We start from the raw sequence: 72089 nt of genomic DNA on the forward strand, positions 1-72089 counted from the left end.
AGACTAGTTCCAGTAGTTATAAGTGGAGAGAAATTCAAAACAAAAATGATGTGATAATAACATCTCTATTTCTGCCTGCATAAGTTGGCCTTTCATATTCAAACATATATACAGCAAAAGTTATTTGGAAAATTATGAGGTGTTCCAAGTACTTTCATGGAACATGGTTGTCCCAATAAGCAAAAGGTTCCTATATTAATTTTGTCCTTTAGCAACTTTTTGAAAGACTCCAAAATCCTCTAAATAATTAAACATTAAATGACATAAATGGACAGCTATAAGAGGTTTACTGCCCTTGGGTGAGGTGCTGCCTTTCAGCTGACTTAGTTATTTGTAAAAATTATCAATAATTTTTCATAAATAGTAACTTTATAATTTTTTAAGATAATAAATAAATAAATTTCAACATAGTAATGATTTAAAGAATATAAATTCTAATATTTAAAACATTTGTATCTATTTATGAGTATCGTTTATCATCAATAGTTTTAAAATTTACATCCGTTAAAATATACCACTAATCAATTAAATTTCATATTTATCATCTCAATTGAATTAAAATATAATAGTTAAATATAATTAATATTTATATTAAAATTGCTATAATAACAATTTTTAGTTATAAATATTCAGAGTATATAACCTTAGATTTACTTAAATATATTCAATAACACTTTTATCACTATTACTCTATTTTATATCTTCTGAATTAAATAGATTGTCTAAAACATCTCTAAACACGTTTAACTTTAACACAACAACGAATATATATACTTACTAGGTATTCATTCCAATATATTATGGTTAATAAAATTTATTTATACTTATATATTATATTTTTTATATTTTTATTCTCAGTCATTTTTTCTTAATTCTTTTCTTTAATTATTTTCAAACATAAACTAAAAAAGTTATAATTAAAATTCAAAATTACACCATAGAGTATCATCTTAAAAAAATATTCACATCAACAAATAAAAATAAATTTATCTAATTAGAATTGAGTATACTAAATGATTATATTTATTATATGAAGACTCTAAAAAATACACACAAATCAATATTTAAGAAAGATTTTAATTTCACAAGACTTTTTTATTGTTGTATAATTTTTTTGTGCATTTTTTTATTGAATAATTATATTAAATTACATCCAAATTATCAAATCGATGTTTTGTACAATATTTTTGACAAATGAGCTTTATAACTTTAATATTGATTTACATGTTATATAATTAATTTTTGAAAAATATCATATTTTAAATTTATATTATATAGTATAGAGTAAATACCCTTTTCGGTCCCTAACTTTTTGTCCGATAGACTTTGTTCCCCCTAACAATTATAGAAACATAAATCAGTTTTTATCTACTTTTATATTTGTACAATCTAATCATGCAACAGGTTGCCAGCAAGTCACTTGCTGATGTGTCAATAACGTGTCTACGTAGATTTCTCTCCTTTCTAATAGGGACAAATTGCCTCCTGAACCTTTGGCAAAACGTTGTTGTTTTATAAATAGGGTTATCATGTGGTGGTTGAAAGTTTTTTAGCATTTTGTTCGTCATTCTTCATTGTCTTTATTGTGTGTATAGTGAAAATGTGATTTTCTCCTGAAGAAAGCTATGACTACAGAAGGTAGATATTCTTCTTCACGAACTGTTGAGAAAAGTAGTGGACTTGGAAATAATTTGTGCTGGAGTCTGACATTGGGTTCCACTGGGAGTATAGGAAAAAGGACAAACCAAGATAAGTAAAGATTCGTATAGTACCCACATGTCATTGTGGTACATATGCAATATTGTTTGAATCTAGCACAATAGGAAATCCGAATAGGCTCTTTTTGTTACTCTTATTTTAAGGTAGACGTTCTTCACTTTTGTTGTTTTTCAAAATTCGTTTCCATTACCATGAAGTGTTATTTGTTGTAGACCACAGCTCCACATTATAAATACTTTGCTTGGTTTGATGAATATGTTGGTTCATATACACATAAAACTGATGTCAATCAGAATGGAATGGTTAATCTTTTGAAAAAGATGGAGGAAAGATTGGAGTCAGTGGAAATGCAAAATCCTAACTACCTTCTTACTTGAAGTTGCACTTACAATTCTAATTTCATCAATTTTCAGTGAATTTGGTTCAGGGTGTAAAGTTATGTAAATAGAAGACAACTGTTTAATACATTATAATTGAAATTTCTAAATTATATGAAGACAACAATTCATGTTATGATACTAAATGTAGTGATACTTCATTTATTTCCTATAGTGCTATTAGAATTTAAAATACTCGATTGAGATATTACCATATTATTGTATTATATAATTATCAAACATTGAATATGAAGTTAGCTATCTGAATACTCAAATTTGGCATACATTTGGAATTACATCCCAAACTATGAGTGTTTCATAAAAGTTGAATCCAATATACCAACAGATCTAGTAATTCACAAACCAAGTCATGAATATTTTATAGAAGTTGAATCCAAAATATAAACATATCTAGTGTTGCACAAACCAGACCATGAGTACTTTTGCAACTTCAAAGTAAAACAAATACCAAAAAAGTAGACAATGTCTCTAAATAAACCATGAGTATTTTGTAGACTTCAAACTAGAACCTAATCATAACATCAACATTAACCAGAACACTAGATATAGTCTTTAACTATGCAATTCTTGTAAATAATCCTACAATTTCTCATATTGTGCCTTCTCGTTTCTAACAACAATTTTTCTAGCTGATTTTAAAGCTCTCTGGATCATGTTTTGATGGAACTGGACATTGTAATCCTGTTTCATATACTCCATTGCTTTCCTAGATGTTAGCTTAAGCTGTGTTGTCAACCGTTTTTTTAGTTTGTCTGTGACCCATGTCTTATCAATCAAGTTGTTTTCATAATCCCTTCAACATGTATGCTCAGTGTAGAATGTCTTTATTTTAAATGTCATTGTTTTTTAATTCCTTGCCACGTATATCAACTATGGGTAGTTCTCCTCTGCACATTTAGCCCTTACCCTCTCTTTCTCATTCTTAATATACATGCAATCTCTTCCATCCCAAACAAAGACATCTTTTAATGTCATTTTAAATCTCTCCATAGTCATAAATTGTATTCCAAGCTCAAATTGGACCTTTTCATATTCATTTTCTTCATTAAAATCAAGTCCTTGGATTGTCTTCTCATCTTCAGAAGAAATTGGAATATGATACTCTTTAGAGACATATTCATAATTGTAATCATCACTGTCACTCTTCTCATTAACTACTATTGGGCCTCTCATATCTATTTCTACTGGCCCATGGGTTGAACCCAAATCAAATCCATCACCTTGTCCATTAGTAGAACTATTTCTTACACCCAACCCACTAGCAAGTGTGTCAGTTCCATTACCATGACTAGATTCATCATATAGTACATGTCTCTTCCTCCTCCTCCCGACATACCTCTTTGAAGATTTTTTACCATTTTTTTTAAGTGACACTTTCTTTTTTCTTGATGAAAACACAAATGTTTTTCTTTTTACTTTCTTGCCACGTCTCTTTGGAGACTCTATCTCACTGCTATCAGTCTCATAACTGGGAGGAGGAAGTTTGTAGAATTCATCCTTGACACTTTTATATCCATCATCTGAAGAAGAATCATCTGTGACCACCACAAGCTCTTCCTATATTTCTGGCTCTATTTGTGATTTTGGTTCAGCCTCCATTGGTTGACTTACAGGATTCTCAAAGTAGACGTAAAACTCATTTTTTTTCTAGACAACTTAGGGTAGCTTCACACATGTCATTAATATCCTAGTCATCTTTAAGAGCATGAAGCCCAAACTCCATGTATTTTGCCCTGGATCAAGCCAATAAATTTCTTTGTATTCTAGATATCTTAATCCCCTAAAGAATTCTTTCAAGTCCTTCTTGTTGACAAAATCAACATCCATGGGTGGAAACTTCTCAAATTTTTCATTTATGTATCGTAACACTCCATTTGAATCTTTCTCAAATCTCCCACCATGATGAAAATAGGGACAACAAACACAAACATCTACAAAATTCCTAACCACAATTAAATAACTAAACTAAAATTCAAAGCTAATTAAACGCAAATAACTATAATGCCAAGTATACTTATTAATATGAAAACTACATGTATCAGTTAAGAATTCTTAAAAAATCATCATCATCAGTTAAGAATTCTTACCAACAAACCACACTTCGCCACTTCCATTCATAATACTCACACACTATTCAACTAGACTACAATAACAGATAAAATAAGTAGAAGGAGACGAAGGATTCTTTACCGTTTCAAAAAAATCCTTTAAAATACAGTCAATATCTTCTCACACAATGATGCAACACACTTGCACGTCCTCAATGTAACCCTCTTTTGGAAGGAAGGAGAAACGTTTTCAGAGTTAGGACCAAACATAGATGACAAAGAAGAGGAAGGAGTTTTATGGAATAAGTCTATTTATGGAACGGAGCATTTTGCCAAAAGTTCAGAGGGTGATTTGTCCCTATTAGAAAGGAGAGAAATCTACATAGATATATTATTGACACATCAGCAAGTGACCTACTGACAATTGGTTAGTCTTATTGTAGTTAAATTAACGAATAACCCCAAATTAGTTCCTAAGAAATTTTTAATCTAATGTTTTAGTTCTCAACAAATTTTAAAAACTAAATCAATCACCAAAATTTTATTTCCTTAAATAAATTAGTCTAAATATTAAAGTGTTCGTGTATATATATATATATATATATATATATATATATATATATATATATATAAAAGGAACTGACATGAGAATTTTAAAATTTTTTAAGAATTATTATGTTGACTGATTTGTCTAATTTTTTTTTATCAAAATTTGACATAATGATTAATATATCTAACAAAATTAAAGATTAGAGACGGATTCAATAATTAAAATTTTTTAATTATTAAACTGTCTCATTATAATTTTTTTAGAAATTGATTTAAAATATTACTCTAAATTAGCTTGTGTTATTGTAAATATGTGCTAGTAATTGTTTTCTAACTCAATATAATTATGTCTTATTTATATTTAAATTTTAGCATCAACATGCTCTACATTTAAATGATAATTGAATGTTTATTGGTATTTTAATTTTTCTCTTCTTTCAAATAATAATACAGAGAATTATATATTCTCTTAGTTAGTGACAAACCCAAAAAATTTTAAAAGTGGAGATAAAAATATATATACTAAAATAAATTTTGTTGAACATTATTAATTATATAGAGAGATAAAAATTAAAAAGAGTTAGTGAATACTTTTATTCTTAAAATACTATTCATTATATATAATTTATAAAAAATTATTTTTAAATAAGAAATAGACAGGAAAGGTTGAAAATATGAAACTAAAAAAAAGATTTACGAAAACAAATGATTAACGGCGCAAGAATTAAATTTGATTAGGTTAACTAATAGTCAAAATGATATAACTATAAAAAAGTAAACTTGAGACTTCAGCTAATTGAATTTAGTTTATTTATAGTAAAATTATTTAAAATTTGAAGTGGGACACATAACACATTATATATAACTATAATTTAAAAAAAAAAATTGAAAACAGAGTGGGACAAGTGTCTCCTATTGACTATTGTTGTTACTGGGTCGGTGCCTACTCTTAGTATACTATATATGACTAATTTTATGGTGCCTATGAGTTAGTGCCTAAATTTTGTCTAACTTACTTTTTGTAGTAAGTTTTAATTTTTTAAAAATTATTTATTGTTATATCTTTTAAATTAAATATTATTTTTTAACTTCTTTTAGTAAATAGACACCACCGACACCATAACATTCATATATATATATATATATACCTTTTAGGCACCATAACATTCATATATATATATATATATAACCTTGACAACATGACTTTAACTGATATGAAAACCTTGACAAAAGAGTAATCATAACATTTTTAACCGAACTTATTTGATTTATTAAAAATTAAAACCACTACTTAGTCTTTATTTAAATTAAAATCACTAATTTATATTTTTTATTTTCTATTTCTATGTTTTATTTAATTTTTGAAATTTTATATTGTCCTCAATCAAGTTAAGTGAACTCAAATTATTAGCTAATGTAATTAAAGCGAAGAAAAAAAATAGTTACCCATTTATATTTAAAAAATCAAAATTTATAATTGAAAAGTATTGATAATTAACGATTTTTAGCCAATAAAATCATCAACAATTTATAATTAAAAAGTTCCAAAATTAAAAATAATAAAAATATTCAAAACTCAATAAAAAAATTAGAATTTAGTATTTATAATTTAAAATTTAGTGTTTAGGATTTATGATTTAATACTTAGGGATTAAAATTTAAAGTTTAGGATTTGAGATTTAAAATTTAAGGTGACTAGTGGTTGGTGTCCAACAGCAGCAATGGCCGCCGGAAGTAATGGCTGGCAACTACGATAATGGCTGGTGGTGAAAGTAGATGGCTTGTGGTGGTAAGTAAAATTAACATGTTAGAAGGAAAAAGAAAGAAAATTGATAAAAGAATAATTTCAGAAAAAAAATTGTGAATTGGTATTGTACTTTTTTTTATTATTGACCGATGTTGGCTGAATTTTTTAGTTACCTAACATAGTCAAAAGACAAATTAATTAACCATTCTTATGTTTTTTTTGTAATATATGAATAAAATAGGTTTAATTATTCTGTCGGTCTCTATAGTTTTATTGAATTTTTAATTAGGTCTTTATATTTTTTTCTTTTTAATTAGGTCTTTATATTATATTAGATCTATTATCTATTATATCTATTAATTATTATATATTACTAATTTTACAATAAAAATGTAGCACATGTCACTCCCTCGTTACAATTGAAATCAAATCTTTTCCTCCAAAATTAAAGAGTTATCCCTTTCTCTAGATCTCTCTCTTTTTCTATCTCTCTCATTCTTTCACTTACTCTATCTCTTTTATATATCATTATCAATGACTAATTACAAATTTGATAATCAAAATATATAACATGACATTCTCTACTTGCATTCAAATTAAATTAAAATATAAAAAATTTAAATATAGCTATATTATATATTATATTTATATATTACTAACTAATTTAATAACTAAAATGCAAGATTCTGAGAACCGGACCAGTCATCGAACCGCTCTAGTTACTAGTTCACCAGTTTATTGGTTCAACCGGTCTAACCGTAGTTCAATCGAAAAAATCATTTTAGAATAAAATAATAAATAAATTATAAATATACATCCTAAAATATAATTATAGCTTTTGGCGAAGATTTTCCTACCAATCTGGTTCAGTCAACAAACACCAAACTAATAAGATGTAAAACTGATTTCATTCCAAAATGGCTTCTTCTAAACTTAACATCAAGTACCAAATCCTACAACAAATAATTGCCTTTCTAGAGAGAAAGAACGAGCAAAGGTTACACTGCAAAAATATAAAGTATCAGAGAGTAGTAAAGGAGCAAAAAGACAAGACAATGAAGGAAAAGACAATGATCAAACTCAAAAAACATCAAAACACAGATTTGAGATCATGAGAAACAATTCTTCTAGAGTTGGTAATCTCACTGTATGTGTTGCTTCCTGAAAAAGATTGCCTCGTCATGTTCAATCTTGAGCCATTTCATTAAAGCATATTGCAAAATGCTGATCGAAGTAGCAATAGCATGTTTAGACAGTATTATGCAGAATGCAGATTGAAATAGCAACTGCTGTTTAGTATTCAAGATATTTAATTGATGGTATAGCTGAGGTAATTTAATGAGGGTTACTAATTTTAGTGGTATCTACACACTTATATAGGCAGCAATAGCATGGCAGAACAACTATCCTATATAAAAATCACAACAATTCCAGCACGCTTGCAGCGATTCAAAGATCTCAAGCTCTGCAACTATTCTGAACTAACAATTTTTTCAGCCGAACATATATACTGAAAGAGAGTAAACCAACATAGCTGCAATATCTCCAAGATAAAATGATACTTACCACACAGTTGTAAGAACAATTTCTTTTTTGGTATTGTAATAATCAATTAATCAATTAATAATCATCCTAATCGATAATAAATTTGAAGGTTGTGGTAGGCTTAGAGAAGGGGGGTTGAATCTATGCCTTCCTTTTAAGTTGCTGTTATTATCCTTTTAAAACAAACTTTCAATTCTGATTCTGTTTGTACTCAGCAGCGAAAATTTATGAGAAATTTTGTTTTTGTCTCATGAATATCAGAAAACAGAACTCAGCAGAGAAGAGAAAAGCTAACACCAGCATATATCCTGGTTCAGTTGCCTTGTGCTATGCAACCTACGTCCAGTCTCCTCCACAACTATGGAAGAATTTCACTATAGTTAACAGTATTACATACACAAATTTTACAGGATTGACCTAATCCTTTCACACTCAAGTTCTAACCTAACTTGACATTGGCTATGCTAATACCTAACTATTCACTCTTAGTGCTAACCCAACTAAGAAAGGGATAACTCACAGGTACAAGATACAAGACATAAACATACCTAAAGAAATCTGAAAATAACTCTAGGTTTTTCTCTCAAGTGTATCACGCAGCCTTTTTTCACTCATGGCTTTTACTTGAGCTTTCTCACAATGCCTTTTCTCACAAGAAATTACAGAAAGATAAACACTGAAAAGTAAATTACAATCTGTAAAACATGAAGGAGATTGACTTCATCAACAGCCTCTGTGCTATGCGAAAAACCAGATTGGCAAGCCTCTGATTCAGTTCTTCATACTGGCAGAATGCACCTTTGATTAGGTTACACTGTCCAGTTAGTTGAACTTCTTCAAAGAGCTCTCTCAGAACAAAACCTCTATTCACTTGTTTTCTCTCCTTCGTTTCTGAATGAACAGCAAACCTCTTTTATCTCCTTGCATGTTGATGGATTCTTCTTCCAAGGTCAACACCTTGAGCCTTGAGCTTCACCAACCCACAGATACACTTTTTCTCCTTAATCCCCAGAGTAGAAACTTTCCTTCTGACTTCGTCATCTTGACCGAAAGCCATATAGTAGCAACCATAGAAATCTTCCCACGGTCAACTTGATCTTAGCCATTGAGAAACTACTTGGTCCCCAAGTATCACTTGTGACCATAGATGAAAAGCAGAATAGGGCAGAGAACAACTTTCCCTTGAATGCCATTTTCGGATAGAGCATAGAGTTGGGAAGAAGAGAAGAAGATCTGATGCATGCAAGATGAGATGGATTACCTTTAACCTAAGCTTGATTTGGTTTGGATTTTCTGTTTTAGCTTCTGTGTTTCAAGTTTAAACTTTCTCTCTCTTGCTTCTTTGGTTACTAGCTTAGGGAAGAAGCTCTTTCTCTCTTTCTCTTTCTTACTTTTCTGAAGCTTTGATTTGACTTGCTCAGAGAGGAGAGTAATGTTGCTTTAGGTAAGGCAAGATGGAAGGAATTGAAATTCACTTTGGGCTTGGATCAGTTTGGTTCATGTAATCTGTTTGGCCTAACCAATTTCTTAGGCTTCTTTATTTGCTTTTTCTTGGGCTTCTGATTTTTGCTTTCAGCCCATTTTCCTTGCTATTTATTTTGCATTTCATTTGGGCTGCTTAATATTGAATTAAGATATGCAACACATAATAAATTATTAGTAATAAGTAATTATAATTAAACACCACTAATTATTTATTTTGCCCAAAAATAATGTTTGTCATCACTAAATATTTTAGTTAATTTCTTAACTCAACAATCTCCCCCTTGATGACAAACATGATTTAAGCAATAAACAAAAGGAAATGAATTTGAGTAAGGTTTAGAAACTCCCTTTGATTGTCATTTGCTTTTATGTTGCCCTCCCTTTCCTTTTCAAGATTAGCTCCCCCTAGATTTATGCTTTCCTCTTTGTTCATGTTTTATATTACACTTAAAGAAAGCACAATAAAGAGCTATACACATTTATCTTGGCTAAAGGGTATCAAATAAGCAACATCACATAATCAGCCCAACAATAAGCTAATGTCATCAGCAAAAGGATTCAGTATGTGAATGCAAAAACATGATAATAAGCATGATCAAGTATTATCCGTATCATATTGCTATTACTCCCCCTTTTGTCATCAAGGGCGGATAGACAAAATACAAAACCTGCAAAAAAATATTAGATCACAGTCCAAAGTTCTAACCAAACTAAAAAGTGCAGCAGTATTTAGAGTTATTACAGTTATCCAAGATAACACAGTTTAATAGTAGCAAAGTAAACAGAATTCATGAGACAAAAAGAGAGCAGCAGCAACAGTTTTCATGAGACAAATCCTAGGCATCAGAACCGTTCCCCTCCGAAGCAGCTTCCTCTTCAACATCAGTGGTAATGTCTTCATCATTTTGAAAGTTATCAATGAAGGTCATGAGCACAGCCACCCTATCCCTTGATTTCTTCAGGAAGTTCTCATGCTTGCTAGCCAGCTTCCTTTGCTCTTTGCTCATTTCAATTAAGTTATTTGATTGGGAAACAAACTCTTGAGCGACATCCTTGACCACATTCAGCAGAGCAGATTTCTTCCCAGTGGAGATGGAGGTACCCTCAATGGATGGAGCAGGAGAATCACCATGGACAAAATCATCATCTTCATCATCTAGGATAACTCTTTTAGATCTAGTGGGTCCTTTGTTCTGTTTCACTGAACCACCCCCCTTTAGGTATGAATGTCTATTTTCATAGTTCTCATTGGTCAAGTCAACACCAAAATACTCAAATATGCAAGTTAGAAACATGCCATAAGGAAGTGCTTTGTCCTTTTCACTCCTAACAGAGTCAAACATATATCTAACCATCAAGTATGCAAATGAAATTTCAGTTTTGATGAGAAGGGCATATAAAACAAGAGTATCAGTGTAGGAAACCCTTTGATATGAGCCGCTTTGAGGCAGAATAATATGGTTGACCATTCGGTGCAATTGAGCACGCTCATATCCTAGGGCTTTGTGAGTGGGTGTAATGCCATCAATTAAAGATACATGTTCACAGATGTGTGCTAATGCATCATGATAAGAAATTCCAACACCTTCATCCCACTTAACCGAAGTGTAAGCACAAGGCCCAACATCAGTATACTTCAAAGCATCACTGATAGTTTCATTATTTAAAATTATGTCTCGGCCTTTTACATATGAGTGAGTAGTGCCTTCATGATAAGTCATGTTTGCATAAAATTCTTTGACCAACAAGGGATAAACAGGCTTTTTGATGTCAAAAAGGTAATTCCAGTCCAGAAAAATTAAGTTATCAACAAATGGAAAACCTTTTCTTTTCAAAGATGGCAAATCAGCGAGAAAAGAGGGACATAAGGTATGATACTGGATAACCCCTTCATAAAAATCATTGTTCATGATAGATTTGAATCTATAAGGGTTATAGTTCGAATGAGAAGTCAAAAAGTGAGCTTTGTGATCAAAAGGGCCAATGTCTGGTTCTTTAACTGACTTAAGAGGAACTCGAGTTTTACCTCTTTGAGAACGTGATGGAACAGACCTAGACTTTGGTTGTGTGGACTTAGGTGGAGGTTCTGGTGCGGCTGGTCGCTTCCCCTTGGATGAACTCGGTTTCGATGACCCTGGCTTGGATGGAGGTTCTTTCGTCTGTGGTGTCTTCTTGGCGGAAGGAGTAACCCTAGAGGGATTCTTGGTTCGTGCCATGGGATCACACCGAGGAGGAGAGGTAGGAGGAGAAGGAGATGAAGTGAAGGTTCAGTCGTGAGAGCGGGTTGAGGGCTTTGTGAGAGGCTTGAAGATTTTTTCACGAGGAGGCCTTTTAGCAATGGTTTTCTTCCTCATTTGGTGATATTTAGGCTTTTGAGGGAAGAGAAGCAGTAAAGAGAGTGGAAAGAAACTGAAGAGTTTGAGGAGAAGTTATGGAGGAAAGAGAGGGAGTGTTGGTAACTGTACCCAAAAGTAGATTTTCAAAACCATGCAACTGCATCACCATTTGAAAAGACTTGAAAAGACATGACATCATAAAAGAAGGATTTGATTTGATTTTCAAAACAAGGAAATTTAATTTTAAATAATCAAAATCCTAAAAAAATTAAATTAAACTGAAAATCTTTTTGGACAAAAATTAAAATAAAACTTTTTCAAAAAAATTTAAACACACAACCCAAAAAAAATTTTTTTTAACCAAAAAATGTAACATTCATATTTAGACCCAGGGATAGTTGGATTTAATGGAAACACATTGGACCATTCTAGATCTGATTTTTTGAGGTTGGCCCAAATCATTTTGCACTTGAAATAAGCCCAGATCACGCTGATTAAAGGGGAAACGCTCTTCTTCTGTCCAGAATTATCTCATACCTGTTTATGAGACAAAAAGCTCTAGCAAACACATCAGCATTTTTCAAATAAAGAATCATAACTCAAAATTCCTAGACAAGTCCTAAGCATGCAGAATCTATCCTCAGCTAATGGTTTCGTGAAAATATCTGCTAATTGCTCCTCCGATTTAACAAATTGAATGCTAATATCTCCCTTTTGGGCATGCTCTCTTATTGAGTGAAATTTCACTTCAATATGTTTAGTCTTAGAGTGCAAAACTGGATTTTTAGAAATATTAACGGCACTCATATTATCACACATCAAATGAATATTTTCAGCATTTAATTTGTAATCGGCAAGCTGTGTTTTTAACCATAAAAGCTGAGAACAACATGAAGAAGCAGCTATATACTCAGCCTCAGCAGTAGATAGAGCCACAATTGGCTGTTTCTTACTGGACCAAACATTCAAGGACTTCCTAAGGAAGCAACATAAGCCTGAAGTGCTTCTTCTATCAACTCTATCACCGGCAAAATCTGCATCACAATAACCAACTACAGAAAAATCATCAATCTTAGGATACCAAAGACCAAAATTGGATGTGCCATGAACATATCTAATGATCCTTTTAACTGCAGAAAGATGTGACTCTTTTGGTTTGGATTGGAACCTTGAGCACAATCTAACACTTTTCACCATATCGGGTCTAGAGGAAGTTAAGTACATAAGAGAACCAATCATTCCTCTATACCTAGTCTCATCAACATCTTTCTTAGTTTCTCCCTTATCTAATTTAGAATTAGGATGCATGGGAGTTCCCATGGGTTTGGCATTTTTCATACCAAATTTCTTAACTAATTCCTTGGCATACTTTTCTTGATGAATGAAAATACCTTTTTCAGTTTGTTTAATTTGCAGCCCAAGGAAAAAATTAAGTTCACCCATCATACTCATGTCAAATTCACTTGTCATGAGTTTTCCAAATTCAGAACAAAGGGATTCATTGGCTGATCCAAAAATAATGTCATCAATATATATTTGGACTAGAATAAAAGAATCATTAGAGTTCTTGATAAATAGAGTTGTGTCAGTGGTGCCTCTTTGAAAACTATTTTTCAAAAGAAAAGAGCTAAGTCTCTCATACCAAGCTCTAGGAGCTTGTCTTAAACCATAGAGAGCTTTAGATAATTTGAAAACACGATTAGAATGCTCTTTATTTTCAAAACCAGGAGGTTACTCCACATATACTTCTCTATCTATCACTCCATTCAAAAATGCACATTTCACATCCATTTGATATAATTTAAAACCACAAAATGCAGCATAAGCTAAGAGAAGTCTTATGGCTTCCATTCGGGCAACAGGGGCAAAGGATTCATCAAAGTCTATTCCTTCTTCTTGGTCATATCCTTGTGCCACCAGCCTTGCCTTGTTTCTTGCAATGCTACCATCTTCTCCCAACTTGTTCCAAAATATCCACTTGGTGCCGGTCACTTTCTTTCCACTTAGCCTTGGAACCAAAGTCCATACTTGGTTCTTTTCAAACTCAAGAAGCTCATCCTCCATAGCTTTAACCCAAGAGGGGTCACTAAGTGCTTCCTTGACGTTTTGAGGCTCTATTTGTGAGAGAAGGGCAATGTTTGATCCTTCATTTATCTTTCTAGTTGAGGACCGTGTTTGCACTCCATGAGAAACGTCCCCAATTACAAATTCCTCGAGATAGTTCTTCAAGAACCTCCATTCACGAGGTCTGGTGGATTTGGTGGCAGATTCAGTCACCAAGGGATTCTGGGTGCTGCTGTTTCCAGGATTTCCTTCAAATTCATGAGACATAATGGAATTGTCTCTCGAATTTTTAGCAGGTGCAGTTTCTGGTTCAGTTTGACCAGAATTTTCTTTTTCATGATTTTGAGTGATTTCATCTTTCTTCTGAGCCTGATTTCCTGCATCACAATCTTCCAAAATGCTTTGCATCAAGTTAGTATCACAAAATGTAACATGTATGGACTCTTCAATAATTCTAGCATCTTGATGATAAACCCTATATGCTTTACTAGTTGTGGAATATCCTACAAACAAACACTCATAAGCCTTTGGATCAAATTTTTCCAAATTTTCTTTGTTATTTAAAACAAAACATTTGCATAAAAAAATGTGCAAGTAATCTAAGTTTGGTGGGTATCCTTTCCAAAGTTCATAAGGGGTTTTCTTCAAAAATTTCCTTATGATTGTTCTATTCAAAATGTGGCAAGCCGTGTTAACCGCTTCAGCCCAAAGGAATTTTGGAACATTACTCTCTCAAAGCATAGCTCTTGTCATCTCTTGTATGCTTCTATTTCTTCTTTCCACAACACCATTTTGTTGTGGTGTTCTTGGACAAGAGAAGTTGTGAGATATTCCAAATTCCTCACAAAAGGATTCAAATAAATTATTTTCAAATTCAGTTCCATGATCACTCCTTATAGAAGATATTTTCAAATCCTTTTCATTTTGAATTTTCTTGCAAAAAGGTTCAAAGGACGAAAAGGCTTCATTTTTGTGTGCAAGAAATAAAACACAACCAAACCTAGTGTAGTCATCCACAATTACTAAACCATAATGTTTACCACCTAGGCTTTGAGTTCTTGTTGGACCAAATAAATCAATGTGTAGCAACTCAAGTGGTCTTTTAGTAGAGATGTCTTCCTTTGGTTTAAAAGAACTTTTTATTTGTTTTCCCATTTGGCAAGCATCACAAGTAATGTCTTTGTCAAACTTTATCAAAGGAAGACCTCTTACTAATTCTTTCTTTACAAGTTTGTTTATTTGAAACATACTTGCATGGCCCAATCTCTTGTGCCATAACCACTTTTCAGATTCTTTAGAGTGAAGACAAGCTACATTTTGATCCTTTAGTTCATCAAGAGTAAGTCCATACATATTATTAAAATGCTTGGCAACAAACATCACTTCATTTGTCTTTTCATTAACAACACATCATTCAAGCCTTTTGAAAACAACTAAATATCCTAAATCACACAGCTGACTTATGCTCAAAAGATTGTGCTTCAAACCACATACCAAAAGTACATCATCAATGAAAGTAGATTGCTCATTACCTACTTTTCCAACAGCAATGATTTTACCTTTACCATCATCTCCAAAGGTCACAAAACCTCCATCATACTTGTTTAGTTTGATGAAGTAGGTTGACCTTCCAGTCATGTGCCTTGAACATCCACTATCCATGTACCACATATCTTTTTTGTTCTTGGATGCTAGGCAAATCTGCATGAAGAGTTTCAAGTAGCCTTAGGTATCCAAATTGATTTGGATCCTTTGAAGTTAATCCATCTTGGTTGCCCAAGTGCATTGAAATCACAAATAACATTGTAAACTTTGTTTCCAACAACTCTTTTTTCAATGAAACATTGTGCATATGAGTGACCAAATTTCTTGCAATTGACACAATGATTTTCTGATGTGTGTCGCTGAAATTGAGGTGAGTTATATTGCTTGAAATGATTAAAGTGTTGAAATTTTCTGGTTTTTGGAGGAGATGCATTTCTTTTGACAAACTGATTTTTATGAAATTTATTCCTCTTTGCAAATGCATTTTCACCAGAATTTCTTTGAACATTTTTACCTTTCGAATATGAGGTTTTGTTGTAAAATGGTGATTTTTTGAAAACAGCTTCATTTTTCGAAATGTAACCCAAACCAGGCCGGTTTGAACTCGGATCAGTTCTTGGTAAAGGCTCAGTTTCACTTGTGCATACTTCATCAAATTTTTCTTCAAAAGTTGAAATATATCCAATACCTGATCTGTTTGGTATGGATTTGGTATTTGATGAAGAAGCCACAAATTTTATAGAGGAAGTGTTGGAAACTGCATCTTCCTTGGCTATGTAGCCTAAACCAGATTTTTCAAACAATGGTCTTTGACTTGCAAGTAATTTGTCCAAGTTACTAGAACCTTGAGCAAATTTTGCTAAGTCACCATTCAGCCTTTTAATCATATCATTTAATCTTTCATTTTCAGCAATTAACTCATGAGAAGGATCCACAATGTGCTTTCCTTTTAATTTTTCAAGTTCAGATTTTAGAAATCTGTTTTCTTCAATGATGTCCAAAGCACATTCAGTTTCCTTCACTTTTTCTTTTAAAAAATCATTTTCAGCTCTTAACACATCTCTTTCAGATCTACATTCATTGTACTTGTCAAGCAGTTTTGAGGTGTTTAAAGTGAGATCATCAATAATAGCATGTAAGTCCTCAATGGTCAAATCATAATAATTTACCTCATCAAGATTGTTGTTTCCAGCCATGAAGCAGTCTTTGTCATCTCCTTCAGATTCTTCTTCTTCATTTGAGTCGTTCTCAAGATCCTCCCAAGCTGCCATGAGTACTCTCTTCTTTTCCTTCTTTCCTTGTCCTCCTTTTTGAGCTTTGGACAGTTTAGCTTGAAGTGTCCAGCCTCCTTGCAGTGATGGCACGTCACTTTGCTCAAGCCGATCTTGTGCTCCTTTGAATTTGAACCTTTGTATTTGCCCTTGTTCTTCATCATCCTTCTAAATCTCCTAGCAAAAAACAAAAGCTCGTCATCTGAAATACCAGTACTAGACTCACTCTCTTTCGGTTCTATTTGTGACTTGAGGGCTATTCCCTTTTTCTTTGAGTCTGTGTTTGTGTGTGTGGCTTCATAGGCAAGGAGTTTTCCTCTCAGCTCATCATAGGTTATGGGACTTATGTTGTTACTCTCGGTTAGGACAGTGGCAATATTTTCCCATTCTTTTGTGAGGCTTCTAAGGAGTTTTCTCACCAAGGTTTATTCTGCATAGTTTGTACCCATAGCATCAAGGTTGTTGATTATTATTGAGAATCTCTCAAACGCTTCATCAATGCTTTCTCCATCCTTTATGCTAAATATCTCGTACTCTTTTCGCAGCATATCAATCCTCGTTTCTTTGACTTGTTTAGTGCCTTCGTGTGTAACCTGGAGTTTTTCCCAGATTTCTTTGGTTGTCTTGCATCTAGACACCTTCCGGTACTCTTCAAAGCTGATAGCACAGTGAAAAAGGTTGATTGCTTTAGCATTCAGCTCTATCTTCTTCTTATCATCTTCATTCCATTCAGCTTCTTCTTTTGGAGTCACCACTCCATCAGCACTTGTTTTTGTTGGGATTTTGGGACCGCTCACAATAATCTTTCATATATTGTAGTCAATGGATTGGATGAAAATCCTTGTCCTTTCTTTCCAGTAGGAATAGTTCTTCCCGTTGAAAAAAGGTGGCCGGTTGTTTGACTGGGCTTCAGTGAGGGTGTAGGCAACTGTGGTTGTGCCCAAGTTGTTCGCCATTAGATCTTTGCACCAAGCGGTTAAGCTTGATTCTTGAGACCTTAGCTCCTGATACCAATTGAAGGTTGTGGTAGGCTTAGAGAAGGGGGTTGAATCTATGCCTTCCTTTTAAGTTGCTGTTATTATCCTTTTAAAACAAACTTTCAATTCTGATTCTATTTGTACTCAGCAGTGGAAATTTATGAGACAATTTGTTTTTGTCTCATGAATATCAGAAAACAGAACTCAGCAGAGAAGAGAAAAGCTAACACCATCATATATCCTGGTTCAGTTGCCTTGTGCTATGCAACCTACGTCCAGTCTCCTCCACAACTATAGAAGAATTTCACTATAGTTAACAGTATTACATACACCAATTTTACAGGATTGACCTAATCCTTTCACACTCAAGTTCTAACCTAACTTGACATTGACTATGCTAATACCTAACTATTCACTCTTAGTGCTAACCCAACTAAGAAAGGGATACCTCACAGGTACAAGATACAAGACATAAACATACCTAAAGAAATCTAAAAATAACTCTAGGTTTTTCTCTCAAGTGTATCACTCAGCCTTTTTCCATTCATGGCTTTTACTTGAGCTTTCTCACAATGCCTTTTCTCACAAGAAAGTACAGAAAGATAAACATTGAAAAGTAAATTATAATCTGTAAAACATGAAGGAGATTGACTTCATCAACAGCCTCTGTGCTATGCGAAAAACCAGATTGGCAAGCCTCTGATTCAGTTCTTCATACTGGCGGAATGCACCTTTGATTAGGTTACACTGTCCAGTTAGTTGAACTTCTTCAAAGAGCTCTCTCAGAACAAAACCTCTATTCACTGGTTTTCTCTCCTTCGTTTCTGAATGAACAGCAAACCTCTTTTATCTCCTTGCATGTTGCTGGGTTTTTCTTCCAAGGTCAACACCTTGAGCCTTGAGCTTCACCAACCCACAGATACACTTTTTCTCCTTAATCCCCAGAGTAGAAACTTTCCTTCTGACTTCCTCATCTTGACCGAAAGCCATATAGCAGCAACCATAGAAATCTTCCCATGGTCAACTTGATCTTAGCCATTGAGAAACTACTTGGTCCCCAAGTATCACTTGTGACCGTAGATGAAAAGCATAATAGGGCAGAGAACAACTTTCCCTTGAATGCCATTTTCGGATAGAGCATAGAGTTGGAAAGAAGAGAAGAAGATCTGATGCATGCAAGATGAGATGGATTACCTTTAACCTAAGCTTGATTTGGTTTGGATTTTCTATTTTAGCTTCTGTGTTTCAAGTTTAAACTTTCTCTCTCTTGCTTCTTTGGTTACTAGCTTAGGGAAGAAGCTCTTTCTCTCTTTCTCTTTCTTACTTTTCTGAAGCTTTGATTTGACTTGCTCAGAGAGGAGAGTAATGTTGCTTTAGGTAAGGCAAGATGGAGGAAATTGAAATTCACTTTGGGCTTGGATCGGTTTGGTTTATGTAATCTGTTTGGCCCAACCAATTCCTTGGGCTTCTTTATTTGCTTTTTCTTGGGCTTCTGATTTTTGCTTTCAGCCCATTTTCCTTGCTATTTGTTTTGCATTTTATTTGGGCTGCTTAATATTGAATTAAGATCTGCAACACATAATAAATTATTAGTAATAAGTAATTATAATTAAACACCACTAATTATTTATTTTGCCTAAAAATAATGTTTGTCATCACTAAATATTTTAGTTAATTTCTTAACTCAACACAATTAATTTAGCAGAACAATCATCCTAATCAATAATCAATTAATCATTCAATTTAAGCATAATTAAGTCACAAAACACAAAACAAGAGCACATCACTATATATAAAAATAACAAAACACAAAACAGCAACACATCAAAATAGCCATAGCTAAGCAATAATCAATTAATCATTCAATCTAAGCACAAGTTTAAGTCAGTCAAAATCTAAGCACAATCGAGTCACGACATAAAACAAAAGACAACACACAATTTTAATGAAGATTAACTAGTGAACTAAATCAACTAAATCAGCACAATTTTAACAAAGATTAACCAGCAAAATAAATCAACTAATCATTTAATGATTCAATCCAAAATAAGAAAACAAAATATAATACAGCTAGATTCAAATTTCAATCTAGTAGCATTTGCAGAATCCAAAAATAAACAATTTTTTTAGTAAAGAATGAAGAACATAGAACAAAAATTAAAAAAAATGAAGCCTTTGCCTTCGTTCTGAGCGGTTTGAGCCGAGGGCAGAAGCGCGGCGGAGACGGAGACCAAGCAACGAGCAGGACGATGGACAGCGCAGAAGAGAACGAAGACTGAGAGCAGTGAGCACTGACCTTCGAAGGACGGTGGCTCACTTCTTGTAGCTTGCGGCGGTGATGCTAGGGTTTCCGTTTCTTTGGAGAGGAGGAAGGAGATGGAAGAATTGAAGAAAGGGTTGGTTGTGGCTTAACTGCTGGTTTCACGCCTGCTTCTGTTTAGTTTTTTTACTTTTTACGCGAAACAGCGTTTGATGAGAACTGGTCGGGTCCCAATCTGGTCCGACCGATCGTTCTCGGCCGGTTCAGCTGTTTAAATCCAGTTTTCAAATTAACGGTTTTGCATGGCAAACCGAACGTTTTAGCTGACGGTTCACGATTAAACTGGTCGGACCGACCGGTCTAATCCAATTTTTAGAACATTGCTAAAATGTATCACATGACAGTCTCTTATTAAAATTTAGAAAAAATATTTTTTTCAAAAATTAGTAAACCTCTTTCTTACATTCTCTTTTCTACCTCTCTCTTTTTTTCTATTTCTCTCTATTCTTCCCACTCTATATATAATTTATAATTTATATTTTATAGTAGTAATTTGACAAATCAAAATGTGTCACCAGATATTTTTTTTATTATACTTAAAATAATTTTTTTTAACTTCCAAAATTAACAAACTCTCCTCTCTCATTCTTCTTATTTATCTTTATCTCTCTTTTTTCTTTCATTCTCTATTTTTCTCTATCTTTCTGTGCTACAAAAAATAAAATTAACAATATAATATAATTTTAAAAAAAAAATATTATTATAAGTATATTTTTATTTACTTTTAAACTTTTACTGCTTATCTTTTTAATTTATATTTTTACTTCTTTTTCTTCAAATATGTAGTATATATAATTTAGAGAAAATATTAATATTGTTATTAAAAGTTAGAACCAAGATTTAATTATTTTAAAAAAATAAAGTTGAGTTAATTTTATAACTATTAATATAAATTTTTTATGCTAATATCTAATTATATTTTTATATATAGAGAGAAAAAAATATTATTTTTAAATAACAAACATAAAAATTAATTATTTCTATTTGTGCAATAGACTTAACATCTAATCAAAAATAAAAGTATACATGTTAAATTCTTTCAAATTTTAGATAACGAATATTAAAATTAATTATTAGTAAAAAATTAAACTCTTTTATATGAAAATAATAATTAAAAAGCTTATTATTTATTTATTTTTTATCTACAGAGACCCTGATATTCTTAGCTTACGGGGACTTTTGTCTCTTACGACTTTTTTGTAAAAGTAGTTTAATATTATAAATTTTTTGTGGCATAATCTATAATGTTAGGACAGATGTAGTTTTAAAAGACTTATATTCTCGTAATGTTATTACGGATAAAAATACTAGTATATTACTAATTTTACAACCAAAATATGTCACATCTCACATGTCACTTCCTCATTGCAATTGAAATCAAAATTTTTTCTCCAAAATTAAAGAGTTCTCTCCTCCTTTTCCTCTCTCTTTCTCTATCTCTCACATTCCTTTACCCACTCTATTTCTCTTATTCATATACCCACTTTATCTCTTTTATATATTATTATCAATAGCTAATTATAAATTTAGCAATCGAAATGTATAACATGATATTTTTTAATTGTAATTAAAATTAAATTAAAATTGAAATTAAAATTAAAATTGAAATATTGAAATTGAAATATAATTATATTATATTACTAATTTAACAATCAAAATATATCACGTGACATTCTCTCATTAAAATTAAGATGAAATATTTTCTCTAAAATTAATAAATTTTCTTCCTCCATCATCTTATCTATCTCTCTCGCCTTTCTTATTTTTCTCTACTCTTTCCACTCTATATATAATTTATAATTTACATTTTATATTACTAATTTGATAAACTAAAATGTGTCATACGGGGTATTCTTTCGTTACAATTATAATAAAATCTTTCCACTTCAAAATTAACAAACTCACTCTCTCCTTTTTCTTTATCTTTCTCTCTCATTCTCTATTTCTTTTTAAATTTTTATTTTACAAAAAATAAAATTAATAAAATAACATAATTTAAATAGATTTACAAAATTATAAAAAATATATTAAATTTATAATTGAAAATAATTCTGTAATATTATTTACATACAAATATTTTATTATTATACGTATATTTTTTTATTTAATTTTAAAATTTTATCGTTTATTTTTTTAATTTATATTTTTATTTCTATTTTTTTAAATATTTATTATATATAATTTAACTGATGAAAACTTTTTTTATATGATTTTTTTATAAAAAATAATTTGATTTTATAATTTTTTTTTGTCGTAATCCATAATGATATGTATTCAAATAGTTCGGATGCATAACACTACATCTTAGAACTAACTTTGAAATTCAAATCATTTTACCCCATCAAAATAACTAACTCCGAACACTTCCGTAATGCCGACGCATATTTTGGGCTTTACAGGTACACAACGGTTACCATTATGTAACAATAAAAATACAAACCAAATAGGATGATAGAGGGCATTTAATTTAATTTAATTCTATTTACTTTCGAGAAAAACCCTAAAGAGTATTTACGAAAATTGGTTAATTAATTACTGATTTGAGGGTTGAAATCTCTTTTACAAGTCCAACGCACGAGTCAAACTTTTGAAGAGTACGTGTGTGTTTGGATTACAGTTTGTAAACGAGAGTTTGCATATAATTGATTTTACAAACTTGATTTTGATGAAAAGTAAGTTTGTGTTAACGTGACTTATGTTTGGCAATTTTTATATTAAGATGGATTATAATAAAATAAATATTGTTTGGATTTTGCTACTCAAAATCACTTTTAGAGAAAAAATTACTAAAAGAGACATCAATTTAAATAATTTTTTATATTATTCTATCATTTTACTTTAGATATTTGAATAGATCTTAGTAATTCATTTTATAATAAAAATATTTACCATATAAATAAATATTATTATTTTATAATAATAAAATAATATCTATCTTTTAAAAAAAAATATAATAAAAAATAAAATTATAAAAGAGAGTACGTACTATACATTCTATAATGTCAAACAAAAAGAAAATATTCTATAATTTTTTTAGTACTTTATTACTCTTTAATTTATATCATTTTGGAATATACATTTTTATTATTTAGGACTCTTTTGTTACTTATATTTAGTATAATAAAAAATAAAATAAAATACAATAAAAAATACAATAAAAATAAAAAAAAAAGAAAAAATTTTCATATCAAACATAGTATATAATAATTACAACCAACATGTATCATATGAACAAAAAAATTACAATAAGAAGTAAATAAAATTGATATGAATAAAATAAAATAAAAAAATAAAAAATTTTATACACAACATAAATATAGTACAATAAAGAATAGAAAAAAAGGAATTTATATAAACAAAAAATAATAAAAATTAATAAAAATAAGAATTTATATCAACAATAGTTGTCATGTGAATAAAAAAGTACAATAAAAATATAATAGAGCACTAAAAAAAACATCAAAATACTAAAAAAATAATATAAAAAATATTTATAGTATAAATAAAAAATATAATAAAAAATATAAAAATCAAAATATGAAAGAGAGTACTAAAAATAATAAAAAATAATTAAATTTTTTATCTTGGCAGTGATTGAAACAGATCTAAAAATTTTTGATAGAAAAAAAAAATTCAGAACAAAGAACATACACAACAAATAAAGGAAGAACTACCATAAAAGTTATGGTTACTTGCATTCTTTTTATAGAAGAGAATAGAGGGTAGAATTGGTAGAAAAGGAATAAATTTTTCACTTAATTCCTCCAACGATAATCAACTTTCTCAACGTGAACGCAGAAGCAAGAAATTTTAGCTTCACGTGAACGTATGTTAAGAGATGAAAGCACTTCTGGGTTTAGAGTTCTAACAAATTGCCAAACATAAAAGTGGGACGTTCAAGACACTCAAACGGACTTCTCTCTTCTTCAACGTGAACCCAAACACACCCTACGTAGTTCACCCAAGGATCTTTTACTTTAGAAGGAGCCTTTTGAATAATAACGAATTATACTTTAGAGGATAAATTCTTGATCAGAACATTTAGTGCTTACCGTGGGCGCTTCAATTCAATAGCGTGACCCTATAGTAATTTACCCTGATACTTTCTACTAAAATTATTGCATCTCGCCACTCATTCTATATCTAATTAATTGGTTCATTGGTTGTATCGACTAGCAAAATGACCAACTTATGGAAACTTGTTCCGTTCTCTTTCTCTACAAATTATAGTTGCCTAGTTCAACAAAGGAAAAGTAGAGACTATCTAGCATTTAGAGTCAAACTGCCCCACGCATCACTCAGAGTTTCAGACTCACATATTATTCTTTAATTCAATTATTTTAATGGTGTGAGTCAGAAAATTACATCCTCATCAGGTGAGCTCCATTTCAAATTTTCCCCTTATTTTAATCTCTTCTTGGTACTAATTTTATGTATTTCAGTTCGTTAATTATATTATATAATAAAATTAATTATTAATATATTTATGTATAATAATGTATAATTTAATTTATTTTTATTATATATTTATATTTTAATATTTATTGTTTATTAATAATTGATTTTTAATGTACATATTGTATAATCTTAGCTTACGGAGATAAAAACGAAACGGATTTAATATTTTTCGTTCACATTTTTTCTTTATTTATTCCCAAATGCAAATCGTAGGTAGGGAAAGCAGAAGAAAAAAAAGAAAATCCTAAGTTGAATAGAAAACTTCAAGCATCAACAATGTCCTCAGTATCAGCAGAGGCCAAAACAAATTGGGGTTCTTCAATTTCAAGTCCACAAGTCCCATCGATGGCATTGCTCTTTCCCAATGCTTTCAACGCCAAATGAGCTGCCTTCTGCCCTGATATCATCATTGCTCCGAATGTTGGACCCTGCAAAAGAAATTCATATTCATATTCCATGCATGCATTTTCATTTCTCAATAAGCAATAATAATAATAATGAAATTACCATTCTGGGGGCACCATCAATCTCAGCAACTTCCATGCCGGTGACAATCATGCCAGGCACAATCTCCCTGGTGAGCCTAACAATGGCATCCTCCGCGGTGTTCATGTCAAGGGCCTTCATTCCAGGCACGCTGTCAATCATGCCGATGCTCTTCAGCCTCTTAACCCCGGTGGCGCCGAAAGGCCCGTCGTGCCCGCACGAGCTCACCACAACCTTGGCCTCCATCACGTTCGGGTCCATGCACGACTGTGTGTCATGGTTCATCGACACCAGGGCCCAGTTTGTGACAACTCCACCAACTCTCCCTCCTTTCACAATCAGATCCTCCGCCGCCACGGCGTTGAACAGCTTCACGTTGGGCCTCGCCAGCAACTTGCTCATGATGGTGGAAGTGAACAGCGCCGCGTGCTTTATGACAACGTAGTCCTCTTGCTCGTCGTATGCCACCTCCAACTCGTCCAGGAAGCGGTGGGCGGGCTTGCGAACCACCATGGCGGAGAAGAGCTGGCCGCCGAGCCAGGCCCCACCGCCGGGGCTGACGGATTGCTCGATGATGGCGACGCGGATTGAGGGGTTCTTGCTGAGCTCGTACGCACAGGAGAGGCCAGCGGAGCCGGCACCAACCACGATTACGTCGGTGTCTGCGTAGGTGATCATGTCGGTCATGTAGCGGCGGGTCATCTCGCGTGCGACGATGGACTCCTTGATGGGTTGGAACTTGAAGGATTGGAGGTCGTAAGGGGGTGTGGCCATGGACATGGAGATGGTTTGGCTCTGCTGCTGTTGGGATTTGATGGGAGTGACTCTGGAAGTGGCGACCGGTGTGCCGTGGAAGGCGGAGGCCTTGATGAGGTTTGAGGAGAGGGCGGTGGTGGTGGCCATGGCTGCCATTGGAAGGGAATTAATTAATTAAGAATAGTGGTAAGAAGAAGACGACGATGGACACTGAGACGAAGGAGTGTTGGGAGCTGGTGGGGTTTATATGGAGAAATGGGAGTGGCGGTGGGGTCAGTGAATGAGTGAAATATCAAATATCTTATAGGAAAAATCAAGCAAGCAGTCTATGCTTTTTGATTTTTGAGTGATCAAGATAGAATTTGAACGGTTGGAAAGCTTCTATGTTTCCATATCTGCTCTCCCCCTCTACTTTTTTCCGATATTTTCATATGTTTTCAAATCAAATTTCATCACTCTTAATTTCGATATTATGTTTCCTGTCTTGCGGATTTTCTTTTCATTTGTGGACTGTAAATTTATTTTGTATACTTGATTTTTAAAAACTTTTTTGTTTGTATGATTTATTTAAGATTCCCTAAAACACTATGTTAATTCACTCCGCAATATAATGGACATTATTGTGTTCACATTTACATGTTATTATGTCAACATAATATTTTTCAGTAAAATTAGAATCATAGACAACTAAAGTATTATTCATACATATTTGATATTTGTATGGGAAAAAAAATTCATATCTATGCAGCAATAAGGTTCACACATAATAAAATCATTATTTATATCTTTATGCACGGCAAGCTCCAAGCTATAGTGCATGTATATAGCTATCTTTGAAAGTTTACTTGGTAGGTGTAAAACAAATATCTGTATACTTAGTGATTAATTATAATTTTAATTAAGTTTAGTTACTATTTAGTAAGGCTCTCCTTATATTTATAAAATTCGAATACTCCACACACAACCCCCCTGCTGCCCCTTTGTTTGTTTTTTTTTTTTTTTTTAATTTTTGGCAGAATGGTAAAAGAACTCTATATTCTTTTATTTTGGTTTTTTTCCCACTCTTTGTTTTTGGTTTTAAGATCATAATACTTGTTGGAGACCCTGGCCCAACATGTGAAGCTAGTAGCCCAGAAATCTTATTACAAAAATGGACATCAACTATTAAAATCTCATGACAGCTGTGGGATTTGAACCCACGCCCTTTCGGACCAGAGCCTAAATCTGGCGCCTTAGACCACTCGGCCAAACTGTCAGATGACATAAAGTTTCCTACTTAAAATATTTAACAGATTTTTTATCCTTTTAACCCACTTGACAATACTCTTGTCCTTGCTTCTCATTTACCTGAGTAGAATAACAAAGCCTTTCCACGGGAATCTCATATTCAAAATCAAACAATTAATACAAACTCACTATGAAAGGAAAACATTGTAATTGCCTGGGTAATTGACAGTTGCATTACAGAGACTAGTGCCTTATAGGCTTACACATGCTCGAGTAATTTTTAGAGAAAGCATTCGTCAAGAGATCCTGCTTTATTATTAGTTTGTGAAAGATACCCCAGCATGTTGTCACATGCATCCTCTCGTTTTGAACAAATGCTTATTCCCCATGCCATTTTCTGCATTTTTTTATCGGGCCAGGTGTGTAGGCTGGTAGCATGTTGGTCATCCTTATTTTCGTTAATCAATAATCATTATCATAAACTAAAGTAGGTTTTGTTTCTCACTGCTTTAATTTCCCGTAATAAGCGTTGTTTGATGGATTAATTACGCACCGGTTTGGGAAACAATATCCATTTAAAGTTAGTAGCAATTAGCGATTATAGATATGCAATATCTCTTTTGCTTTTGACTCCTATCAATAAAGCATATTGTTATTAACCAAGGCTTAAATATGGCAAAAGTAGATTGAGCGGGACTTTAATTTATAATGTTAGATAAAAACAAAATTTATTTGTATTTAACTTGTGAGTTGTGAATGCAAGAGTTATATTTTGAAGTGTTCTTTTCTTAGATGATCATTGAAATGATTTTTCAGAATTCAAATGACATCTTATTAACTACAACACGTTAGAATGGGTATTCTAATTCTAGTAGCAAGGTTAAGTTTGCAAGTAATAACTTTAGACTTACTTAGGACATCACGTTTCATTAGTGTTTTCGTGATCCATTTATAAATTAATTTTCCCTCTGCACCAATTTGCTATTAGTATTTAGTATTAGTATATAACATGTTGAAGACCAAAGAAGTGTGGTCACGTTCTTCCTCGTAATGAAAGGACCCACCTCTACATCCATGGTGGTGCTAGCCTAGAAAAACCACTGCAATGCAGCCTGGCCACTGGTCCCACATTCATTTTAAATTAGCTATTATTCCAGGTTGCATTATTGTATTTTTCACTGACCAATATGCCCTTGTCGGTTATGCATCTCCAGTTACTTAGTTACTCATATTGAGTAACATCAGTTTATAAAAATTTTGTTTCTAATAACTTAGAGACTAATTGGTTCAGAATAAAAATTGTTAGGAGATTAAGGTTTCAGTTTCAGACGTTGTTTTTAAATTATAAATAAATTCTCTTCAAATTACCCAAAGGAGGACATGTTACAGTGATAGAGAAGTTCTAGTTTTAACATATGGCATGGTATCGGTATGGGCAGGGGAGGGGTGAGGAAAATGCATGGAGGGGCAGTTTGGTACATTGAGCCCTGGGTCCAAAAAGAGGTGAGGAAGCATATGAGAATACATAATACATAATACATAATAATACAACTGGATGTGGCCGAAATCATGTTCATATTCTGATCATTAAATGAACATCCCCATCTCGGTTTGAGGGATCAAGCAAGCACGAACCTAAGCTCCATTCATTCTCTTGTGCGTCCAAAATACATGGTGAGAATGGAAGCAAAAGCTTCATCATCATTGGGCGTGATCCTTCTTCTCGTAGTCATAGCTGAAGCAGCTGTGTCCAAAGGATCCTTTGAAGATAATTTCAGCATAATGTGGTCTGAAGACCATTTTAGTACCTCCAAGGATGGGCAGATCTGGTATCTCTCACTTGACAAAGACACAGGTAATACCAAATGCTAATATTATTCAATGCTCTTATTCATTCTTATTGTAACTTTGAAGCATTGGGTTTGAATTGGTAGGATGTGGATTTCAAACAAAGCAGCGATACAGATTCGGGTGGTTCAGTATGAAGCTGAAATTGGTGGCAGGTGACTCTGCTGGAGTTGTCACAGCTTACTATGTAAGTGTATGATGAAAGGAGGATAGATAATGTGTTATATACTTATATTTGTTATATGGTATGATATAATATGATTGGTGGCAGATGTGCTCGGAGAACGGGGCAGGGCCAGAAAGAGATGAGCTGGACTTTGAGTTCTTGGGGAACAGAACAGGGCAGCCGTTCTTGATTCAGACAAATGTATACAAGAATGGAACTGGAGGCCGTGAGATGAGGCACATGCTTTGGTTCGATCCAACTGAGGACTACCACACCTATTCGATTCTCTGGAACAACCACCAAATTGTGTAAGTTCATTTTTTGAGTATACAATACAAATTTCAATTGACAAGAGGTCACTGAGGTTCAAAACGAATTGCATGAACAGGTTTTTCGTGGATAGAGTGCCCATAAGGGTGTTCAAGAACAATGGGAAGGAAAACAATTTCTTCCCAAATGAGAAGCCCATGTACTTGTTCTCGAGCATATGGAACGCAGATGAGTGGGCCACAAGAGGAGGACTGGAGAAGACGAACTGGAAACTAGCACCCTTTGTGTCATCATACAAGGACTTCAGCGTCGACGGCTGCCAATGGAAAGATCCATATCCTGCATGTGTCTCAACCACCACCGACAATTGGTGGGATCAATACTCTGCCTGGCACCTCTCCGATGATCAGAAGAAGGATTATGCTTGGGTTCAGAGGAACCTCGTCATCTATGACTACTGCAACGATTCTCAACGCTATCCAATCCTTCCAGAAGAGTGTTCTTTGAGCCCCTGGGATTAATTCCTTTTACACTTCCTTTTTTTGCGCGTAATGTATGTGCACCCACTTCGTATGCCATCGGCATTTAAGAGATTATATTCATTCATTCAGTTCGTTATCATAGCTGAATAAGAAAAATGCTAAATCTCTTTTCATCAGCTGGCTCCATAGTTAGACATAAAGATTAGTCGCTAAATAAACAATTTCAACCCATTTAATTTGCTGAAGTCTGGAAACAGGAAACTAGAACCCGCTTGAAACTAACATGCACCAGAGCACTGTTTGCATATGCAATACTGATTCCTAACGCCTATTTTCTTAACATCAATTCTCTAACCCAATCATTGAGCATTGAGAAATGGTAAATTACGACTGTCTTAGCAATCAATCGAAGCATGCCTTCACATGGTTTTATGTGAGTAGTATGACAAAAATTTAAAGAAAGAAGGGAACAGCAATGCGGCAATCGATAGGCCTTGTCTTCCCTGAGACGTCAACCAAACCGATGCTCGGCTTATCTAATATCCTGAATGACTTTAAACATCCATACCCATCAACCATCCATATTTAATATCATCATATGACCAAGTATAATTCAACAATATACAGCAACAAAAGCCCTTTCGAGCCACAATTCAAATATACAAACACAAACTACATAATAGAATCAACACAGCATTAACCAAGGTACCAACTTTTATAAAGGTAAAACACAAAGTGCAATTAAAAAAAACAGTAGTATTATTAACAATCAAAAGATAAATAACGAAATTTATTTAAAGGGCCACTAAGGACCCAGACCCATTCAACAAGTTCAGAAATTTAAAAACATAATATTGAGGAAACAACAAATTGCAATTCATCCACTTAAAATCCACCACGGAGACGAAGCACAAGGTGAAGAGTAGACTCCTTCTGAATATTGTAATCAGCAAGGGTCCTTCCATCTTCCAACTGCTTCCCTGCGAAGATCAACCTCTGCTGGTCCGGGGGGATCCCCTCCTTGTCCTGAATCTTGGCTTTGACATTGTCAATGGTGTCGGAGCTCTCCACCTCAAGGGTAATGGTCTTCCCAGTCAAAGTCTTAACAAAAATCTGCATGCCTCCCCTGAGACGGAGGACAAGATGAAGGGTGGACTCCTTCTGGATATTGTAGTCGGCCAAGGTGCGCCCATCTTCAAGCTGCTTACCAGCAAAGATCAACCTCTGCTGGTCCGGGGGGATACCTTCCTTGTCTTGGATCTTAGCTTTGACATTATCAATGGTGTCAGAGCTCTCCACCTCAAGAGTGATGGTTTTCCCGGTGAGGGTCTTCACGAAAATCTGCATACCACCACGGAGACGCAAGACAAGATGGAGGGTGGACTCCTTTTGGATGTTGTAGTCTGCAAGAGTGCGGCCATCCTCGAGCTGCTTACCGGCGAAGATCAATCTCTGCTGGTCCGGGGGAATGCCCTCCTTGTCTTGGATTTTGGCCTTGACATTATCGATGGTGTCAGAGCTCTCCACCTCAAGGGTAATTGTCTTTCCGGTAAGGGTCTTAACAAAGATCTGCATGCCACCACGTAGACGGAGTACAAGATGAAGGGTTGACTCCTTCTGGATGTTGTAGTCTGCCAAGGTGCGGCCGTCCTCAAGCTGCTTCCCGGCGAAGATCAACCTCTGCTGGTCCGGTGGAATACCCTCCTTATCCTGGATTTTAGCCTTGACGTTGTCAATGGTGTCGGAGCTTTCAACCTCGAGGGTGATGGTCTTGCCGGTGAGGGTCTTAACGAAGATCTGCATGCCACCACGGAGACGGAGAACGAGGTGGAGGGTGGATTCCTTCTGGATGTTGTAGTCGGCCAAGGTGCGGCCGTCCTCGAGTTGCTTTCCGGCGAAGATCAGACGTTGCTGATCCGGTGGGATCCCTTCCTTATCTTGAATTTTTGCCTTGACGTTATCGATGGTGTCGGAACTCTCGACCTCGAGAGTGATAGTCTTTCCAGTGAGGGTCTTCACAAAGATTTGCATCTGCATCATCGTTAACAACAATTAAATAAGAAACTAGTTAAGGAAACGTACATTAAAATTCGCATCGTCATAAACAGATGAATCAGGATCAACAACGGAAAAAAAAAAAAAACCTATAATCAAAATTGGTACAATTGATCTCAGATTTTTTCAGAAAATTTACGATCCGAAACAAAGGCCTTCGATCTTTCAGAAAGCAACTAAAAATTGCAGTTTAAAAGCGTGATCAAAACCGATCAGATTTAACAATTAAATATCATAAATCATTGCAGTATAAACAGATCTAGAGAAAATTTCCAAGGAACGAGGCAACAAAAGACATAATATAACGAATCTAAAACCGATAATATTGGTGATTAAGAAGAAATGCCAAAACCCTACAGATGTAACTAAAGGGAACCAGAATCAAAAGCAAAGAGAAAGAGGAGGAAGGTACCTTGAAGGATTTCGGACAACAAAGAGAGAATGAAAATGAGAATTGTGAAGAAACAATGGGGTCTGGAGGTTCCTTTATAGCATAAAGAGGTGTCCGCCTTATTTACGCAACAGAAAGAGGGTGACCATTTACCTTATCAGTTTGCGACACGTGTACGGTTGAGGTGTCAATTGACACTATAGACACGGCAATGTTTGGCCAGACGTGAAGGGTTGGAAATTGGAAGGCGTTGGTTGGAGTTAAGGCACCTCAGACCTCCCCATCACAAACAAACAACAAACCACGCAAACGCTCTTCTCGTATTGACCGCCACGGTGTTATTATCTCTTTTTTTGTGGTAATAGATGTTATCTTATTATAAGTGGATCCTTAACATAATATTTGGGCCCACACAAGTTGTAGTAATTGGCAAGTGGGCTGAGAAAGGGGTATACGGTATACCAAATCAAAAATCAAAATAAAAAAATAGACAAGTGGGCTTTTATAGATTTTATTATCACGGTGGGATCCACTGTCCATTAATCGGCAGCTGAGGCTGCAAAGAAAGATTCTATTTTTTATTTGGTGGATAATTCTTTTTACAAAATTAAAGATGTTGGCGTGTTGCTCTCTCTACTCTCTATATCACTCTTTCTTTGAGGATTATTAATCAGGAACGCAAAACCGGCATTTAGTTTTCAAGCTTATCCACAGTTGCACATTATTATCTATTATCTAATTATGATCTAACTTGAAAGAAACGGATCGGATAATCAACTGGAAAGAACATTGAGTGAATCCACTTCTGTTTCTTTTTTTTTTAAAGTCGTTTATCACCAAAAAATAATTTGGAGGAAAAAATTGAGAAATACTATATTTATAGGTTTTTATTTTTTTATTTTTTAAATTAAAAATGAGACTCAAACTAAAAACACCTAGATAAGAATAAAAAAACTATATCATTTGAATTATAACCCATTAGCATAAATTAAAGGCTTTTAATTCAATTGAATGATCAAAATAGAATATTTCAAATTTTACCGACAATTAAAAGGTACTATTAAATTGAAAATTTTCTCCCACAACTATCAATTGGTAATGCGACTTAGCATTGACTAGTCAAAGTCAACAGAAATGTAAGTTTAATGTTCAATTTTCCACTTACTTATAATGTGAATAAATTAAACTTCATAAATATTCACTCTTTTGTACCCCCGGGGAGAGAAACCCGAAGAGAGAAAGAGCTAAGGCGTTATTTTAGCTAAATCATAAATCATTAAGAATATTCCCCTGGCAACTCCCCATCGATAAAGTTCCCACATAATTTTCTAGTACTTAGTTATCTAACCTTTGATCACTTTCAAGTAATTACAATTTAAAATTGTATTGAACCCTTTTTTCTTTTAGGTGATAGATATTGAACAATAAACACTACTAATGAAAAGAGAGAAAAAATGAAAAATGAGCGACCTTTGTCATAGATAACTCAATGCTGGCATGGTGCTAAGGAGGAAAGTGAATGGTACTATGTATATTTAGAGCAGAGCAGCAACAGCAAGTAGCAAGCTTACGTGCGTGGCCAAACTTGGCCATATACATCTTTCTTACTATATCGCCGATCCCAGGACCAGGGAACATCTGCATGAGAGAACAATAATTAGAAGACATACATAACAACTACTTTTTAACATGTGATGTGAGAAATACTGACCTTGTGAGGAATAAGGTTGGGGAGGGAGCTCGTAAGGAACAGGTAACGGAATGGTCAGTTGAGATGTTGAGTGTGTTTGCTCCCTTCTCAGCCCACTTAGGCTAACTAGTTTTGCTTTCTTCACTTCATATTTATCCTGTAATTCTTAAATGTCAGCATCGGAGTTCTTTTCCCTTCCTAGCACCAAACCATATCAAATAAGCTACCTCAGTTTGTGTAACATTACTGGTACATGAAAATCCACCACCAGCCCTTTTAAGCATCGTTGGTAGAAAGAGCACTCCCAACTGAAATGAAACGAGATCAATTATACAAATATTCGGGATTCTTTCTTGTGTCTGACAAATGACAAGGATACGTACCTCGTATGAGCGAATCATGAACTGAGTATTATTCTTCTGAAGAGTTCCCCAGGCAGCTTTGCTAAGATTTGCTGAAGTCAACAAGAACCAACTATTTGGGAAGAAGGGAGTTTCACAAGTAAGCACGACTTAGCATTGCAGTAAATGATATAAGCATCAAAGTATTCAAACAAACAAAAGAGAAATTGAACTGCATAGAGTTGATCCTGTGAAGCTCTTACGCTAGATTCTGACCACTATAACGAGTGAAAGTCTTTATATGGGGCATAGCACGGCTGAAACATAGAAAAAGCACAAGAATAACTATTATAATTTGTGAGGCACAAATGTACATCTTCTCGAATAAAAAATTGTTAGGCATAGTCAGAATCAACAAGTTGGACTTTTCTACTTCACTATGTGGGGCTTTAGAAACTAGAGCCAAGAGGCTTGGGAGGAGGGGGGTTTCTAAATAATACTTTCTATTGAGAAGGAAACAGATCATGCCACAAGCGGTAAAGCAAATTTTTCCATATATAATTGATCACGGTTTTCTTTACAAGGGTTGCAAAGGTAATTATTATAGTCTGAGAGAGTTATATCAATAGGTAAACATTTCAATTTAATTAGAAGGCTACAAGAGCTTTAATACAACAAAAACAACAGAAACTTCATTCCACTAGGTTGAGTCGATTACAAGGATTAAATGGCAGTATAATGTTTGATCATGAGTCAGGTGTTTATATTAAAGAGCCATGGCCCTATAGTTTTTTCTAGGTCTCCTCCACCAGACCACCACTAGCTATTGGACCACTTCTGGTTGATCTTATTCTTATTGGGACCTCCTTGGGTATTCTCCACTTATGTTCATACCATTTAAAGCAAGAATGCACTATCTCTACACAATAAGTGTTACTCCGTCTCCTCCTCTAGTGTCTCATTCCTAATCCTATCTTGTCTATGGCTTAGGATCTAAAGTTTAATGAAGAAGAAAAGTTAATATCAACTAGCCCTGGTGTAAATTGCATTGTATGATAAATCATATTTACCTTCGACCAGTATGGTCTGCTTTCCATTTGGCCCAATACTTTTTGAGAAATGTTTTCTCCACATTTTTAAAAGGACTTGGAATTGCATTTCCAGCAGCATAGCCCTGAGAACAAACAAAAGGCAATGAAGCTGTCTGGAAAGAGCACTTAAAGATTCAATTATGAGACAAACTTAAAATCCACGCATTAAAAATTGAAAATAAAATAAAGCCCTCTGCATTAAAATTTGACTATACTAGTATTTTTACCCGTAATGTATACATTTTTTAAAACTCACTTTGTTCTGACAGTATAGATTATGCATGACACAAAAGATTTATAAAATCAAACTTCTTTTACAAAAAAAAAGTCGTACATTGACAAAAGTCTTTAGCTAAGAAGACTAAGGTATCTATAGAAAAAAATCAAATAATAAGATTTTTAGTTATTATTTTTATATGAAAAAATCTAATTTTTTATTAATAATTAATTTTAATATTCGTTATCTAAAATTTGAAACAATTTAACGTGTATACTTTTACATTTAATTAGGTGTTAAGTCTGTTGCACAAATAGAAATAATTAATTTTTATTTGTTATTTAAAAATAATATTTTTTCTCTTTATATATATAAAAATATAATTAGGTATTAGCATAAAAAAATTATACTGATAGTTTTAAAATTAACTCAAAACTAATTTTTTAAAAATAATTGAATCTTGATTCTAACTTTTAATTATAACATTAGTATTCTTTCCAAATTATATGTAATAAATATTTGAAAGAAGAGAAATGAAAATATAGATTAGAAAGATAAGCGGTAAAAATTTAAAACTAAATAAAAAACTAAAAAATATGTATATAATAATAATAATAATATTTTTTATTTGAATTATATTATTTTGTTCATTTTATTTCTGCAGAACATAAAGGTAGAAAAAATAGAGAATGAGAGAAAAGAAAGAAAGATAAAGATGAAGAATGAGAGTGAAAGTTTGTTAATTTTGGAAGAAAAAAATTATTTTAATTGTAATAAAAATTTATCAGATAATATATTTTGATTTGTCAAATTACTAATATAAAATATAAATTATATATAGAGTAAAAATGGTAGAAAGAAATAGAGAAATGGAGAGAGATAGATGAGAGAATTTAGAAAGGGAATTTATTAATTTTGAAAAAAAATATTTTCGCTCAATTTTAATAAAAGTGTCATGTGACACATTTGATTATTAAATTAGATAGTAATATATGATACATAATATAGGTATATTTTAATTTCAATTTTAATATTTCAATTTTAATTTTAATGCAATTAAAGAATGTCATGTTGCACATTTTGATTGTCAAATTAGTAATTAGTCATTGATATTAATAATGATATATAAAATAGATAGAATAGTTAAAGGAATGAGAGAGATAGAGAAAGGAAGATGGAGGAGTGGAGAACTCTTTAATTTTGGAAGGAAAGATTTGATTTCAATTGCAATGGGGGAGTGACATGTGACACATTTTGGTTGTAAAATTAATATGGAGGAAGGAAGAATTCTTTAATTTTGAAAGAAAATATTTAATTTCAATTACAATGAGGGAGTGACATGTGACACATTTTGATTGTAAAATTAGTAAGGAAGAAAGGAAAATTCCTTAATTTTTGAGGGAAAGATTTGATTCCAATTAAAATGAGAAAGTGACATGTGACACAATTTGGTTGTAAAATTAGAAATATATAATAGAATAATAGATAATAGATAATATATTTCCAATCAAATCAACTTGTCACATGAACAAAATACCCCTACTGAGGTGACAGATTTAGACAGAAAAAGATACGGATTATTCAAAGAAACAAAAAAGCAATAGTTTATGTCAGAATTGGATGGTTCAGTTAGACAGTTTTAGGCAGTTAGGAATGGGATGTAACAGTTGTTTAGGCTTCCGAAAGTCTGTCTGGGATTTTAGAGTGAAGTTTAAGGGAGAGGAAAAAACACGCTCTAGAATCAGTGTGACTCTTAGTCAATTGGACTCTTGATTCACTTGACCAAGAATTCCATTGAATAAATATATTTTCTCAATTGTTCTCAGTTTATCTGTTCCACCAAACATTCTATAATAAAACCTTCAAATCACCATGAAAAGGAAATTTATATTTCAGAAAATATAGATTCAACCTTAAAATTACAGCACCTCTAAAGAGCATCTGACATCTTCTACAGTAGGCCAGATTATTTGAGGCTCCCCAAGACCAAGAGGTGTTTTATCTTCTGATAAACCAGCAGACATTGATGATGTCAACTCAGCCATCCATTTCTCATCAAGAGAGCCAAGGGAGGAGAACTGCAGTAGATAAGGTTAAGAAAATCAAGAAAACTCTGAAATGTGAATATTAATACTGCAGTTTTCCAAACTCTGTAACAAAATGATATATGCTAGATTGAGTGAAAGAAGATAGAATTTAGTGCAGCCTACACCCTAATAGTACCTGATAAATGAGTGGAGATCTTTTAAAATCATCGTCAAAAGTACACTCTTGGAGCAAAGAACGCAGTTTCATATGTCCCCACTTTTTAATGCCAGCACCAGAATGATATCCAGGTACAGATGCAATTAACCTAACCTGAAAATGTACCAACATAAATCAGTGTACTTGACTATCTATTCAACTTTATGATACGAGATGATTAGTACTAAGTAATAACCTTTAAAGCTACATCATATAAATTTAAGAAAAATGAATGGAAAACAAACCATTGCATCACTATAATCAAACTTCTTGAAGAAAGATGGACATATACTGAAGTTTCCAAGGGAAGGAAGCTTAACAGAGAATTCTGGCCACTGCAACACCAAATACATTGCGATACGCACATTATGGATGATATCAAAGAAACAAGACTCATGACAATACCAAATTCATCAACAACATCGATGTTTTCTGCTAGTGAATATTTAACTTCCATAAGCCATATAAGTAGTCTGAAAAGCAACAAGTTTTCCAAATAAGCTAAGTTGAAAAACTCCAATGGCTACAGTGAAATTTCTAGAAGACAGTAAATGATATAATTAATCAAAATCAAAGAGAATTTTTTGTTCTCTTTTTTCCAAAATATAAAGTAAAAATGGCATCGTGGATTTTTTGTAGAACACAGTATGATCAAATAAAATTTTTATCAAAATGTCAAGTAATTTCATGGAGCAACCAAGTGGTTCTTTAATTGCTATGAAATTTTAATTTTTCAGTAAAGGTATCAATTCTACTACATCAATTGATCAGGACAATTTTTCAGATGAGACTATCTTTCAGTAATAGCAGTATAATATAAATAAGTACCTTCAGCATACTGAGATATTCAACCAGGTCATTTTCAAATACAGATCCCTTGCTTAGACTGTTTTGATCTTTCCATGGAAAATCTTGCATCCACAAACCTTGGGTTTTATTATTCCAATCTACATATATTAAGTTCGCTGTATGCACAATCACCCTTATCCCATGAGGATATACAAGAAACATGGCCTTTGAATGATGTGTCCCAAATGAAATTGGCAATGGTGGTTTGTGCAGAATCCAGTTGGCAGGTTTACTTCTCTAAATCACAGAAGAGCCAAGTTAATATCTCATTTAAACATTCTTACAGATTCATCTTACAAATTGGTAATATAATTTAGATCTGAGACAAACCTTCAAATAATCAACCCTCCCATCACTCTCGCCATGAATAACTAACACATGGGGGACTTTCAAAAGTGCAGGACATGCTACACAGAGAAAACATAGAAAGCGAGAAACTTACAAAAATGAGATTAACGTGAAACCACTTCATTCAAAACGTACTCATGCGTTCACAAATTTTGGAATTCTGCTCCAGCCAATAGTGGTGCATAATCAAGAGATTATCATAAGTTAATAACTTAATATGCAAAATACAATAATATAGTTTTCCTTCAAAAGGTATAAAAGAGACAGAGCATACCATGAGCTGAATCATTGGTGCCACACACGCTATAGACTATAAAGAGGCATGGAATTATATATATGCATGCAACGGAGAAAAGTGATGATACAGTTATTACTGGACAAAAAAGGACCAACTTCTCAATGTGTTAAATTTGGAGTGCAGTTTCAAGAACAAATGAAAGTCAGACTGCAACAAGGCAAATTGGCAACACAAAGGGCAAGGAAAACACAAAGAGGTCCCGCAAATAACTCACCCGGAACCAACCAGTCAAGGTCTACCATGTAGTTGGAAAGGATGGCAACTAGAATATCCCCCTATCAATGGAAAGCATTGAAATTTATCAATAAGTAGTTCCAAATTTTTTGCCAGCTAACTATAATTATGTAATTGTGGTTCAATATATAGGTGTTTTCATGCAAAAATACTCTTGAACCAGTGATTGAGAGTGTCAACACTGCCCTGCAGTAGTCAATTCATTTTATTACCTGAATAACATCATCTATTGCAACACAAGAAGTATTTGCCCAAGGTGGTAGCTGCTGCACACGCAAAAGTCGAAAAGTGGAAGGTATTTTTTCAGAAGGGATATGGAAATTGCGAATAGCCTCTGCATTACTGTGTTCACCGGATTGAGAATGACCAGGCTTGCGTGCCGCTGCATTTCTTCCTTGCTCCTGACTGCAAGTCCCGTTCCCATCCTGAAAATCCACTCAACATAAAAGGAATTATTTCAACATCCCTAAAAAGAGAAAACTGATAGGGGCAGAATCTGCCTCCGATTACTAGTTAATGGAAATCAATATTCTTATATGATCATGAAGAAAGTAGTGAAAACCTGCGAAAGGCTGTGAGAAGCTTCCTTGTTTGTGGTGCCAGTGCCAGCTGAAGGTGTATTATCAGTTTTGGTGGCACCCGAAACTTCATATTTGAAAAGATGGTGTCCGGGAATAAGCTCAAGTATATCACCATCAGAAATGGCAGCATTCTCCTGAGAATTGAGCTTCCTTCTTTTGTTCCTGGAGTTAACAACGACTGGATTCGTGCCCTCCTGCGTCAGCAACACGAACATGAACAAAAAATGACGAATCCATGAAAGAAAAGTTAGTAGGAATAAGGAATACCACAAGCAGATGAGCAGATCCGTCGGAAGAAGCAGTTAAAGTGATGTGGTTGCGGCTAAGCCTCTTGTCGGGAAGAGGAAGAGGAATGTTGGCGCGACCAATGAGGTTAGTGCCATGGGAGATGGGTAACTTGGGAGCTGAAGGGTTTTCCTCCAAATTATGATTCAGGGGAACCAAGTATCCAACCTCAGTCTTAGGGTGAGAGAGAGACATCAACGAAGCTGGCAACAGCTTTTGGCCGATAAACCCTCAATCACTCAATAGTTAGTAGTGGCAGTGCAGGGCCGTCGTTGGTCCTAAGTCCCAACCCAGAAACGCCTCGTCGTTCCTGTAAAACATTAATCAAAAACCATCTTTTAAAAAGTTTGGATGCCATTAACTTGTTAGGATTTTTTATTTGTATGCATGACAAAATTTTAATGGTAAAAATAAAAGTATTAAAAAAATAAATTTTATTTTTTTAAAAAATATAATTTATATTAATTTTTAAAAGATTTTTTATTTAAAAAAATATTTTTAACGTAATAAATAAATAAATAAATATTTATATATTATTATTTTTAAATATAATTGTTAAATAAAAAAATATTTTTATATGAAATATCTAAATATAAAATTTAAAGTTATGAGAATCAAATCAATTAATAAATCGATTGAATAATTAATTTAATAGTCCAACTATAATTAAATTGTGATCGAACAAATTTAATTAAATATAAAATAAAATTATTAAAAATAATAAAATACAATAAAAATTTTAAATTTTTATATTTAAAAAGAAGATTTATATACTAATAAAATTTAAAATCTCATAATTTTACATAATAATTTATTTATATTTTATCATTAATCATTCACAAATTTAAATTCAAATATCAAAATTTATAAATTTTTTTATTGTTTCAACTTTCAAGTTACAACACTCGCAAAGTTAGCGGGTGAGGCGACCAGCTACAAGCCTACAACTCAATAGCAACCAAATCAAAATAAAACAACATGCCCAAAATAAATTAAACAAACTAATTCAAACTAAGCCATAAACATCATCGTATATATGCTAACAATTTCCAAAACAAATCCCATCTAACTTCACCCCTGGCAACCTTCACCATTTCTAAGAAATATAGGATATTCAAATCTCTTCATCACAATGACATATAATTTGAGCTGACAAGATATTAGCAGAATTAAAATTTAAAGAACTTAAAAATTAAAGATCAATTGAATATATTATGTAAAAGTTTTAAAATTAAATTTGATATGATAATCTTGGATTTTAAATAAAGAATTTTATTTGAAGTACTAGAAACAGATATTTCATCATCCAACCTTATTTTTAATTTTTTTTTAAATTATTATAAAATAAATAGTAAAATATTTTTTATTTTTAATATATTATTAATTTTTTATTTTCATCCTTAATTTATCAAAGTACATGAGTACATCTATAGAATAACTATTCTTTATAATAGTGTGTTTGTTTGAGGTGAAAATGGGAGGAAGAAAAAGGAAGGGAAAGAAATTGAAAGGAAAATAGTTATTTTCTCTTGTTTGGTTGAGGGGAGAAATGGGAGAGGAAAGAAAATGGATAGAAAAATATTGGTGGGACCCACTAATTTTCTTTCCCTCCAACAATGGAGAGAAAATGGAGAGAAAATTAATTCTCTTTCTCTACTTCCAATATTACCCCCTTACTTTTTTCAATATTTTTTATAATATAAGGGTAAAATTGTCTTTTTATATCATTTCTTTCTTTTTTATTTTCCTTTCATCCAAACACCTCTAAAAAAAATAAAAATCCACTCAATTTCTTTCCTTTCCTTTCTTTCATTTCTATTTCTTTCCTCTCTATTTCTTTCCTTCTAACCAAACATAGCCTTTAAAGAGAATTAAAATTTATAATTTAGTCTCTGTCATTCAAAAAGTATTTGATTTAACAGAATATTCTCTATTTTAAACATGTGAGCTGCACATGTTTCACAATAGAGACCAATTTGTAATTTTAATAAAAGTATGGAGACCAACTGGGTAATTTAACCATTTGAAAATGACCAAAAACTCTCTAGACTATCTGAACCCACCCCGCCCCTCCTCAACTCTCTCACCCTCACTTTCTCACTTTCCAAAATGACACCCCAACCCCAGCGCTCTCTGTCTCTCACCTCGGTTCACCGTCGCCCCGCCGGATCTACCGCATTTGTGCTCACGAGTCGGGTCTCGCCTCCTTCCTCTATCTCGCCCCTCATCCGGCGACTTTTTCTTCTCTTCCAATCCCAATACTGAACACCGATAAATGGAAGAGAACAATTCCAATCCCAAATATGCTCAAAGCAAACGATTCAATGTCTAAAAAAAATAGCAACAAATCAAGATAAAAATAGCAACTCAATTTATCAATGGATGCGGCGCGGTGACGGAGGCGAGAGACACGGCGATGGTGAGCCGAGGTGAGAGACAGAAGGCGCTGGGGTGGGGTGCCATTTTGAAAAGTAAGAAAGTGAGAGTGAGAGAGGTGGGGAGGGGGCGGGGTGGGTTCAGATAACTTATGGAGTTTTTGGTCATTTTCAAATGGTTTAATTACACGGTTGGTCCCCATACTTTCACTAAAATTGTAAATTGGTCCCTATTGTCAAACATGTGCAGCTCACATGTTTAAAATAGAGAATATGCTAAGAATATTTTGTTAAATCAAACACTTTTTGAACGGAAGAGACTAAATTGCAAATTTTAATTCTCTTTAGGGACCTAATTACAAACTTTTAAAGTGTAAAAACCAATTTATAATTTTATTAAAAGTATATGGACCAACTGTGTAATTTAACCATAATTTATTTATAACATATTATTTTCTTGTCTTTTTGTTATAAACAATGCACACGGTGAAATTCTAAAAAAAGGTCTGCCACATGTTCACATTCTTTTGTAGTTGAGTGGAGACCACAAGATAACAACGACAACTCAAATTGACTGGTTAATATTGTCAGAGTTATTTGATCCTGCTTTGGTACCCAAATTTGTTTAGAGTTGTGTCTACATATATGATTCATGGACTATGTGGTAGAACTTTCTCAAAATCTTTCTTCATGAAAGATGAGTACTGCACCAAATGTTATCCTAAAATATTCAGTAGCACCATAGTTATCAATGATAGTGGATACTCATCATATAGAAGACGAGACACACGAGTAGTTACTAAGAAGAAATGAGTTCATATGAATAATAGGAATGTGATTCCATAAATGTATATCTACTGATGTCTTATCAAGCGCATGTTAACATAGAGTATTGTAACAAGTCAAATGCTATCAAATATTTGTTAAAATGCGTGAATAATAGTCCAGACAAGGTAGCAGTTGGAGTTTCAAAGGAAGCTTCCAGTAGGAGTATGCTCAAGTTATTGATTGGATCAAACAATTTTATTATTGCAGGTATTTGTCTGCATGTGAGGCTGCATGGAGAACTTTGGCTTATGATATTTATTAGAGGTGGCCTTCAATGATAAAATTAACCTTTCATTTTTCTAGAAAGCAAAATATCATCTTTAAAGACAATGACGATCTTGAGAAAATCGTGAAAGAAGGGGAAGAAAAATGTATGATGTTCTTAGCATGGATGGAGGCCAACAAAGAATTTGAAGCAGGTCAAACTTTGACGTATGCTAAGTTTTCAAATCAATTTGTTTATGATAGAGAAGAAAGGGGATGGCATCCACGTAAAAGAGGATATTCTACCGGGAAGTTAAACTATGTTCCACTAGGTACAAGTGATATCTACCCTAACTCCTTCTAACCTAACCATAGCCGACACCCCTTTTCTTTCCAAAACTCAATACACACACAAAACACACACACACATTGGAGATGAAGAGAGAAAGAGAGGGAGAAGCAGCACCGGCAGGGCCTGATGCTGCCGCCACTGCTGTCCATGCTACATGCGAGGAGGAACCACCGTGCCTTGTCATCATCGTCTGAGCCGCCACCATCGCTGACTGGGGTTGTACGCATCATCGTCGCCTTGAGCCAGTCGTCGAGATCTCCGCTGTCGTGAGCAAGAGAGGGAGGCCCAGAAGGAGACGTGCGTGAGAGAGAGAGTTCGTGTAGGAGAGCGAGCCAGAGGAGAGGAAGTAGTTGACTCGTCACCATCATCGTCGTGGGTCACCACCATCGTGCCTTGCTATCGCCAGCTCCGTCGCGCCTTGTCGCCATCAAGAACGGGGAACAGAGAGTGAGAGGGATCCGCGAAGTCGCTTCTGCATCGCCACCGGAGCTCCTAGCCGTAAGTCTCGCCACTGGGAGTTACTGTCAGAGCTGCCGCTGCTCTGTCCCGGCGTTCTTCCTGAGTGCGGTAATTTCTCTTTTTCCGGAACCTTCAATATCTATTGTTCTATTAAAGTTTGTTAAAGAGGTCGAGATGTTGGTACCGTAGGGTTATTTTACTGGGATTGCATGCGGTAAAAGTTGCCGCTGTTGCTGCTACCGGGTCAATTAGGAGTTGCCGCTCTTGGGCTTTGAATACCTGACAAGTTTAGTAGGTTAATGCAAATGGATGAATATCTGTGATGTAAATGATTTTTATGCTGTGATTGAAATGTTGTATTTGTTAGTGATTAGTTGATTTTTGAATTTTTGGTGAAATTGATTGAATATATTGATTTTGGTATTTTTTTATTAAAATTGATAATGATTGACTTTGAATGATGGACTTGTTAATGTTGAATTGAAATACTGATTTTTATTGTGTTGAGGTTGAATTGAGGGAATCCGTGAAGGGTGGTAAACTCTAGTTTTTAGGAGAAGTTCTGTCGAAATTTTTTAAAAAATTTGAAGAGTTTTGGAAATTTTGGTTTGGTCAATTTATCAAAAGTAATATGTCTTGAGTACTTTTTAAGATTTTAAAGTAACTAATGTAATGGATTTGAGGATAAACGCTTTTGGGATTTTAAAATAGGATTTTCGATTTTTAACTGGTATGGCTTTGAGCCTTATTGAAAAAGTTTTAAAGCTTGAAATGATGTTGAAATTGGTTTATGATTTAACTTATTTAAAATTGAATAACAAAAAAAAGAGATTTATTTATTTAGTTAAAGATTTAAAAAGGTAAATTACTTTACCAATCTACGAATTTGGGATAGAAATTGTAAAATGAGATAGTGTTAAATAGAGCTAAGTTGTGAGTGGAAAGAAAAAGAGATACTTGTGGAACATATATTTGAGTTATGATTTATAAGAATTATGAGATAATGGTTGAGAAACTTTGAGATTATTAAATTGAAATTGAGGATTAAAGAAGTTTGGTTTGTCAATCTATAAAGTAATTAATTAGAGAAATGTGATTCGATGAGACTGAATAGATTATGCTGTGTTTGACTTAGATTGTTGTTGGCTATAAATGATTATGTTATAATTAAGTTAGTATACAACCTTGACCTCGAGTCTAGGGTGTCGTATTAGAAACCTCATACCCGCAAGCCGTATGTAACGACCCAAGTCCAACCCAGTGCATGTTAAAGTGTGCGGAGTAGAGTTTTGGCATTGAGTTATTGATGAGTATTGTAAAACCCTGTGAATTAATAAATAATAAACTAAGAAATTAATTATAAACCAAAGAAATTATGAAATTAAATTTTATAATTTGGAGAAGTAAAAATATTTAAAATATGAATTAAAACATTAATTTTAAAGATTTTGACCCAAAGTTGAACCAACGGGCCGAACCGATCGAACCAGACCTGTATTGGGCCCAAGGTCCAACATATATATATATAACCAAGCTCAGCCTTCTCCCTTTCATTTAACCAATTCACGATGAAGAAGGAGGAGAGCCAGTGAACCCTAAACACGTTTTCTATTTCAATCTTCCTTCGATCATCTCTCATTCTGGAGCTCCGATCGCCACACCGTTTATGGTCACGCGACCACCTTGTCAAACTCTTCAAATTCATCCAAACAAAGTGGTAAGACATTTGAGATTTCTCATACAGCCCTTGCTTCTCTTCAATTTGCCATTTTGGTTTTTGGGTATTGAGAATTTTAAGGTTTTTTATGCTTTAGGTTTGATCTAATAATGGAAAATTGTCGGGTTTCATCCTAATTATCCATGGATAAGGTGAGAAACTCTTATTCCCTTTGAGTTCTCCAATTTTATGAAGTTTAGGTATTAAAATTGTTGTTATGTATGGAATTGTTTGGAATTAGATAGAATTCATGTGAATTGAAGTCAAATTGGTGAGGTGGAGTGCTTGAATTGGAACGCTGGAGGCTGGAAACTTGTAGGGTTTGGCTTGAAAGCTTGAGAAGAAGACGTTTTTGTAGTGTCTTTGAGCTTTGGAGGAAATCGGCCAAGGTATGATTTTGGTTCCCTATAGTTAATATATAATATCGCGTAAAAACTTAGGCTAGTTGTCATAAGATAGGCTTAAATGCTTTGAATTGTTGGATTTGGTGGTTAAATGTGTATATATATGATGTATGATTTAAGTGGTGGTAGAATTGTGAAATTGAGTTGATATATTGGATATTGAATGTGGATAATGAATGTCATGAATGAATTGTAAATTGGTTTGGTTAGGCTTGTAATGGATAGGAGGTTTTAATTGAATGGTTGGAAGATTAAGAAATGATAATGGAAGTGTTTTGGACTGAAACAAATTGAGGAATTGGTCAATTAAAGTGTTGAGGTAAATTGGGGAAAAATAGAAATATTAACCAACTTCGACGCACTGTAATTTAGCCCTCGGACCCTCGAATTTTGTGAAAATTATCTTAAATGAAAATTGGGTCCAAATAGTTTATGATGTTCGAAGAACGAACGAAAAATAATTTTTAACGAAAAAGTTATGCGCATTTGAAGTTTTTTATCAAAAACTAAGATTCTACATCATATCAGTTTTTTGGTAAATTTTGCTTTCATGCGTACGCGGGAAGGTCGTGCGTACGCGAGAATATAACACTGTCCAATAGTCTCGCGTACGCGACAGTGTTCTATGTACGCGGCCTTGTCATTTTAGCCTCATGTGTACGCGGTAGCTATCATGTGTATGCAAGAATCCTTTTTATCCAACACACTCGCGTACGCATGGAGGGTTTGCGTACGTGACTCCTGCAATTTTCAAAATTCATGCATACGCGGGTGGCGTGCGTACGTATGACCACCCTGTTTTGCTGTAACATGGATTTTTGAGTTTTTGATCATTCTGCTAGCCTTTTTACTTTTTCTAAACCCTGTCATGACTCTAGAACCGGCGAAATTGAAGGTAGAAGGGATAGGGATGAGATTTAAGGGGTTGGGATAGCAAATCGAAGAGAACGATTATGAAGTATGATATTGAGAAATGATGATGATCAAGGAAAGAGTATGAAAGTACATCTATTAAAGCTAAGATTGATACATGATTGATGGAGACTGTGATATTAATGAATTATAATCTAAAGATCTAATTGGCATGTGCATTATATTATCTGAGATACGAATTTTCCTGAGTAGATGCAGTGGCTTGCCACCACTTGCTCCAGGTTGAGACTCGATATTCTGGTGACCCTCCGTCACAAGATGTGACCGGACATTTGAATCCCCGAATTCATCCAATGAGATGATAAATGAATGATTACACACACACACACACATATATATATATATAGACTCTCGGGGATGCGCGTACACAGTGACTGCCCAGGGTTCGTGATAAATCCACATTTTATAGTATTTATTTGCTTTAATTTGGGTGGATTTTATTGACTTCTCTTACATTTATTCATTGAAATAGCATAATTTTGTCAATTTCTCATAATTGTGCTTAGTGATGAAAACCATGCTTTTAATGTTTAAAATTGCTAATTTTAATTTCACTTCTATTCCATTCAATACCTTGATTGTGTAAGTAATTTAAGGTTTAGGAGGCAAGGATTACTTGGAAAGATGAAGAAAAAGCATACAAAAGTGGAGAATTCATGAAGAAGTGAAGGATTTGTAGAGCTGTCAATCCTGACCTCTTCGTACTCAAGTGATCATAACTTGAGTTAAAGTGCTCCAAATGAGACGGTTCTAATGGCATTAGAAAGCTAACATCAGGGGATTCAAAATGATATACAATATTCTATAGTGGACGTGTGTTAAGAATTCTGCATATGCAGTTAAAGTACCACGTACGCATAACACAAAAAAGTGACTCACTTAATGCAACACATAACCAGCAATTTCTGGAGCATTTTGGGCCCAATCCAACCCATTTTTGATGCTATTGAACCATGGATTAAAGGGAGAATGAACCAAGTAGTCATAGTTGAGTTTTAGTCATATTTTAGGTTAGAATTCTAGAGAGAGAAGCTCTAACTTCTCTCTAGAATTTATGGTAGTTTAGGTCAAATTTTTTTATATCTAAGTTTTAATTATTGTTTTTGTAATAACCGAGAGTGTGAGAAAAAAAAAAAAAGAGGGGAGAACACGTGGGGGGCACATGCCCCCACTTAAAATTTTATTTCTCTCTTCTCCTCTTCTTCGACACTCCCCCTCCCCCTCTGTTCTCCTTCCCTTTCATTTTCTTTCAAAAAAATCAAAATGTAAAACCCTCATTTCTCTTCTCTTACCAACTAGATTTCTTCATCTCTTCTCCTTGCAACCAACCACTCAATATCATCAAACTCACCCTTATCATCTTACTTTCTTTTCTCTACTCTACCTCTATTATTCAAAATCTCATTTTCTCAAAACCCCAAATCATGGAATGTCAACTTAATGAGTGAAAGAAGCATTCAACTTTGAGTTCCAATTATTATTGAGGCTTCAAGGTAACTCTTTGACTCAATAATTAGCCATATCCCCAATTTTTGTCATCTCTATATTTATGGGTATATATAAATCCAAATTTAGGGTTATTAGGATTAGGAAATTTGGGGCTTTTGGTCAAGATGAGTTAGATTATACTAATTGACAATGTTAGTAGCTCACAAACATCATTATTGTCATATTTTTAGAGTTGTAGAGTTATTGGACATCATTTGGTAGCTCGTTGGCGCGCTCAGAGTTGCTTCTGGTTCTTTGAAATCAAGTTGTGAGTGGATATTATATCTATAATTATTTTTAAATATATTATTATCAATATCTATGTTGAATCATTAATTTTGGAGTTTGAAAATATTTTATTATTGTGATTTCTGAATTTTTGAAAAATATTGATTTGTGAAACTTACAATTTTATAAAAATACACACGAGACGATATCTATATATTTTGTAAAGTACAAATGTTCTCTTATTTGACCTCATGTAAATTTTAATTAAATTTTAGTATGCAATCCTATATATATTGATTTGCTATGGAATTTAGTAGTATGTTATAAGCACTAGAGATTTTTATAAGTGATTTGGTTTGGATTGGTTTGGGAGACTCTGACTAGAAAACCGTAGTTAACGGCGGTTATGACGTTAACCTAGATGCATCTGGCTCAGACCTCAGCTAGCAGGGGCGTTGCTAGCCTAACGTGTAGGCCACACGTTGGATCTGTTATACCGTACGGGCACACTAGAGGAAAGGGCTACCCTTAGAGGTGGAGCCGCCCTAGGTGTGTAATATTTGATTTGATTTGACTTCTGGAATGAGAACTCCCATTTCAGTTCATCCGCTTAACTATTTATCTAATGTTTGTATAATTAATTAATATGAATTTCTCATCTCTGAAAAGAAATATAATTTTCAAGATAAACTCTGTATTGTCTCGTGTGGGTTATAGATGTAATGTTTGCTCACTGAGTTGCAAAACTCACCCTATTATATTCCCATGTTTTTCAGATACAGGAGTCATTCCAGGTTCCATTCCACCTGCCCCTCAGTAGATCTTAGTCATTTTGGTGAGCCCTTCTTCTTTCCAAGGGCTAAGTAATCATGTAATGGAACCTTTGCTCAAAATCTAGATTATGTCAATGCTCCATATGTCACAGGCAGGATCCTCGTGTGGGTTATGTTATTTTTGAATCTTGAACTGTTTAGGTAGTGATTATGATTTGGTTATGTAAGACTTATGGTTTTAACTATATACTCTAGTTATCAACTTGATATATATATATATATATATATATATATATGATGCGTATTTTGGATATATTTGGTTGTGGATATGGTTGGAATATGTTGTTATTGTTGTCTTTGGAAATGGATGTTTATTATTGATACAGGGAGTTAATATTTATATTGGTAAAGTCCTAGAAACAGAGGAGGTTCTGTCCGTTTTTCTGAAAATTTGGTCGTTTGGCTTGCTGAGGGACTTGTCCCTTAAGCGCCAGTCATGGCTTGGTTCGGGCCATGACAAAGTGGTATCAGAGCTTTAGGTTTCCCTGTGTAATATGGAGCAAGTGTTCTTTAGTAAGATCACAATTGTGCAAATGGAAGCCGGCCCATTTTCACAAAGTGTGATGTTACTAGAGGCCTATAGGAAGTTGTTCTCAATCTTTTGGTCTCATAATTCTTTCTGTCTGTCCTATTGTCTTCGAACTCCATATACATATGTCGTTGGTGATTCAATCGCTCTACTTACTCGATAGGTGGAAGATGCCACCTAAGAAAAGACGTGGTGGAACTGTTGGTGCTCCTGATACTGCTGAATCCAATAGGGCAGTTTCTCTGCCACTTGGAGCGCTTCGACAAAGGCCAAGGAGCCAAAGGATAGCTGATAGGCGCGAAGGAGAGATACCCCGCGAGAGAGTTCAAGAGAACCCCGCAGTAAGAGAGCCTCAACCGGACTTAGCAGCTGAATTGAGGGGAATGAATCAAACTCTTAATGCGGTGTTACAGGTTCTAACAAATCAAAATAGGGGTGAAGCGAGACTTCCTAATGCGCCAAATCCTCAGCCTCATAGGGTTCATCAATTGTTTGGGGATCAAGAGCCGCCAATTGAAAAGTATTTGAAGTTGAATTCATCCACTTTCAATGGAGATTCATTGGATGAAGATCCACAACAATATCTAGAGGATGCAAAGAAAGCTATTCGAGCTCTCAAGTGCACCAAAGAATGGGCTGTTGAGTTAGTATCCTACAACTTGCGTGGTTCAGCAAGATATTGGTACGAGTCTCTTCTTGAGAGCAAAGAAGCAGCTAGACTTCCTCCTCCTTCTTGGGAAGAGTTTACTGAAGAGTTTCTTGCTCGATTCTATCCAGCTAACAAGCAAGCAGAAGACGCAATTGCCTTTGAAAGATTAAGGCAAGAGAATATGACAGTGACTGAGTATGCTAAGGAGTTTACTAGACTTTCTAAGAGTGCTCCGTACTTGGTGAATTCAGAAGAGATGAAAGTTCGTCGTTTCGTTCGTGGATTGGCAGAACCTATGTTCACTACTCTTATGCCTGAAGTCGGACGCATGTCTTTTAAGGATGTCCTAAACTCTGCCTATGGAATTGAAGCTGGGATAGCGGAGAGAAATGCTTTTAAGGATGTTGGTAAGAAGCCCAAGATGAAGGGACAATTTTCTGGTGGATCTAGCTTAAGAGGATTTCAGTCTCATCATGGTCAAACTAATCAGGAAGGTTATTCGGGGTATCGAGCTCGTCCTCAAGCATCTTTTGGTGGGGTTGCTTCTTCTGGATCTGCTCCCATGAGTGTTTCGAATCCCAGACCTTTTGTTAAGAGCACCTCTCAATCTAGTGCACAGGGTTCAAATCAGACAAGGCCAGCTCAGCCCTATTGTCTTTAGTGTGGGAGTTACCATTCTGGTATATGTTTCAAGGCTACTGGTGCATGTTTTGGTTGTGGTCAATCTGGTCATCTTAGGAGGGATTGTCCAAATCCAAGAGGAGGCTTTGCTCCAGGTATTGCACGTCCTACAACACCAATGCCATCATCTTCAGCTATGTCTATTGGAAATTCTTCTGGTCCTAGTGGCAGAGGAGTAGGTGGCAGGGGTCAGACTTATAACAGAGGAGGGAGCCAAAGAGGAAGAGGTCAGGCACGTGTGTATGCTTTAACACGTCAAGATGCTCAAGCTTCTAATGCTGTGGTGGCAGGTACTTTACAAGTTTGTTCTTTAGATGCGCGAGTGTTATTTGATACGGGTTCTCATTATTCATATGTATCTCCACATCTTGCATCTCGTTTTGATAAACAACCTGAACTGTTATCCCACCCATTTCATGTTGGCACTCCGCTTGGAGTCTCCACGATGGTTCGAGTCGTATTTCGGTCTTGTGTTGTTAGAATTAATACCGTTGAAACCTTAGCTGATTTGATCCTTTTAGAACCAATGGAAGCTATTGATGTCATCTTAGGCATGGATTGGTTAGCAGCTTGTCATGCTGATGTGGGCTGTTACTCCAAAACTGTGAAGTTTGACATACCGGGTATCTCACCTTTTGTTTTTAAGGGTGATGACTGTCCCACTTTAGCTAGCATCATCTCATCTATGAGTGCTATGCAATTGATGGATAAGGGAAACTAAGGACTTCTGGCAGTTGTTAGAGATGTTGATGCCGAAGTGCCTAGTCTTGATCAGGTTCCTATTTTTAGAGAATTCCCTGACGTGTTCCCTGATGAGCTACCGGGGATGCCACCTGATCGTGAAGTTGAGTTTTCCATAGAATTGGCTTCGGGAGTCCAACCTGTGTCCATTCCTCCCTATCGTATGGCTCCAACTGAGTTACGAGAATTAAAAGTTCAATTGGAAGATATGCTAGAGAAAGGCTTCATTCGTCCTAGCACTTCTCCATGGGGAGCTCCTGTTCTATTCGTAAAGAAGAAGGATGGAACGATGCGACTATGTGTGGATTATCGTCAACTTAATAAGATAACTGTTCGTAATAAGTATCCATTGCCAAGGATTGATGATTTGTTTGATCAACTTCAAGGAGCTACCTGTTTCTCAAAAATCGACCTGCGTTCAGGGTACCATCAATTGAAGATAAAAGAGGAAGACATTCCAAAAACTGCTTTTCGTACTCGCTATGGGCACTATGAGTTCTTAGTAATGTCCTTTGGTCTGACGAATGCGCCTGCAGCTTTCATGGACTTAATGAATCGAATCTTCAAACCTTTCTTAGATCGCTTTGTTATCGTCTTCATCGATGATATCTTGGTGTATTCGAAAAGTGCTACGGAGCATGAGTATCATTTGAGGATTGTGTTACAAACCTTAAGGGATCACAAGCTTTATGCTAAGTTTTCTAAATGTGAGTTTTGGCTTGATCAAGTGACATTCTTGGGGCATGTGGTATCAAAAGATGGAATCATGGTGGATCCAAAGAAGGTTGAAGCCGTTCAGAAGTGGCCAAGGCCTACTTCAGTGACAGAAATTCGTAGCTTTCTAGGGTTGGCCGGCTACTATCGGCGATTCATCAAGGACTTCTCGAGAATTTCGGCACCATTAACCAAGTTGACTCAGAAGAATATGAAGTTTCAATGGTCAGAAGCTTGTGAGGAAAGTTTCCAGACACTTAAGGCTTGTCTAACCTCAGCACCAGTTCTTGTTTTACCTTCTGGATCTGGGGGATTCTCAGTCTTTTGCGATGCATCTCGGATAGGACTTGGTTGTGTATTAATGCATCATGGTCGCGTTATTGCCTATGCCTCGCGACAACTCAAGAAGCATGAACAGAATTATCCAACTCATGACCTGGAAATGGCAGCGGTCGTCTTTGCTTTAAAGATTTGGAGACACTACCTTTATGGTGAGACCTGTGAGATCTATACGGATCACAAGAGTTTGAAGTATATATTCCAACAAAAGGATTTAAACTTAAGGCAACGGAGATGGATGGAGTTGCTAAAAGATTATGATTGTACCATTTTGTATCATCCTAGAAAGGCAAACGTTGTAGCAGATGCCCTCAGTAGGAAATCTATGGGTAGCTTGGCCCATATCACTCTTGGAAGGAGACTAATTGTTGAAGAAGTCCATCAATTGGAGGCCAGTGGGATTCAATTTGATCTTGGAAAATCAGGAGTTTTCTTAGCACATGTTCGAGCTCAATCTTCCCTAATAGAACAGATCAAGGTTGCACAAGGTGATGATCCGAAACTAAGAAAGCTTATGGAAGATGTTCACAATGGGAGGAACTCAGACTTTTCTCTTGATCAAGATGTTTTGCGTTGTGGTCAACGCTTATGTGTGCCAGATAACCCCGACTTGAAGAAAGCTATTTTGGAGGAGGCTCACAATTCTAAGTATACCGTTCATCCAGGTAAGATGTATCAAGATTTGAAACGATTGTTTTGGTGGGAAGGCATGAAGAAAGACATAGGAGTTTTTGTTTCTCATTGCTTAACTTGCCAACAAGTTAAAGCTGAACATCAAAGACCTGCTGGGTTATTACAACAGATTGAGATACCTGAATGGAAGTGGGAAAGGATTACAATGGATTTTGTAACAGGTTTACCTCGTAGTTTTAAAGGTTTTGATTCAATTTGGGTAATTGTGGATAGAATGACAAAGTCAGCTCACTTTCTTTCGGTGAAAACAACTTTCAGTGCAGCTCGGTATGCTCAACTTTATGTTGATGAGATAGTTAAACTACATGGAATTCCAGTGTCCATTATTTCAGATCGCAGACCTCAGTTCACCTCTCATTTTTGGAAATCTTTTCAGAAAGCGTTAGGAACTCGTCTGGATCTCAGCACAGCTTTTCACCCTCAAACCGATGGACAATCGGAGAGAACGATCCAAACTTTGGAAGACATGTTAAGGTGTTGTGTTCTAGATTTTGGTGGGAATTGGGACAGCTATCTACCTTTGATCGAGTTCTCTTATAATAATAGTTATCAAGCCAGTATTCAAATGGCACCATTTGAGGCTCTTTATGGGAGAAGATGTAGGTCACCTATTGGGTGGTTTGAGATTGGTGAGGTTAAGCTTTTGGGGCCAAATTTGGTACAAGATGCAGTTGAGAAGGTTCGCATAATAAGAGAACGTTTATTAGCAGCTCAGAGTAGGCAGAAGGCTTATGTTGATAACAGAAGGCATAACTTAGAGTTTTCAGTAGGTGATCAAGTGTTTCTTAAGGTGTCGCCTATGAAGGGAGTGATGAGGTTTGGAAAAAGAGGGAAGCTTAGTCCTCGTTATATTGGTCCATTTGAGATATTGGATAGAATAGGTACAGTCGCTTATTGCTTGGCACTACCGTCTGAATTGTCTATGATTCATCCAGTCTTTCATGTATCAATGTTGCGCAAATACCTTCCCGACCCATCTCATGTGCTTGCACCACAAGCCATAGAGCTAAACGAAGATTTATCATTTGAAGAGGAACCGGTGGCTATAATAGATCGCCAAGTAAAGAAACTACGTTCTAAAGAGATAGCATCTGTGAAAGTTGTTTGGAAGAATTATTCGGTAGAAGAAGCAACTTGGGAAGTGGAAGACGCTATGCGCGACAAATATCCGTATTTGTTTGAATCCGAAGGTAACTGTCACACTTATCACAGTTTATGAGTTTGAAATTCGGGGACCAAATTTCTTAAGGGGGAGAGAATGTAATAACCGAGAGTGTGAGAAAAAAAAAAAAAGAGGGGAGAACACGTGGGGGGCACATGCCCCCACTTAAAATTTTATTTCTCTCTTCTCCTCTTCTTCGACACTCCCCCTCCCCCTCTGTTCTCCTTCCCTTTCATTTTCTTTCAAAAAAATCAAAATGTAAAACCCTCATTTCTCTTCTCTTACCAACTAGATTTCTTCATCTCTTCTCCTTGCAACCAACCACTCAATATCATCAAACTCACCCTTATCATCTTACTTTCTTTTCTTCTCTACTCTACCTCTATTATTCAAAATCTCATTTTCTCAAAACCCCAAATCATGGAATGTCAACTTAATGAGTGAAAGAAGTATTCAACTTTGAGTTCCAATTATTATTGAGGCTTCAAGGTAACTCTTTGACTCAATAATTAGCCATATCCCCAATTTTTGTCATCTCTATATTTATGGGTATATATAAATCCGAATTTAGGGTTATTAGGATTAGGAAATTTGGGGCTTTTGGTCAAGATGAGTTAGATTATACTAATTGACAATGTTAGTAGCTCACAAACATCATTATTGTCATATTTTTAGAGTTGTAGAGTTATTGGACATCATTTGGTAGCTCGTTGGCGCGCTCAGAGTTGCTTCTGGTTCTTTGAAATCAAGTTGTGAGTGGATATTATATCTATAATTATTTTTAAATATATTATTATCAATATCTATGTTGAATCATTAATTTTGGAGTTTGAAAATATTTTATTATTGTGATTTCTGAATTTTTGAAAAATATTGATTTGTGAAACTTACAATTTTATAAAAATACACACGAGACGATATCTATATATTTTGTAAAGTACAAATGTTCTCTTATTTGACCTCATGTAAATTTTAATTAAATTTTAGTATGCAATCCTATATATATTGATTTGCTATGGAATTTAGTAGTATGTTATAAGCACTAGAGATTTTTATAAGTGATTTGGTTTGGATTGGTTTGGGAGACTCTGACTAGAAAACCGTAGTTAACGGCGGTTATGACGTTAACCTAGATGCATCTGGCTCAGACCTCAGCTAGCAGGGGCGTTGCTAGCCTAACGTGTAGGCCACACGTTGGATCTGTTATACCGTACGGGCACACTAGAGGAAAGGGCTACCCTTAGAGGTGGAGCCGCCCTAGGTGTGTAATATTTGATTTGATTTGACTTCTGGAATGAGAACTCCCATTTCAGTTCATCCGCTTAACTATTTATCTAATGTTTGTATAATTAATTAATATGAATTTCTCATCTCTGAAAAGAAATATAATTTTCAAGATAAACTCTGTATTGTCTCGTGTGGGTTATAGATGTAATGTTTGCTCACTGAGTTGCAAAACTCACCCTATTATATTCCCATGTTTTTCAGATACAGGAGTCATTCCAGGTTCCATTCCACCTGCCCCTCAGTAGATCTTAGTCATTTTGGTGAGCCCTTCTTCTTTCCAAGGGCTAAGTAATCATGTAATGGAACCTTTGCTCAAAATCTAGATTATGTCAATGCTCCATATGTCACAGGCAGGATCCTTGTGTGGGTTATGTTATTTTTGAATCTTGAACTGTTTAGGTAGTGATTATGATTTGGTTATGTAAGACTTATGGTTTTAACTATATACTCTAGTTATCAACTTGATATATATATATATATATATATATATATATATATATATATATATATATATATATATGATGCGTATTTTGGATATTTGGCTGTGGATATGGTTGGAATATGTTGTTATTGTTGTCTTTGGAAATGGATGTTTATTATTGATACAGGGAGTTAATATTTATATTGGTAAAGTCCTAGAAACAGAGGAGGTTCTGTCCGTTTTTCTGAAAATTTGGTCGTTTGGCTTGCTGAGGGACTTGTCCCTTAAGCGCTAGTCATGGCTTGGTTCGGGCCATGACAGTTTTAGTTCCATTTCTTTTACATTTTCTTGTTCTATTGTCTTAATATTCTTAATTTCTCTTGTTAATTTCCCTATGTTTCCATTTTTACTTTCATGAACCCTTGTTGGATTTTGATTTTCTTTAATGCAATTTGATGTTATTATGTTAATTGATGTTTAATTGAGTTGTTATTATTCTTGTCTTGCATTTGGTAGATTTAGATTTTATTATTACTGTAATTTTATCATGCTTTCATTTTATGCCTTCCAAGTGTTTGATAAAATGCTTGGTTTAGTTTTAGAGTAGATTTTAGCACTCTTGTCTTGAGATTGAGGACTTAGGTTTCTTGATGTCATTGATGTCCAGTGTGATTGGTAATTTAGGGTTGTTAGTTGGTTTTAAGATCAATTATGTCCACCTGACTTAACCTTCCGATGTTAGAGGATGACTAAGTGGAATTAACCCTTTGTAATTATCATGTTGTGGTCAATGATCCAAGATAGGAGACCTTGACTCTTAATCCTTGCCATGAGTGTCTTTTAGCATTTATATTATCTTAGTTGCTAGCTTTACTTTCTTGCAATTTACATTATTTGTTCATCATTTCAAAAACCCCCAAAATTCTCATAACCAATAATATGCATATTTTCCTACAATTCTTTTGAGAGACGACCCGAGGTTTAAATACTCTCAGTTTTTATTGGTTTGACTTAAATGACAAACTTTGATTGAGAGTTGTCTGTTGGTTTGGATCTATACTTCAATGAAATTATTTTTGTGAAAATTCTGAACCGACGATTTTCCTCTGTCAAGATTTTGGCGCCGTTGCCAGGGATTTGCAATGTGTCCTTGTTATTGGTTATTGTATATATGTTAATATTGTGAATAGTTGCTTTAGTTTCTTTGTTAGTTTTTGCTAGTTGTAGAATTTTGTTCTCTTTGTTCTTATTAGCTTTTGTTTTTGTTTTTCCTTTTCACTATGAATTCTCATCCCTTTGGCTGTGAGTTTGGTTACAACTATGTTGTAGGAAGTGAACGCTTTAATGAGGGATCACATTATGGGAATGGATATCAAGTTAGGGAGGAGCCACATGCTTATGGTCAACCTTTGTGGCAACAACTCCCTCCGGTCTCTTATGGTTACAATCCACACCATAATGCACACAATTGTGAACTAATTCCTCAACATTGTTCTCCACCATACTCACAAGCCCCATCTTACCAAACACCTTCTTACAACCCATATCCACCAAACCACCAACCTCATGTACCACACCCTTGTGACCACTATGAACAAATACCCATTGAACCACCCCCATTCCAATAACAATACTCCCAAGAGCCACAAATTACATATATACCACCTTAATACTCCTACTAATATGAACCACCTTCTAATTATGAACTCTTTCTCCCAAACAATGAACTCTCCTCCACACCTCAAACACTCATGGATGACACTCTCATTTCAATTCTCCAAGAGTAAAGGGAATTTTGTAGCATTCTTCAAGAGCGACATGAAACTCAAAGGAGGCAAGTAGAATTCATGGATACCTTGAATGAGGTAGTAACCAACTTAGTCTCCCAACGTTTATGCACTCAAAGCACTCCCATTGCAAAATATAGAGAATCAATTAAGGAGTGTATTGTGAAAGAGATGTTGAAAACTCAAGTGGAGGATAAGGAGTGGCCTTTTGTATTAGAAAAAGTGGAGGAAGCCAAAATCATTGAAGAAGAAGTAGTTGAAGACTTAGGAGATGTTGAATATATAGAGGAATCGAAGGTTGTAAAACCTTCTTTCGTTGAGCTTAGAAGTGATGTTGAGAAGGAAAGTGCACAACCTCCAAGGCATACTATGAGTGAAGAAATGGAAGAAATGGAGCAAATAACAAGTTCTCTGAGTGATGATGATTCCGCATCAACGTTTGATGGAATGCTCAATTGAGTAAATTTCGAAGGATGTTTAGGTATCTGAATGAGGATTCTAAGTACTTATCACCCAGTGGAATCACAAGAACCAACTTGAAGATGGGTGTAAGAACAAAGTTTGGAATTCTGGCATATGTGATGAGGATCAATTTTGGGAGCTCCGAGCTTGTGAAGAATTTCATCAGAGCTTGATGAAATTGGTTGGAAATTCTGACAATCACTTGAAGACCAAGCATTGGTGGAAGTTCAAGGATGAATTCAAGCACAAGCCACCTTGATGAGAGCTCTCCAAAATGTCTAACTTAAGGACTTTAACCAAAAGTGTTAGGTGGGAGACACCTTACTATGGTAAACTCTTTTCATTTTTCTCTTTTGTATATATTGGTAAATAAGTTTAATTTCATATTTAGTTTGGTTGGTTGAGTTTATTTGGTAGTCTAGTGTGTTGAATAAGGTTTGGTAGTGTTTAGGTGACTATTTGGATGTTTGGAATGCTTGGTTTGGTGCAAGAAGTTGAAAAATTTTTGAAAAACAAAACACCCTATCACGCGTACGCGTCCATATTGACGCGTACGCATCATCGAATTTTTGGAGCATCCTGTGTGTGCAGTCACTCGCCACGTACACATCATATGCAAACAGAGAGCACCCTTCGCATCCCAGCTGCCCGCATACGCGAACCCTCCCATTTCCCCATATCACGCGTATGCATGACCTCCCGTGTACGCGTGACGCCCCTGTCTACATACTCTTCTTTTCTTCTCTTCTCTCCATTTCTTTTCTTCTTTTCTCTTCTTCTCTCTTCTTTCCCTCCTTCAGCCATCATCCATCACCACCTTTCACCATCTATCACCATCTCCAATTGTTAGTTAGTTAGTTTCATTTTCTATTTTAGTAGATTAGTTGATTAGGATAAGTTATATTTTAGGTGAAAGTGTTGGATTATTAATCTGATTAGCTGTTTCTTGCTTTTGAATTATTCATTGTTGGATTTCTTTATTGAGGATATACTTTGTTGCTTGGTATCGAGTTTTGAATGTTGGATATTTATGCTTACCAAGTACTTATGACATTGCCTTCAAGAATGTCTTTGGATTTTAAATTGCATGTTGTAGCTAGCCGCCATGTAATTTGATTTCATTATCTATCATTAGGTAATTGCTTCTAATTGATGCATTTGTTGTTAGGTGATGCTTTCTTATGTTGACTTTTATTTACATCACCAAGTTTGTGCATCAAAATTGTGGGATTGTGAAATTGGGTTGTAAGTTCACCTAGGGACATCTTTTTGAAGTTCTGAAGCTATATGGACCATGCTTGCTATGTGATTGATCTCACCTTATATCTCTCTTTTCTTAAGTTGCATAGCACCCATGTTTTCCACTTTATGTCAATTAGGTGATGCAAACAAACTTCAAGGTGTGTCATTGATTGATGTGCAAGTTTCATATTTCATTTGGTCCATTAAGTTCTCTTGCATATCAACCAATGTTCATTCATTATCCATTTCACAATTGCTTGATTATTGCTTGAGTACTTTCAAGCTTCTTTATTACTTGTTTGTTTGTCTTAACCTACAAGATTTTCTTTAAAGTATCTCAAGTACACTAGAATGAGTAAAGTACATACTTCTTGTGTGTAATTGTAACACAGCTTTCAATGCTAGTGTGTGTGTTCTAAATCGTGCGCAACTTAGAACTCACACATTATTTTCCTTAATGTCACAACCTTATTAACTCACTTCATTTTAGTGATTCTTACCTCATTCCAACAATCTATGCTCCCTTGCTCTTGCATTTACTCATCTTACTATCCTGTTTTTTTATCTTTCAGGATGAGTCATCCTAAGCAAAAAAGGAAAGCAAAAGGAAGAACATGCAGCAGCTGGATGACCCACTAGCTGAAGGTGGGGTGATGATGACTCCTTCCATTCTTGGGTGAAAAATTCTAATCCACACACTTTCACATTTCATTTTTTCTGCTATTACTAGGTGATAAACCACTATTTCATGGTTTATCTTGTGCTCAATTGAGTGGTTTTTATCAACTCTTTACCCACTTATTCATAATATTTGCATGGTTTTACATTTTCCTTCCTAATCTTGTGCTATGATTGAAAACATGTTTTTTTGGCCTTAAATTTACTAACTTTAATCCTCTCTTATTATTATTCGATGCCTTGATATGTGTGTTAAGTGTTTTCAGGATTTATAGGGCAGGAATGGCTTAGAGGATGGAAAGAAAGCATGCAAAAATGGAAGGAATACAAGAAGTTGAAGAAATTGCTAAGTTGTCCAACCTGACCTCTTCGCACTCAAACGGTCATAACTTGAGCTACAGAGGTCCAAATGATGCGGTTTCAGTTGCATTGGAAAGCTAACGTCCGGGGCTTCGATTTGATATATAATTTGCTATAGTGGCCGTACAGCTAGATGACGCGAATGCGTGCTCCACGTAGACGCGTCGCAGTGACGAAAATCAGCATGTTTGAATTCGCAACCAGCGAATTCTGGGCTATTTCTGACCCAGTTCTCGACCCAGAAAATACAGATTAGAGGCTATAAAGTGGGAGAATGCATCCGAACAATACACACGACACATTCACATAATTTTAGGTTTTAGATGTAGTTTTAGAGAGAGAGAGGCTCTCTCCTCTCTCTTAGGATTTAGGATTTAGGATTTAGGATTTAGATTTTTAGAATTAGGATTCCTTTCAGTTTATGGTTATTTCTTCAATCACAGGTTCAATGTTCCTTTAAATTACTTTCTAGTTTTATTTATTCTATTACTTTAATCGTTATTTATCTTTTCAATCTAGCTTATGAACCATTCATGTTATGATTTTCTTAATTAATGCAATTTGAAGTATTTCAGATTTAAGATTTCTTTTTTTATTTATGTTACTATTGCTTCCCATCTGAAGGTATTTTTATTCAAGTAGATTTTCCCTTTTTGGCTTTGGTTAAGTAATTTATAACCCTTGAGTTATCAAACTCAGCTGTTGATTGAAATTGGAATTCTTTGCTGGTTAATTTGTACTCCAATAACTCTAGTCCTTCCATAGGAGTTGACTAGGACCTAAGGATCAAATTAATTTGTCCACTTGCCTTTCCTTTGTTTAGCAAGGGTTAATTTAAGTGGTAGCAGAATCCAATTCTCATCACACCTGATAAGGATAACGAGGATAGGACTTCAATTTCTCATACCTTGCCAAGAGATTTTATTATTATTAATTTATTTTTCTTGTCATTTAAATTACTTGTTCCTTATTTTAAAAAACCCAAAAACATATCTTTTTACATAACCAATAATAAATCATACCTCCCTGCAATTCCTTGAGAAGACGACCCGAGGTTTAAATACTTCGGTTATAAATTTATTTGGGTTTTGTTACTTGTGATAACCAAACTTTTGTAAGAAAGGAATTCTTGTCGGTCTAGAAGCTATACTTACAACGCAAATTTATTTGTGAAAATTCTAGATCGCGCGAGAGTTTTGCTCTTTTCAAAATGGCGCCGTTGTTGAAGAATTGCAAATGTGTGCCTTATTATTGGTTATTGTAAATATTTACTTTTAAATTGATTTTTTCGAAAATTATAAAAAAAAATTCAGATTTTTATTTTAAAATTTTTTATCTTATCTTATCTTAGTTTTAAATTTCAAAATTCAAATCTTTTTCAAAAATCATATCTTTTTCAAAATCTTATCTTGTCTTATTTCAAAATCAAATTTCAATTTTCAATATTTAAATTCCAAAACTCAAAATTCAAATTTCAAAATTTAAATTTAAAATTTTAAAAATCAAACCTTTTCAAAATTTAAATCTTTTTCAAATACTTATCTTATATTGTTGACTTTTTCAAAACTCAATTTTCAAATTTCAAAATTTAAAATTCAAAGTTCAAATTTCAAATTTCAAACTTTAAAATTCAAAAGTTAATTTTCAAATTCAAAAATTTAAATTTCAAAACCTTTTAATTTAAAAACTTATCTTCTCTTACCTAACTTATCTTATCTTTTTTTTAATCTTAAAAATCTTTTTTAAACCTTTTCTCTTATTTATTTTATTTTCCTTTGCTTGTTTATTTATTTTTATTTTTAATTTTTGTTAGTTACTATGAGTTCTCACCCTCGTCGCTTTGAGTTTGGTTCCAATGTTGTTGTAAGGAATGAAAGCTATAACAGGAACATGCATCAAGGTCAAAGCAATCAAAGATGGAAGGAGCCACGAGGATCTGATCAACCCTTTTGGCAACAACACCTTCCAAAGTACCATGAAAAATGACCATCCTACAATGCATGCCAAAACAATAGTCATGGTGGACCCCTTCGTGACAAACCACCTCCACCTAATTACTATGGTCAAGAGCCATTCCAGGGAGTGTACAAAGATGATAGATATGGTGGACCCCCTTGTAGTTACCAACAAGTCCCATCATATGCTTATGAACCACCTCCACAACATACCTTTGAACCACCAAACTCACAAGCCCGTTTACACCATTCACCTCCATATGACCCTAACCCTTATCCACCCCAACCTCCACTGGATGACAACACCCTTGGTGTTATTCACCAAGGGCAAACAAAGCTTCATACCACACTTGCCTCTATCACTAGTCTCACCTCTACTCTTCAAGTACTTATATCCCGCATGGACCAACCCTCTACCTCCAATATTCAACCCTCAAACTTTAGTGTACTTCCTTTTCAACCACATAATAATCTTCCCATCCCATCACCACCCTCCATGGAAGAGCACCCACATCCATCAATCCAAGAGCAAGATGATCACAGTTATGCTATTGATATGGAACAAGAAAGAAGGAATCATCTTCGCGAATCCATACTTCATAAGAAGCTAGAGGAGGCCCTACAGATGAAGGTAATGGAGACCCTTGAAGTCGAAGGAGTGGTTGAAGAATTAGTAAAGGAAGACATCAAGGAGGAGTCTGATTTTGTCTTAGAGCAAGAGGAAGCCCAAAATGTGGAGATAGGAGAGACCTTTGAAGAAGAAGGAATAGTTGAAAGGAGTTATCATGGAAAGAAAATCATCAAGGATGAGTACGATTTTATACTAAAACAACTGGACAAAGCAGTAATTATTGAAGAGGAAGAAGTGGTTGAAGACTTAGGAGATGCTGAACATCCATGGGAAAGCCCAGTCATAGAACCCCCTTCTAAGGAGTTTGAATTTGTTGTTGAGGAGGGTGTACAACCTCCAAGGCATATCATGGTTGAAGACTTTGAAGGGGATGATCAAGAGATGGATTCAATCATTGATGAATTCTTATCTACATTAGAATCCTCTCCCATTGGACTTGACATAGAGATTAAAGAAGAAGAAGCACAACCTCCCATGCCCTTGGTGAACAATGAAGAAGAGATCGAATTGGAAGAAAGCTACCAAGAGGAAGAGGTTGATATTAAAGAAGCTTGCAAAGAGGTGGAAATTGTCAAAGAAGAGCACAAGGGAATTGAGCTGGAAATCACCTTGCCAAAGCTGTTGGAGACCTCTCCCCCAAAGCCATCACCATCCATCCCTTCATTCAAGTGGGTAAATCTCTCATCTCTAACCTTAATTAGCTCACTTGAATATGCTTTGCTTGAGACAGATGGTCAGCTTAGAGCTCTTTGTGGCTATAAGAGCAAGCGGAAGATGGTTAGTGGTAGGAATTGTCATGCAAGGTTCAATATGGTTGCATGCTCCAAATTGAAGTACAAAGGTTGGTACAATTCTCAATTGAATTGGTCTAGGAAGCTGTTTGGATGTCTCAGTGAGAATTTTAATTGCGTGCCACCCGGATGGAATCAAGATGGTCAACAAGAAGACGGGTGCAAAGGCAAGGTCTGGGACCCCGGAATTCATTCCAGCAATCAACACTCATGGGGCCTTGTCACTTGCTTTAACTTGCTTGAAGGCTTTATGCAACTAGTTTGGGATCCCGGAGGCCATTGGAATCACAAACATTGGTGGAGATTCCTGGATGAGTTCAAGCACAAACCACTATAACAAAGGACTCCCCAAATGTCCAACTTAAGGACTTTAACTAAAAGTGCTAGGTGGGAGACAACCCACCATGGTATGATCGTTCTTTTTCTTCAATTTTGATTTTATTTCGTTTTTGTTTATTTTTAAGTTTTATTTTATTCTATTTTCATTGAACCTGGAATTATTCATAGCATCCACACTATCATTGCATTTTGCATACTGCATAAAAAAACGCACGCGATGCGGTAGCGTCGCTGACGCGTCCGCGTCACCAGGGCGTATTGAAGAAAAGAGAATTGGACAGAGAGTCATGCGAAAGCGTGGATAGAGGCATGCCTTAGGCACAAACATGCCCACGCGACCGCGCGTCGTTTGCGAAATAGCCTCCCCATGTGTCCGCGTCATCCACACGAACGCGTGGCCCTGCAAAATCGACGTAAAGAGGTGTATGGCAGTAAGTTATGATGGAGTGGGGCTGGAACCATGCTAGAAGCACAAGCCCTACCACGCGAACGCGTTCCCCACGCGTTCGTGTCAGTTTTAAAAGAAAGGTCATTCACGCGATCGCGTCACCCTAAATTTTGGCAAAATGGGTTTGAAACAGAAAGTTGCGCGAACGCGTCGCTGCCCTCGTGCCATTCGCATAAATCAAGTCACGCGACCGTGTAACCCGCGCGTCCGCGTCACTTGACAAAAATCACACACCACGCGATCGCATGACCCACGCATCCACGTCGCCTGCATCGCACAACTTATCCAAATTAGTGCCAATTATCTTATCTTTTCTTCTCTAATCCTAATTTCTTCTATCTTTTCTTCTTTCTTCTTTATTTCCTACTTTCCTTTTCTTCATCATCCTTCTTCACTTCCATTCTATTTTATTTATTTACGTACTTTCATTCATTGAATTTTAATTTTGTGCATATTTTTATTTTCTTTTCTAAAGTTATTATTTTTCCATTGGTGTTAAATTTTCTTATTCAACTGTTACATCTTTTCTGGTATTATTTTGGTGCTTAATGACTTGTTTTCCACTATTGGGTAATATTATTTAAGTCAATGCTAATCTTTTATGATATTTATATTCCGTGTGCATTGATATGAATTTATATTGTCTTTCCTTACCCACACTCTCTTCCTCATTGTTGTAAAATTTTGCACTCTTGATTTGCCATGTGCTTCTACTGTTTTTTCACTGCATGTTGTAGCTACCATATAATTGAGACTCTTATTATTTGGCATTACCCACTCATATTTTATTTGTTTTCTATTATTATTTTTGGGTTCCTGTTCTTCTTTTTCTCTTCTTTCAGGCTGGCCACCGAAGAAAGGAAATAGAAAAGCTTCTTAATGGGGAGACAAACAAGTCCATCTGCACAATCTTTGGAGAAAAGCATCAGTTATAACCGCCCGTCCACTTGCACATCTTAGCATGCACCGAGGACGATGCAATCTTTAAGTGTGGAGAGGTCGATACCGATCTCCAAGGGTTAGTTACTTTCTTCTCAACACCAATATCTTATTTTCTTTATTAGTTCATTGTTGCATCTGCATATATGATTACATGTTTTCTTGATTTTGTGCATTTAGTTACTACTTGGTTAAAGTAATATTTTCTTTTTTCAAGAAATTTTTATAGTATTTCACTAATTTAAATTGAAAAATTTTTTTGTTAAAACTTGTTTGAAGTTGTATTTGAAACATGGTTTAAAGCTAAGAACACACAACTTGTGAGATTTTGAGCTTATTTATATGGTTACATTATTTAACCATAAATTTTTATTCTTGTGTGTTTTCTTCTCTATGATTGCAATCTTTGCTTTGTTCCATTCTATATGTCCACTATTTAGTGTATTTACATGCTTGCATATGATTGAGGCCATTATTTGTTATTAGCTCACTTATTCCAAATAAGCCTACCTTTTACATCACCCTTGTTAGCCACCTTGAGCCTTTTATCCCCATTTATTCTGTTCTATAACCACATCACTAGCTTTAAGCAGAAAAATAATTAAATATCTCAATTGAATCTTTGGTTAGCTTAAGATAGAGATTGTGTATCAACTAAGTGTGGGAAAATCGTGGAAACATGGGTTAATAAGGGAATGTGTTATACTTTTACTTTGATAAAATATTAGAAATTTGGGTACCTACTCATGTGAGACTAGAAAAATAAAAAATCCATGTGCATTGATAAGTTATGTTTATTTTTCTATTTAAAAAATAAAAAAATAAAAAAAATTCCAAAAAAAATTCAATAAATAAGTAAATAAATAAGGGGACAAAATTACTCCAATGTTAAGTTAATGAAAAATCAATGCACATGTGATAAAATTAAAGAAAAGTTGATACATGAGTATGTGATGCAAAAGTGGGAATTTTGGGTAGCTAGGCATGAATTAGAATTATATAGAGTATATGTATGTTAGGTGAAAGTTTAGGTTAACTAAAGATTCAATTTATAACTCACTTGGCCATACATATATCCTCATCCTTATCTTAGCCCCATTACAACCCTGAAAAGACCTTATGATGTTTGCATTGGCACATTAATTTTTGTTGATTGGTTAGATGAAGAACAAAGTTTAGAAAGCATGATTAGATGAGAGTAGAGTGATTAACCCTAGACACTTGAGAGATTAGAGTGATATACACTACAAGTGAGGGTTCAATGCTTGATTCTATGTTCCCTGCTTTCATGAGCTATCTTCTTACAAGTTTACTTGTCTTTACTGTATAATTTTAATTAGTGAAATTTGAATTATTTTTGTCTTGGAGAGCTTATTTACTTTTAACCAAGTAGGTAGAAACATCTTAGCATGTAGTTGTATTCATCTAGATAGGTTGCATTTCATACATTCTACCATTCCTCTTCACTCCTTTATAGCTTTTCTTGAGCTTAGCATGAGGACATGCTATTGTTTAAGTGTGGGGAGGTTGATAAACCACAATTTCATGGTTTATCTTGTGCTCAATTGAGTGGTTTTTATCAACTCTTTAGCCACTTATTCATACTATTTGCATGGTTTTACATTTTCCTTCCTAATCTTGTGCTATGATTGAAAACATGTTTCTTTGGCCTTAAATTTACTAACTTTAATCCTCTCTTATTATCATTCGATGCCTTGATATGTGTGTTAAGTGTTTTCAGGGTTTATAGTACAGGAATGGCTTAGAGGATGGAAAGGAAGCATGCAAAAATGGAAGGAATACAAGAAGTTGAAGAAATTGCTAAGCTGTCCAGCCTGACCTCTTCGCACTCAAACGGTCATAACTTGAGCTACAGAGGTCCAAATGACGCGGTTCTAGTTGCGTTGGAAAGATAACGTCCGGATCTTTGATTTGATATATAATTTGTCATAGTGGCCATACAGATAGGTGACGCGAACACGTGCTCCACGCGGACGCATCGCAGTGACAAAAATCAGCATGTTTGAATTCGCAACCAGCGAATTCTGGGCTGTTTCTGACCTAGTTCTCGACCCAGAAAACACAAATTAGAGGCTATAAAGTGGGGGAATGCATCCGAACAATACACACGCCACATTCACATAATTTTAGGTTTTAGATGTAGTTTTAGAGAGAGAGAGAGGCTCTCTCCTCTCTCTTAGGATTTAGGATTTAGGATTTAGATTTTAGAATTAGGATTCCTTTCAGTTTATGGTTATTTCTTCAATCACAGGTTCAATGTTCTTTTAAATTACTTTCTAGTTTTATTTATTCTATTACTTTAATTGTTATTTATCTTTTCAATCTAGCTTATGAACCATTCATGTTATGATTTTCTTAATTAATACAATTTGAGGTATTTCAGATTTAAGATTTCTTTCTTTTATTTATGTTACTGTTGCTTCCCATCTGAAGGCATTTTTATTCAAGTAGATTTTCCCTTTTTGGCTTTGGTTAAGTAATTTATAACCCTTGAGTTATCAAACTCAGCTGTTGATTAAAATTGGAATTCTTTGCTGGTTAATTTGTACTCCAATAACTCTAGTCCTTCCATAGGAGTTGACTAGGACCTGAGGATCAAATTAATTTGTCCACTTGCCTTTCCTTTGTTTAGCAAGGGTTAATTTAAGTGGGAGCAGAATCCAATTCTCATCACACCTGATAAGGATAACGAGGATAGGACTTCAATTTCTCATACCTTGCCAAAAGATTTTATTATTATTAATTTATTTTTCTTGTCATTTAAATTACTTGTTCCTTATTTTAAAAAACCCAAAAACATATCTTTTTACATAACCAATAATAAATCATACCTCCCTGCAATTCCTTGAGAAGACGACCCGAGGTTTAAATACTTTGGTTATAAATTTATTTGGGTTTTGTTACTTGTGACAACCAAACTTTTGTAAGAAAGGAATTCTTGTCGGTCTAGAAGCTATACTTACAACGCGAATTTATTTGTGAAAATTCTAGATCACGCGAGAGTTTCGCTCTTTTCACTAGGTCTTTTAGAATTCTTAGTTGCATTTTTTGTTTGTATATATGTTAGAGCTCCATTTGCATTTTTCTTAGTTTATTGCACTCATTTTTATATACACACACACACACACACATACATATAATAAGCTTAGTTAAAATAATAAAATTTTTCAAGAAAAATATTCTTAATAGGGCATTGACATTCCAAAATTGATTTGAGTTAAAATATTTTTTATAAAACTTGGTTGAATTATATATTGTGGAACATGGTTTTTGAGCTAAGAATACACAACCATGTGAGTAATATCATATTAACCACTATTTTCATTCTTGTGTGTCTTATTCTCTTTCTATGATTGTAATCTTTGATTTGTTTGATTCTTTATGTCTATTATTTAATGTATGAATGCATTTATATGATTGAGGCCTTTATTTGATTTGAGCTCACTTACCCAAATGGCCTTACCCTTTTGTCTACTATTATTAGCCAACTTTGAGCCTATTTTAATCCCTTTTTATTCTTAATGTTAGCACATCACTACTCCTAAGTGAAAAATAACAAATGTTCTTAATTTGGATATTTGATTAACTTAGGCTAGTGAGAGTGTGTATCATTCAAGTGTGGAGAAGTTCGAGAATATTGGTAGAGACAAAAGTGTATTTTTGTATTTTTATTGAAGATCTTGGGAATTGGGTACATACTCATGTATTAAATGTTTAAACCATATGCATTGATACTCTTGTATATATTTTATTTTGAAAAGAAAAGAAAAAGAAAAAAAAGAAGAAAAAAAAAGAAGAGAAAAAGAAAACAATATAAAGGAGATAAAATGCCCCAAAGTAAAGAAATAATAATAGTGCATATGTGTTGTGACTAAAAAGAGAATGCATGAGTGTGTAGAAAAAGTTAATAATGGGTAGTTAGGTTTTGTATTACAGTTAAATAGATTGTAGGTTAGGTGAGAGCTTAAGTTAAACAAATATTCAAATTTCATGCTCATTTAGCCATATATATCCTTACCTTGACCCTAGCCCCATTACACCCTTGAAAAGTTCTCATGATATTTGTATGCAAGGATTGAATAATTGTTGATTGTTAGAAAAAGAACAAATATTAGAAAGCAAGATTAGAAGAGAATTGAGTAAATCAACCCTAAATACTTGAGCGATTAGAGCGTATACACATCCAATGAGGGGTTCGATTGCTCAATTCTATGTTTCCACCGATTATTATTTCTTATCTTGCAAGTTTATAAATTCTTTTCTAGAACTCTAATCAATTGTTAGATTTGACTTAGTTGTGATTGCTTTAACCCTTATGTTTATATATATATATATATATTCTTGGAAATTGATTTATTTTGACCAAGTAGTTGTATGCATTTAGGTAGATTGCATATAGATAGCTTATTTTGAATAAGTGTTGCATGCCTTGGTCTTATCCTTCTTGAGTTTGGCATGAGGACATGCTGTTGTTTGAGTTTGGGAATGTGATAAATCCAAATTTTATGGTATTTATTTGCTTTGATTGGGTGGATTTTATTGACTTCTCTTGCATTTATTCATTGAAATAGCATAATTTTGTGAATTTCTCCTAATTATGCTTAGTGATGAAAACCATGTTTTTTATGCTTAAAATTGCTAATTTTAATTTCACTTCTATTCCATTCGATACCTTGATGTGTTTGTGTAAGTGATTTAAGGTTTAGGAGGAAAGGATTATTGCTTGGAAAGATGAAGGAAAATCATGTAAAAGTGGGAAATTCATGAAGAAGTGAAGGATTTGTAGAGCTGTCAATCCTGACCTCTTCGTACTCAAGTGATCATAACTTGAGCTATAGAGCTCCAAATGAGGCGGTTCTGTGGCAATAGAAAGCTAACATCTGGAGTTTCAAAATGATATTCAATATTCTATGATGGACGTGTGTTAAGACGTCCACGTATGTAGCCAAAGTGCTGCGTACGCAGAACACAAAAAATGTGACTCACTTAAGGTAACACGTGACCAGCGATTTTTGGAGCATTTTGGGCCCAATCCAACCCATTTCTGATGCTATTGAACTAGAGATTGAAGGGAGAAT

The 72089-nt window shown here is 34.5% G+C and overlaps 4 protein-coding genes and 1 non-coding gene across 6 annotated transcripts; 1 reads left to right on the forward strand and 4 right to left on the reverse strand.

Moving 5' to 3' along the window:
* Window positions 1–24627: 24627 nt before the first annotated feature.
* LOC107643278 (thiamine thiazole synthase 2, chloroplastic) lies at window positions 24628–26137 on the reverse strand. Its single transcript, XM_016346872.3, has 2 exons — window positions 24970–26137; window positions 24628–24890 (listed from the first exon to the last, which is right to left on the reverse strand). The coding sequence occupies exons 1-2, from the start codon at window positions 25858–25860 to the stop codon at window positions 24726–24728; spliced, it is 1056 nt and encodes a 351-aa protein (XP_016202358.2). The 5' UTR covers window positions 25861–26137; the 3' UTR covers window positions 24628–24725.
* A 742-nt stretch (window positions 26138–26879) lies between these two features.
* Window positions 26880–26959, reverse strand: TRNAL-UAG (transfer RNA leucine (anticodon UAG)). The gene has a single exon. It is a non-coding gene; the product is annotated as a tRNA-Leu (tRNA).
* A 1515-nt stretch (window positions 26960–28474) lies between these two features.
* Window positions 28475–29873, forward strand: XTH8 (xyloglucan endotransglucosylase/hydrolase 8). Its single transcript, XM_016346875.3, has 4 exons — window positions 28475–28786; window positions 28866–28966; window positions 29051–29253; window positions 29334–29873. Exons 1-4 carry the CDS (start codon window positions 28603–28605, stop codon window positions 29734–29736), a joined length of 891 nt encoding a protein of 296 aa, XP_016202361.1. The 5' UTR covers window positions 28475–28602; the 3' UTR covers window positions 29737–29873.
* A 520-nt stretch (window positions 29874–30393) lies between these two features.
* Window positions 30394–32503, reverse strand: LOC107643279 (polyubiquitin). 2 transcript variants are annotated; one of them, XM_016346873.3, is made up of 2 exons: window positions 32165–32503; window positions 30394–31728 (listed from the first exon to the last, which is right to left on the reverse strand). In XM_016346873.3, the coding sequence occupies exon 2, from the start codon at window positions 31726–31728 to the stop codon at window positions 30583–30585; it is 1146 nt and encodes a 381-aa protein (XP_016202359.1). In that variant the 5' UTR covers window positions 32165–32503; the 3' UTR covers window positions 30394–30582. The 2 variants fall into 2 exon arrangements, with proteins under 2 accessions (XP_016202359.1, XP_088342394.1); XM_088486268.1 differs by lacking the exon at window positions 32165–32503 and having other exon boundaries at window positions 30394–31734.
* A 777-nt stretch (window positions 32504–33280) lies between these two features.
* Window positions 33281–40688, reverse strand: TDP1 (tyrosyl-DNA phosphodiesterase-like protein). The gene is made up of 15 exons (XM_016346876.3): window positions 40304–40688; window positions 40018–40230; window positions 39668–39880; window positions 39436–39496; window positions 38906–38982; window positions 38555–38812; window positions 37972–38061; window positions 37706–37840; window positions 37411–37560; window positions 35245–35348; window positions 34438–34491; window positions 34217–34307; window positions 34061–34141; window positions 33855–33990; window positions 33281–33781 (listed from the first exon to the last, which is right to left on the reverse strand). Exons 1-15 carry the CDS (start codon window positions 40514–40516, stop codon window positions 33711–33713), a joined length of 1947 nt encoding a protein of 648 aa, XP_016202362.1. The 5' UTR covers window positions 40517–40688; the 3' UTR covers window positions 33281–33710.
* Window positions 40689–72089: the final 31401 nt, after the last annotated feature.

This window comes from Arachis ipaensis, chromosome B5 (genome assembly GCF_059453495.1).
Source record: "Arachis ipaensis isolate K30076 ecotype BB chromosome B5, ASM5945349v1, whole genome shotgun sequence".
NCBI classification, from domain to species: Eukaryota; Viridiplantae; Streptophyta; class Magnoliopsida; order Fabales; family Fabaceae; genus Arachis; species Arachis ipaensis.

Bases quoted from the DNA above. Each gene is read 5' to 3' on its own strand.
- LOC107643279 (XM_088486268.1), bottom strand. From the start codon at position 31,734: ATGCAGATGCAAATCTTTGTGAAGACCCTCACTGGAAAGACTATCACT.
- TDP1 (XM_016346876.3), bottom strand. From the start codon at position 40,516: ATGTCTCTCTCTCACCCTAAGACTGAGGTTGGATACTTGGTTCCCCTG. The intron at 39,881-40,017 runs GTTTTCACTACT...GTGGATTTTCAG, and splicing joins CTTCTCACAGCCTTTCGCAG to GATGGGAACGGGACTTGCAG. The intron at 34,308-34,437 runs GTAAGAGCTTCA...CTTCCCAAATAG, and splicing joins TATAGTGGTCAGAATCTAGC to TTGGTTCTTGTTGACTTCAG.
- LOC107643278 (XM_016346872.3), bottom strand. From the start codon at position 25,860: ATGGCAGCCATGGCCACCACCACCGCCCTCTCCTCAAACCTCATCAAG. The intron at 24,891-24,969 runs GTAATTTCATTA...TTTCTTTTGCAG, and splicing joins TTGATGGTGCCCCCAGAATG to GGTCCAACATTCGGAGCAAT.
- XTH8 (XM_016346875.3), top strand. From the start codon at position 28,603: ATGGTGAGAATGGAAGCAAAAGCTTCATCATCATTGGGCGTGATCCTT. The intron at 28,787-28,865 runs GTAATACCAAAT...TTGAATTGGTAG, and splicing joins CTCACTTGACAAAGACACAG to GATGTGGATTTCAAACAAAG. The intron at 29,254-29,333 runs GTAAGTTCATTT...TTGCATGAACAG, and splicing joins TGGAACAACCACCAAATTGT to GTTTTTCGTGGATAGAGTGC.